The 72089-nt window shown below is 37.3% G+C and overlaps 2 protein-coding genes and 2 non-coding genes across 4 annotated transcripts; 3 read left to right on the forward strand and 1 right to left on the reverse strand.

Annotated features, from left to right (window-relative positions):
• Positions 1 to 19442: 19442 nt before the first annotated feature.
• On the reverse strand, positions 19443 to 19550 carry LOC130971552 (small nucleolar RNA R71). Its single transcript, XR_009082766.1, has one exon. It is a non-coding gene; the product is annotated as a small nucleolar RNA R71 (small nucleolar RNA).
• Positions 19551 to 20473: 923 nt separating this feature from the next.
• Positions 20474 to 21073, forward strand: LOC130966727 (uncharacterized). Its single transcript, XM_057891551.1, has one exon. The coding sequence runs from the start codon at positions 20474 to 20476 to the stop codon at positions 21071 to 21073; it is 600 nt and encodes a 199-aa protein (XP_057747534.1).
• A 27-nt stretch (positions 21074 to 21100) lies between these two features.
• Positions 21101 to 22906, forward strand: LOC130966729 (uncharacterized). Its single transcript, XM_057891552.1, has 3 exons — positions 21101 to 21756; positions 21961 to 22285; positions 22778 to 22906. Exons 1-3 carry the CDS (start codon positions 21101 to 21103, stop codon positions 22904 to 22906), a joined length of 1110 nt encoding a protein of 369 aa, XP_057747535.1.
• Positions 22907 to 61429: 38523 nt separating this feature from the next.
• Positions 61430 to 61537, forward strand: LOC130972686 (small nucleolar RNA R71). Its single transcript, XR_009083850.1, has one exon. It is a non-coding gene; the product is annotated as a small nucleolar RNA R71 (small nucleolar RNA).
• The last annotated feature ends 10552 nt before the right edge of the window (positions 61538 to 72089 follow it).

Below are 72089 nucleotides of genomic sequence, written 5' to 3' on the forward strand. Positions count from 1 at the left end.
TTAAGTTATGTTTTAATGTTTTAGCATGCTTTAAGATAAATCTTGTGGTGGATATGAAGCCTAGGATTGTCTTTGGCATCCTGGGGTCTTATATACTACATCACTGGGCACTGTTACCATACTGAGAACCTTCAGTTCTCATACTATATTTCTGTTGGTTTTTCAGATGCAGGTCGCAACCCACCTCCGGATATCCTTTTTAAGCCTTTTTGGTTTATTTTGTATATGTCTCTCATTTTTGTATTTTGCTTTTCCTAGAGGCTTGTATTTGAGAGAACAAAATTTGTATAAGTTGTTTTTACTGTCTAGTTCTTTTTTGGTCTGTATATAGCTAGTCGGCTTAAACTCCGCGAGCCGTGGCTCGTTTATTATGATATTATATACTTATCTTTTGTTATCTTATATTTGTTTCTTGTGCCTTAAGATAGTATCTTTGTTAGAAAATTTTCCGCTTTTGAAATCCTGTTTTCGAGCTATATCCTTCATCGGGGTTCTAGATTGTACTATTCTTTCTATATATATTATATGTATGGGCTTAGAATTATCGTAATATCTGATTAACCTTTGATTTACGACACGAGGTAAAGCTTAGGATAATTAGGGTGTTACACGCAATCCTAAACTGACCCGATCGCAGCTCCGGTAGCGGCTAGAAGCTCCGGTGGATCAACTATAATAACCACGCAGCATCAAAATCTTCTCAGAATCCAAAAGGATAGAAACCACAATTAAAACCCTTACCGGCAATCTTCCTCGATGATGGCAGCGGTACTCTCCATTGCAGAGGCTCGGCCACCCACCTCCAGCAGTGGCGATGGCGGTTGGGCACGGCGACAACTCCACATGCGGCGGTGACAGCGTCGGCTTCGCCTCCCCTCATGCGCATCAATCTCCCGTCAGCCTCTCTCTCACCCTTGGCAGGCTCTCTCTCCGGCGGCGGCTCAATGGCAGATCGGCGGCTCTGTGGTGACAGTGTGGTAGGATTCGATGGCGGCTGAGTACGGCGGTGCATCCACACGCGACTGTGACATCGACAACCTCACCTTCTCCGCACGCACTCTCTTCTCTGTCCGTGTCTATGGTTTGTGCTCCTTTTTCCCTTCACGGCAACACGAGGTGCGGGCTCAATGGATAAGACGTCAATGGCGGCAATGACACGGCTTCTCCCGTGTAGCAGTTTGGTGGTTGGGCAGTGGCATGACGTGAACAACAAGCTCAGCCGGCGACCAGGGATGTTGTTGGACGTGGCGCAACTGCGCGTCTCCTTCCTCTCTTTTTGGCTCAGTCTCCCTCTTTCTCTATTTCCCATTTTTTCTTTTACTTTGGTTCAAGGAACCGTGTGTGTGTGTATGTTTAGGGTAGGGGGTTATGTTGAGGGAGGTGAGGTTGCGGCTGCTAGGATGAAAGGGATTAGGGTTTTTTTTTTGAAAATTAGGGTTAGGGTTAGGCTAGGGATAGTTTAGGTCATTTTTAATAAAATTAGGGAGTAATAGAGTATTTGAAAACAAATTTTAATTCAACAAAATTACCTTTAAAGAAAATATTATTTGATCATAAATTAGAAATTAATTTCAAGGAAATGCTCTAATTCAGTAATTAGAGATAATATAGTTAATTTTCTTTATTCATAAAAATTAAAGTATTAAATTCTAAAATCTCAATTATTTAAAGTATATCAAAAAAATATTTATTATTTTACCATTACAAAACTTTATAATTTAAATATGGAAATTATCCAATAATGATGAAATTAGATAAAAATCCAAATTTAATTATTAACACTTGATTTAATTAGCCTTAAAAAAATAATTTCTGAAATTAAAATCCTTAATGAATAAATAATTTGAAATTGACTCATAATGAGATTTTCCAAAAGGTCTGGAAACCTTAGCACACGTTTATTTATAAAAGTTCAAATACCGGATAACCAAAAGATTTAAATATAGCAATAAAGTATGGCGTAAGGCAGAAGATACCAGATAGGCTCGATGCAAAAGGTCATATAGTCTCAAGACTTTACAAAAACTTGGAGTAACAAGATAGGGTGTAAATCAAAATAGGCGTTCACAAAGCAAAGCGGTAGTTAATGTGGTAAAAGGCTACAAGGCATGTTGGTATTTATACAGCGGACATAATGTTCGCTCATAGATCTCGTACCCATTTCAGAACTTCAACTTCTCAACTCCATCAGTCACATTACAACTCCACAACTGGCCACAAGTCTAACACCTGCAAACTCTTTCACAAGGAACACAACTCCCACAACTTCTCATAACGTTGTACACTTACCGCTTCACCCTTTCACGTTCACGAACAACATCCTAACGAGACTAGCGTTTCGCTTGCTACGCTTAACGGTCATACGTGACTCTAAAGCAACCCTCGACTTTATTTAGAAGGATACAAGACTTTTAAAAAAGAAAAGAGGACAGTCAACAATATAGTCTCCGCAAGAGTTTTGAAAGAACCGATGGACTACAAGTAACCAAGGATGTACAAGTGATGAAGGGTACTGGGAAGAAAACCACTTTTGGCAACCTCAAGAATAACACCCAAATCAAAAAAGTCCGATAGGAATGATAAAAGAAAAGTAGTGCAGTAGTTTGAACGAAATCAAGCTGAGTCAAAGAAGTATAAGGTTTACAAAAGGAGAATGCCTAAAACCAAAAACAGAGCTTACAAGACTCAAGAGTATGATTAAAATACTTTCGAATGCATTGCTCCTGAAGAGTGAAAAACTTTTCAAAAACTAACTCACATTTCCAAAGAAAAGGTGCACAACAAACACCTTGTAAAAGAATAATAAAAGCATAAATGTGGTATTACTTTAATACAATTTCATGTTGAAGTAGGTTATGTAGAGTTTTAAAACAAAATGAACATGGGTTTGGCTAAGAGCTAAAATATTTCCTTAAATATTTTAGAAAATTAGTTAGGTGCACAACTAAACCAAAAGTAATTCATAAAACTCGGAAGAAAATCAAATGCTTGTTCAAAAATTCTCAAAGTTCATATTTCAATAAGCGTATATAGAAATTATAGCAAGAACGAAAGAGGAAGTTAAACTCTATTTAGAAAAAATAATTCGAGGTAAAATTTTTGCTTATAAGTTGGTAAAGGAAATAAGTGTGGGTAATTGTGTTACCCTATGCTTTTAAAGTATTAATTGTGTGGGTAACATTAACTATAGTACTTTGTTTCAAAATATATTTTATCATGATTGAATTTTCATATAAATTTTAATAAACAATGTTCCAAGAACAGAAAAGGTTTAAATGAAAAATAATTATGTCTCGAATTTTTTTTTTCAAAAAATGTTTATAGATCTCTAATCATTGTAAAAATGAGAAAAATAAATCCTTTGGTACTTTGTATGTGTCACTACAAAAATGATTAAGAATATAGAAGAATATTCGTTGTGGGTTAAAGAGAATCTTCTTTAAACCAATCTCAGATACTGTAATTTTTTGTGGGTTTTAACACATTTTTAGCAAAGTATTTTTACAAATATTAAAAATCATCATATATTACCATTTAACATATCTATCTAAGAGGAAAAATCATGAAGGAAATAAAGAGAAATGTTGTATATATAGACGAAAAAATTGGAAGAATGCATGTATATAAATTGTTAAAAAGAATGGAAAAAAATAGAAAAGAAACATATATAGTGTGACAATTATTTCAGATTTTGTTTGATATTTCCTTCCTTTTCTTCCGCTTGTTTACTTATTTGCTTTCAATTTATCAATTTATTACCCATTTTAGAATTTTAAGGGGACGGAGAGCATATAAATTGAGTATTTATTAGTTAATAATTGATTGTTATTAGATAGTAAAACTCAGTCAATAATTTTTCATTTACATCTTAAAATTTTAATAATTTTCACATTCAAAACATAAAACATTATATTTTATAATTCTGTCTTTACTTTTTTTTAATTGTTCTTATTTATCTGTAATTTTATACTTTCGTTGTAACTACTTCCATTTATGTGTGTTAGAAAGAGGAGGGACAATCAAAACTAAATTTTAACTTTCATTATTTGATTTCGAAAACCAGAATCTTTTGTAGAAGCAAATTTATCTCAACACATCGAAATTGTTTTCAAGGAGGATTTTGTTTTCGTTATCAAATTTTCTCAACATTTTCGATTTACGTTCTCTTCGTGTTTTCTGTGTTTCTCTTCGTTCGTTCTCTATGTTTTTGAAATCAACTTCTAAAATCAATTTTAAACAGTTATCTCGTTGTTGAAGATAATAAATAATTCAAGTTTAGATTGTCAATTGAACAAGAACGAAGTTGATTATTGTTTTGAATCTAATCAAGTGCTAGAGGTGTGGTTCGTTTCTAGTTAATGTTTTCGTTAGTTTTTTATGATTCTATAGGTGAATAATGTTTTTTGTTTGTGAAAATTATTGTTCATTGTTGATGGTTTGAATTGAGAGTAATATAAGAGTTCTGCATTAAAGAAAATATTTTTTTTGCATTTGCAGCAAATTTCAGTGTAACACGAAGATATTTAAGTGTATTGTTTAAGTATTTTCAGTGTATGCGTGCTGATAATTTCTGTATAATTCAAAACTATTCTTCTCCCTCCTCTTCATCTTGTATTGCTTCTTCGTCTTCTTTTTCATCAACATCATCATCTTTGTTTTTTCTTATTCATCTCTTTTTTTCTTGTTTTATCTTCTCAAGTTTCTTCTTATTTTACTCTCTTAACAAGAATAAAAATAAAAAAAATCAAAGAAAGAAGAAGAAGAAAAACAATAATACAAATTTACTTTAAAGAGGATGAACTTACATTCATTCAACTAAAAAAAAGAAAGAAATAAGAAAAAAATGCAGCATTAGAGGAAATATTTTTCTGTGTTTGCAGCAAATTTTGATGTAACACGAAGATATTTAAGTGTATTGTTTAAGATTTTCGGTGTTTTTGTACTGATAAGTTCTGCATAATTTAAAACTCTTCCTCTTCCTCCTCCTCATCTTCTACTGCTTCTTCTTCTCTTTTTTCATCATCATAACCATCTTTTTCTTTTTTTCTTACTCATCTTTGTCTTTTTGTTTTACCTTCTCAAGTTTCTTTTTTTACTCTTTTAACAAGAATAAATATAAAAAAATCAAACAAAGAAGGAGAAGAAATACATAATGCGACAAAATTACTTGGAAGAGAATGAAGTTACATTCATTCAATTAAAAGAAAGAAAAAAATAACGAAAAGAAGAAGAAAGAAAATGCAGCATTAAAGAAAATATTTTTTTGTATTTGCATCAAATTTCGGTGTAACATGAAGATATTTAAGTGTATTGTTTAAGAATTTCGGTGTATATGTGCTGATAAGTTCTGCATAATTCAAAACTATTCCTCTTTCTTCTCCTCATCTTCTGCTTCTTCTTCTTCTTCTTTATCTTCTTATTTCATTTTCTCATAGTTCTTTACGAATTCAGCTTCGCAACTTCCTTCACTTTTCGCAACAATTTTGAGAAATTTTGATCTTTGTTTAAATTTTGAGCATTGCAATTTTGATTGAAAAAGAAGAACTGTTTGCGCTATTCAAGAGTCAGGAAGTGCATGTTTACATGCAATCTAAATTAAGAATTATTTTTGTTGGATTTGAGCCAACTTGTATGAACTTGTATATCAAAAAGACTTGTATGTGTAGCAACCCTCCAAAGTTTAATCATGTTCATTTAATAGTTTTGGTTATGGACAAACTCCTTTATTTTGGAGTTTTTATTGTTGACCCATAAATACGATGTATGAGACAAAATATTGTGTCTCTAATTATGGAGAATAATTAAGGATTAAAAAAGAAATATGTCATGGAAAAAAAAGCAAAGGAATTGAAAGGGACAGAAAGAAGAATATGACTAAAACATAGATACTTGTTTACCATGAAAAATAAAAAATAAGGAAAAAAATCAATAATAAAAATTTGAAACCAATAGTATTTTAAAGTTTTAATATTGTTGAGGAAAAAAAGGAATTCCAAGATTAAGTTTTAGAATTTTTGTTTTACAATACTAAGAAAAAAGATGCAACATTAATTTGGTCTGTTGATAAGGGAAAAGGAAGATACATTGTCAGGGTTAGATGTTTGTAGAAAAACTAGTCTTAACCAGGTAATTATGTTACCCTATGCATTTAAAGTATTAATTGTGTGGGTAACATAAACTACAGTAATTTGTTTCAAAATCTATTTTATCATGATTGAATTTTCATATAAATTTTAACAAACAATGTTCCAAGAATAGTAAAGGTTTAAAGAAAAAATAATTAGGTCTCTAATTTTTTTTGCAAACAATGTTTATAGATCTTTAACCTTTGTGAAAATGAGAAAAATAAATCCTTTGGTACTTTGTATGTGTTACTATAAAAATGATTAAGAACATAGAAGAATATTCTTTGTGGGTTAAAAAGAATCTTCTTTAAACCAACCTCATATATTGTAATTTTTTGTGTATTTTTACACATTTTCAGTAAAGCATTTTTACAAATATTAAAAAGCATCATATATTACCATTTAACATATCTATCTAAAAGGGAAAATCATGAAGGAAATAAAGAGAAATTTCATATATAGACAAAAAAATTGGAAGAGTGCATGTATATAAATTGTTAAAAAGAATGGGAATAAATAGAAAAGAAACATATATAGTGTGACAATTATTTCATATTTTGTTTGATATTTCTTTTCTTTTCTTCCACTTGTTTACTTATTTGCTTTCAATTTATCAATTTATTACTCATCTTAGAATTTTAAGGGGACGGAGAGCATAGAAATTGAGTATTTATCAATTAATAATTGATTGTTATTAGATAGTTGATAAACTACTATTTTATGGTTTATATTGTATTTAATTGAGTGGTTTTATCAAGTTTTTCACCCACTTATTCATAGAATTTGCAAGATTTTACAATTCCTTCCTAGTTTAGTTCTATGATTGTAAACATGCTTCTTTTGTCTTAATTTAGCTAATCTTAATCCTCTCCTATTACCATTCAATGCCTTGATCTGTGTGTTAAGTGTTTCAGGCTTCATAGGGCAGGAATGGCTTAGAGAATAAAGAGGAAGCGTGCAAAAATGGAAGGAACACAAGGAATTAAGGAGATGACCAGCGAGAAGTCACGCGGTCGTATGCCTCACGCGACCGCGCAAAATGGAAGAAATCAGAGTGACGCGTTCGCGTGCCTGACGCGTTCGCGTGCCTGACGCGACCACGCAGATTGGAAGCTGCACGAACGACGCGAATGCGTGGACGACGCGCACGCGTGATACGAAAAACGCTGAGTGACGCGATCGCGTGGACGACGCAGACGCGTGACGTGTGCGATCTGCAGAATTACAAAAGTCGCTGGCAGAGATTCTGGGCCACATTTCAACCCAGTTTTCGGCCCAGAAACACAGATTAAAGTCAGGAAACATGCAGAGACTCAACATGCTTTTCATAATTCATAATTTTTAGTTTCAGAGTAGTTTTTAGAGAGAGAGGTTCTCTCCTCTCTCTTAGGATTTAGGATTAGGATTTCTATTAGGATTAGGATTGTTTCTTCATACCAGGTTCAATAATTTATATTTCTCTTCTATTTTTGTTTACTCTAAAGCTTTTATTTGTGTTTGATTTATGTTGCCCAATTGGCTTATGAATATTGTCCATGTTAGAATTGACATCTTCATTTAATATAATTTGAGGTATTCCGGATATTTATGATTTAAATTTAGCTTTTTATATTCTTGGTTCTGGTTGATTAATTGGTAACTCTTGAGTTGTCAAACTCATTGTCGACTGAAAATTGGAATTCTTCAAGAATTAACTCGAGTTCCACTAACTCTAGCCTTTTCCAAGGAAAGACTAGGACCTGAGGAACAAAACTTATTCCATCCACTTGACTTACCTTCATAGTTAGAGGTTAACTTAGTGAGAGAAAAATTCAATTTTCATCACAATTGATAAGGATAACTGGGATAGGACTTCTAGTTTTCATACCTTGCCAAGAGTTTTATTAGTTATTAGTTTATTAATTCTTGCAATCTATTTCTCTTGCTTAAAACCTTTTTCAAACCCAAACACTGTTTTTCCATAACCAATAATAAATCATACTTCCCTGCAATTCCTTGAGAAGACGACCCGAGGTTTAAATACTTCGGTTTATAAATTTATTGGGTTTTGTTACTTGTGACAACCAAAACGTTTGTACGAAGGGATTTTCTGTTGGTTTAGAATCTATACTCACAACGCGACTATATTTTTATAAAATTTTTTACTAGCAAAAATCCTAACGTCAATAGTAAAACTCAGTAAATAATTTTTCATTTACAAATTAAAATTTTAATAATTTCACATTCAAAACATAAAACATTATATTTTATAAATCTATCTTTACTTTTTTTAATTGTTCTTATTTATCTGTAATTTTATACTTTCATTATAACTACTTCCATTTATGTGTGTTAGCAAGAGGAGGGACAATCGAAACTAATTTTTAACTTTCATTATTTGATTTCGAAAACCTGAATCTTTTGTAGAAGCAAAATTAGCGCAACACATCGAAACTATTTTAGAGGTGGATTTCGTTTTCATTTTCAAATTTTCTCAATATTTTCGATCTACGTTATCTTCCATCTCTGCATTCTCTGTGTTTCTCTTCATTCGTTCTATATGTTTTTGAAATCAAGCTCTAAAATCAATTTTAAACATTTATCTCGTTGTCAATTGAACCAGAATGAAGTTGATTATTGTTCTGAATCTAATTAAGTGGTTGAGCTGTGGTTTTATTCTAGTTAATGTTTTCGTTATTTTTTATGATTCTGTAGGTGAATAATGTTATTTTTTTTGTGAGAATTATTTTTCATCGTTGATGGTTTGAATTGAGTGTAATATAAGAGTTCGGCATTAAAGAAAACATTTTTTTGCATTTGCAGCAAATTTCAGTGTAATACGAAGATATTTAACTGTATTGTTTAAGTATTTTCAGTGTATGTATGCTGATAAGTTCTGCATAATTCAAAACTCTTCCTCTTCCTTCTCATCATCTTCTGCTTCTTCTTCTTCTTTATCTTTTTATTTCATCTTCTCATAGTTCTTTTCGAATTTAGTTTTGCAACTTCCTTCACTTTTTGCGACAATTTTGAGAAATTTTTATCCTTGTTTAAATTTTGAGCGTTGCAGTTTTGAATGAGAGAGAAGAACTGTTTGCACTATTCAAGAGTCTGGCAAGTGCTTGTTTACACGCAATCTAAATTGAGAATTATTTTTTTGGATTTGAGCCAACTTGTATGAACTTGTATACCAAAAAGACTTGTATGTGTAGCAGCCCTCCAAAATTTAATAATGTTCATTTATTTGGTTATGGACAAACTCCTTTATTTTTAAGTTTTTATTGTTGACCCATAAATACGATGTATGAGACAAAATATTGTGTCTCTAATTATGGAGAATAATTAATGATTAAAAAAAATAAATATGTCATGGAAAAAAAAAGCAAAGGAATCGAGAGGGACAGAAAGAAGAAGATGATTAAAACATATATACTTGTTTACTGTGAAAAACAAAATATGAGGAAAAAAAATCAAAAATTAAAATTTGTAACCAATAGTATTTTAAAATTTTGATATTGTTGAGGAAAAAAGGAATTCTAAGATTAAGCTCCAGAATTTTTGTTTTACGATTCTAAGAAAAAAGATGCAACAACAATTTGGTCTGTTGATAAGGGAAAAGGAAGATGCATTTTTAGGATTAGATGTTTGTAGAAATGTTAGTCTTAACCAGGTAATTGTGTTACCCTATGCATTTAAAGTATTAATTATGTAGAGTGGATTGTAAGGTCCTACATCGGTTGGGGAAGGGAACGAAGCATGCCTTATAAGGGTGTGGATATCTCTCCCTAGCATGACGCGTTTTGACGACTGAGTATGGGGGCCTTCGGCTATCATCCCTATCGTAAAAAGAAAAACCGTTAGGCCTTGTGTGCCAAAGCGAACAATATTGTGTTAGAAGGTGGTTTGGGCTGTTATAGATGGTATCAGAGCCGGAGCCTGGATCGATGTGCAAGCGAGGGCACTGGGCTCCCTTAGGGGGGTGGATTACAAGGTCCAACATCGGTTGGGGATGGGAACGTAGCATGCTTTAGAAGGGTGTGGATACCTCTCCCTAGTATGACGCATTTTGACGAGTGAGTGTGGGGGGCTTCAGCTATCATCCCTATCGTCAAAGGCAAAACCGTGACGCCTTTTGTGCCAAAGCGGACAATATCATGCTAGCGGGTGATCTAGGCTGTTACAAATGGTATTAGACCTGGACCCTGGATCGATGTGCCAGCAAGGGTGCTAGGCTCCCTTAGGGGGCTGGATTGTAAGCTCCCACATCAGTTGGGGAGGGGAACGAAGTATGCCTTATAAGGGTGTGGATACCTCTCCCTAGCATGACACATTTTGACGAGTGAGTGTGGGGTGATTCGGCTATCATCCCTATCGTCATAGGCAAAAATGTGAGGCCTTGTATGCCAAAGCTGATAATATCGTGCTAGCGGGTAGTCTGGGCTGTTACAGATGGTATCAAAGCTGGAGCCCTGATCGATGTGCCAGTGAGGGCGCTGGGCTCCCTTAAGGGGGTGGATTGTAAGGTCCCACATCGGTTGGGGAGGGGAACAAAGCATGCCTTATAAGGGTGTGGATACCTCTCCCTAGCATGACGCGTTTTGACGAGTGAGTGTGGGGGGCTTCGGCTATCATCCCTATTGTCAAAGGCAAAACCATGAGGCCTTGTGTGCCAAAGCAGAAAATATCATGCTAGCGGGTGGTCTGGGTTGTTATTGATGGTATCAGAGCCAGAGCCCGGATCGATGTGCCAGCGAGGGCGCTGGGCTCCCTTAGGGGGGTGGATTGTAAGGTCCCACATCGGTTGGGGAGGGGAATGAAGAATGCCTTATAAGGATGTGGATACCTCTCACTAGCATGACGCATTTTGACGAGTGAGTGTGAGGGGCTTCGGCTATCATCCCTATCGTCAAAAGTAAAACTGTGAGGCCTTATGTGCCAAAGCGGACAATATCGTGCTAGCGGGTGGTCTGGACTCTTACTGGTAACATAAACTACAGTACTTTGTTTCAAAATATATTTATCATGATTGAATTTTCATATAAATTTTAATAAACAATGTTCCAATAATAGTAAAGGTTTAAATAAAAAATAATTAGGTCTCTAATTTTTTTTTTTGCAAGCAATATTTATAGATCTTTAACCATCGTAAAAATGAGAAAAATAAATCCCTTGATACTTTATATGTGTTACTACAAAAATGATTAAAAACTTAGAAGAATCTTCTTTGTGGGTTAAAAAGAATCTTCTTTAAATCAACCTAAGATACTGCAATTTTTTGTGAGTTTTTCCACATTTCTAGCAAAGTATTTTTACAAATATTAAAAAGCATCATATATTGCCATTTAACGAAAGTCTTAGCAGCATTATAGTTTTTTTAAATAGGGGCATGGTACACTATCTTTTACTTTTTCATTTTTTTATACAATGATAATACATAATAAGCATAGTTATCATAACCAGATCGACCTGTCCTAAAAAAGGAATCTGACCACATAAAGAATAAAAATAGTAAAAGTCAGTTTGGTCTAGTCACTTTTAACAAAAATTAGTGAACCAACCAGGTTAAAAATTTGGACTGGTTGGCTACATTTTTTTCCCTCCTCTTCCCAACGAAACGACATCATTTTTGGATTTCTAGAGAAAAAAAAAAAGGAACTCTAAAAGCTACCATCTCCCTCTTTGAGCATCAAAAGCCCCCATCCCCCCTAACTCTCTCTCAATCTCACTTAAGGAGGAGAGTCTCTGACTCTCACACTCCCAAAAAAGCACTGCCCACCGCCACTGTCTGGCTACTCTACTTCGTCTTGTGACTCTTGTGTCGGCCCATGTGCATCTCTTTCCTGACTTGTCACCTCCTCTGCGTGACTGTGTCTCACGTCGTCGTCGTCGTCGCTGTTGCCTTCTTCTTGCCAGTCTTTGTTTTGCCATGCTTGGTGTAAAACCCTGTAAAATACTAAATAATTAATTAACAAATAATAAATAAATTAAATGAGAGTGAAAAAGAATAAGAGATTTAATATCTATAATTTGTAGAAAAAAATATTTAGGTGTGAATTAAAGATATTAAATTGGGCTTTACCGGATCCAAGCCCCCGTATATATACCCACACTTAATGAGATTTCAGCTACCATTCTCCCTATTTAGTGAGAGAGACCCGAAAATGAGAGAAGAGAGAAAAGAGGGATGAAATCCTAGCTTCCTTGAACTCCAATCATCCATAACTTTTGCTACGAAGCTCCGATTGAAGCCATTTGTAGCCACGTGAAGCTTGACTCCTCCTCTTCAATTTTGTCTAAATAGTTTGGTGAGTAGCTCGAAACGCCAACTCCAGTTTCTCATTCAAATTAGAAATTGCATTTTTAGTTTCGGTACTAAGGACTTTTTGGTGATTTTGATGTTATAGGGGTACTCTAGCTTATGTTCTTAGTGGTATCATCCATCAGTAATTTTAGTGGGTAAAGGTAAGGAACCCTTTTTCTCTCTTGGTTCATCAATTTATGAAAACCCTAATTTTTAGTATTGTGTCGAATTGTATAATATGGTGTTGGATTGAGTAATTGGAAGCTTGGCTTAGTAGAATTTTGGAAAGAAAATCTTGGAAGCTTGGAATTGCTTCATTAAGGTACGGGTGGTAGTTTTGAGTAGGCATTATGTAAGGTTATATTAAAACCTAGGTTACTTGTCCCTAAGATAAGTTGAATAGAATTGATTGTTGATATGCTTGAATAATGATTAGTATGAGTATTGAGTTGGTTGCACTACAAGAAAAATACCCATTCAGCCACACTTTTTTTAAGCTACATTTGAAAAGCGTAGCCTATTCATAAAATAGGCTACGCTTTTCTCCGTGTTGCCTTTTTAAAAGAGAAAAGGATACACAAATATGGCATCATTTAAAAAGCGTAGCCTTAGGTATTATAGAAATCACTTATAAAGCGTAGCCGTAGGTTAATATCTATAGGTTCACTTTCCGTATCAAAGGAGACGCTTTTAAAGGGTAGCCTATTTGTTAAGTTTTGGGTGCGTTTTAAAAGTGATGCCTAATGTATCTAGAGCCAAAAACTTAACACTTAGTAAATTTTTCCCTCTTTTTCCTGAAAGAAAACTTACACTGGTAAAATTTTTGTAAATTTTTCTTTTTTTTCCCTCTTTTTTCTTCATTCTTGCACTGATCATGAAGAAACCCTCTCACCGCTCACCATCGCCACTCACCATCACGTAGAAACCCTCTCACCATCGCGAAGAAACCCACTCATCACCACTCACCACTGACCGTCACTCCTGTTCACCCTCATCTCTGCGCTTCTCACCTTCGCCAACCCTGTCGCACACAACCCTCACCTTCGCCATTCTCACCGTCGCTGATGACCGTCGCTGTTGCTGTACTGACCATCGCTCTTCTTCTCTATTCTACCCTAATCGTCTTTTCCATGCCCTAATCGCTGATGACCGCCGCTGTTCTGACCATCGCTGTTGCTGCACCACCATCACCGTCGTCATCTCCATGATTCTCATCATCGTCTTCTCTGTGCTCACATTGTTGAATATGTATGTATTGATTTCTATTTGGTTTTGAAATTTTAGAGATTTAGGATTCCGATTTTAGGGGTTTTAATTTGGGATTTTTAATCTGTGAAATACATATATATATAGCTTGTTTTGATTTGCTTAACTTTTAGGTAAAAATTATACTTTATATATGAAATCTATTCAATTTGCTTTGATTAAGGGATATCTTATTTTTGCAACTTTATCTGATTGTTGTGTTTAATCAAGCATGTTATATCTGTGAAGGCATTATCATTAATCTTGTTGTGGTGTGGTGGACGAAATTGTGATCACATGTTATTTGTTTATAAAGGATGTTTACTCTTAGGGCACTGTTTATTTTCTTCACAACTCCGTTCAACTAACCAGCAAGTGTACTGGGTCGTCCAAGTAATAACCTTACGTGAGTAAGGGTCGAATCCACAGAGATTGTTGGTATGAAGCAAGCTATGGTCACCTTGCAAATCTCAGTTAGGCAGATAAAAAAGGTAATTGTGATTATTGGATTGTAAATAAAAAGGAATAATAAAAGGGATAGAAATACTTATGCAGATTCATTGGTGGGAATTTCAGATAAGCGGAATGGAGATGCTGTAGAGCTCTCGGACGCCTGCTCTCCCACTGCTTCTACTCAATCTTTCTTACTCCTTTCCATGGCAAGCTTTGTATAGGGGTTCACCATCAACTGTGGCTACTTTCATCCTCACGGGAAAATATCCTATGCGGCTGTCACTCGCACAGCTAACCAGTCTGGAGGCATCACCCATGGTTGATAGTTACATCCCATCCTCGTAGTGAAAGCTAATGCTCACGCACTCTGTCACAGTACGGCCAATCACCGGTTGGTTCCCTCCCCTACTGGAATAGAATCCCTCTTTTGCGTCTGTCACTGACGCCCAGCAGGTTACAGGTTTGAAGCACGTCACAGTCATTCATTACCGGAATCCTACTCGGAATACCACAGACAAGGTGAGACTTTCCGGATTCCCAGGATCCTACTCGGAACACCACAGACAAGGTTGGACTTTCCGGATCCTCATAAATGCCGCCATCTATCTAGCTTATACCACGAAGATTCTGTTGGGGAATCTAAGAGATACACATTCAAGCTCTGTTGCATGTAGAACGGAAGTGGTTGTCAATCACGCGCGTTCATAAGTGAGAATGATAATGAGGGTTATCTAACTCATCACATTCATCATGTTCTTGGGTACGAATGAATATCTTGGAATAAGAATAAGATAGAGATTTGAATAAAAGAAAATAGAACTTCATTAATCTTTGAGGTACAGCAGAGCTCCACACCCTTAATCTATGGTGTGCAGAAACTCCACTGTTGAAAATACATAAGTGAAAGAGGTCCAGGCATGGCCAAATGGCCAGCCCCCTAAAATGTGATCACAGGATTCAAAATACAATCCAGGATGTCTAATACAATAGATAGATGTCCTATATATACTAGACTAGCTACTAGGGTTTACATGAGTAAGTAATTGATGTATAAATCCACTTCCGGGGCCTACTTGGTGTGTGCTTGGGCTGAGCTTGATCAATACACGAGCAGAGGCTTCTCTTGGAGTTGAACTCTGAGTTATGACGTGTTTTGGGCGTTCAACTCCGGATAATGACGTTTTTCTGGCGTTTAACTCCAGACAGCAGCGTGTACTCGGCGTTCAACGCCAAGTTACGTCGTCATTCTTCGAATAAAGTATGGACTATTATATATTGCTGGAAAGCCCTGGATGTCTACTTTCCAACGCCGTTGAGAGCGCGCCAATTGGAGTTCTGTAGCTCCAGAAAATTTATTTCGAGTGCAGGGAGGTCAGATTCCAACAGCATCAGCAGTCCTTTTGTCAGCCTTTTTCAGAGTTTTGCTCAAATCCCTCAATTTCAGTCAGAATTTACCTGAAATCACAGAAAAACACACAAACTCATAGTAAAGTCCAGAAATGTGAATTTAACATAAAAACTAAGGAAAACATCCCTAAAAGTAGCTCAAACTTACTAAAAACTATATAAAAACAATGCCAAAAAGCGTATAAATTATCCGCTCATCATGGTGCAAACAAATAAGAAGTGATGCTCCACTAAACTTTGCTTTTATATTTATATGGCAATTCTTCTGGAGGAGTACCAGATCTCTCTATTCCTGCTCAGAGGTGCTTGGCATTTACATGAATTCTGTTATTAAAGCATTGCTCCTTTTTCATGATTGAAGTGCATGATGATGTCCTTTGGTTGCTATGCATTTTAATGCAGACACAAGCTGAAATTCATCTTGCAGCATATGAAGCACTTATTTTTGGGCTCAAAGTTCTAGTATTCCCATGCTTTCCTGGATCTATGTATCTAACTAAGGAAAATGAGAACATTCTTTCAGACACCGAAGGAAGGCCCTGGTTAGATTTTATGTGTGGAGCATTCTTTCAAAATATCAATGATCTACTTAGAACAGGAGTTTTGGCTAGAACTTGAAGAGCAGTTTTGTTGGATATAAAGGTTCTAGTGGCGCTTTCACATTAGGCATTTATCTTCATTGCAATAATTGAATCTGAACTTTACAAGCTTATTTTCCATTTTTTCTTTTTACCCTTGTCCTATCATATCACAATTATTAAGTTCGCACTAATTGTAGGATTGGATCTGAAGTGATAAACTAGTAAATGTTAACTGATCTGTTACTTATTCAGTGGGTGTGCCTAGAATTATTGTTGTCAATCCCTTCTTGATGCCAGGGCATCTAGGCCAGTTTCACTGACCTTTTCTTTACTGTTTTAGGGTAGTTTCATGCATTTTCTTAGTGAATAAGGCAAGTTTTGGATGAAATTACACTTACACCTTGATTCAAGCAACTTTTGTGAATTTTGCATAATTTCATGAGTATTTTGCTAGAATTGCATGATAAATTGATGATGCATAATCTCATGACTTTGGCTAGAGCTTTGATGCACTTTAATTGCTTGTTTTCAGGGAAAAGGAAGCAAGGAAGAACCACGTTAGTATTCACGTTAACCTAGTTAGTGTGAACACTAACGTGGAATGGTAAAGCTTGCAACGTTAATGAGAAAAGTGATCACCAATAACGCCTGTGAAGCCACCCAAAGCTCACGTTACTTGCCACGTTAACTAAGTTAACGTGGTAGTTAACATAGAAGAAAAAGGAACTCCAACGTTAATGGTAAAAGTGAACACCACTAACGTTGGAGAACTTGGCAATGATCCACGTTAAGAGTCACATTAACTTAGTTAACGTGAACTCTAATGTGAAAGAGAAAACAAAAGCCAACGTTAGTGACACTCACTTTTGTCACTAACGTTGGACCATCTAGCATTGCCTACGTTAACTTTCACGTTAAGACTATTAACGTGAAAGTTAACGTGGAGTTGAGATCAAGGAACCAACGTTAGTGACACTCACTTTTGTCACTAACTTTGGGAGATGGCTTTACTACTACATTAAGAGCCACATTAACTTGGTTAACGTGAGTTCTAACGTAGAGAATATGACATTTGGAGTGTTAGTGACAAAGGTGAGTGTCACTAATGCCCTCGAAGGTGGATCACACCTACGTTAAGAGTCACGTTAGCTATACTAACGTGGACTCTAACATAGGAACATAGGGGCACTAAGCAATGTTAATGGGAAAAGTGATTCCCATTAACGTTTTCGAAAGGGTATAAGCCAACGTTATTGGGAAAAGTGAGTCCCAATAATGTTAGCCAAGTTTTGAGAAAGCAACGTTAGTGGTCATGTTAAGACCACTAACGTTGGATTTAACGTGGATATATGAGGTTGGAACGTTAGTGGAAAAAGTGAATGCCACTAACGTTCTCGAACCCACAATAGGAATCAACGTTAAATCTTACTAAATACCCAAAGCCTAATTCATCTTTCTCTACAAGTTGGGCCCACTAAAGATGAGAACTGCTTTAACTCACGATCCAAAGCCCACATCTAAGACTTGAAGAACTCACTAGAAGATCAAGATGAGTAGTATATATAGGAGTAGTTTTGAACTATAGAGAAGCTTGGCACTTTTGGGAACTACTCTCTATAGATTTACTTTTCTCTGCCATTTTCCATTTCTAGAGCTATGAACAACTAAACCCCTTTCATTGGGTTAGGGAGCTCTGTTGTAATTTGATGGATCAATTATAGTTTTCATTCTTCTTCTTCTTTCTTTTCTCTTGATCTTACTAGAAAGCTTTCGATCTTAATTCAATTGGTTAGTTGTCTTGGAAAAGAAACACTCAATAATTGGATCTCCTTTGAGCCTTGGAAAAGGGATGAGGAGATCATGCTAGAAATGCTTTCTCATGTTGGACCAAATTGGGGTTTGGGTGGATATAGTGACATGTAATCCTCCCAACACTTTGATTTGGAAATACATGTGGTATAATCAGTGACCACACTTCATCTCTTCCCATGAGCAATTAAATCAAGGAATTGGGCAATTGTTCAAGCTTAGAGAGATTGGATTGCCAAGGAATGGGGATCCAATCACTTAAGATTGCCAAGGAGATCAATGAATGCATTGATTGAGGAAGAGATGAGAATGAACTTGATCCGGAGAATGCAACATCTCCTGAACCCAATGATTTCCCCATTTCTGATCTTACCCATTCTCTTTACTTTCTGCCATTTAAATTCATGCTCATTATCCCAAATCCCCATTTAAGATTCTGTACTTTAATTTCTGTTATTTACTTTTCAGTCATTTAAATTTCTGCATCTCAATTCAAATTCTGTTTAGCTCAACTAGCACATTCTTCTAACTAAAGTTACTTGACCAATCAATCCTTGTGGGATTCGACCTCACTCTATTGTGAGTTTTACTTGACGACAATTCGGTATACTTGCCGAAGGGAAATTTGTTGAGAGACAAGTTTTCATGCATCAAGTTTATGGCGCCGTTACCGGGGATTGATTTTGAATCAACAATGATTAAGTTGGAAGATCACTAGATTGAGCATTTTTCTTTTTGTTTAGCTTATTCAGTTAATTTCTTTTAGTTTATTTTAATTTCTTCTTCACCACCTGCACCCTCTTTTAATTTTTTTTCGTTCTTTCTTCCTTTGATTACAATTCTGCTTACTAACCCACTAACTATTTGATAAATTGCATCACTCACACTAACAATTACTCTAACAAGAATAGTTTCTTCATTTTATTTCCTGTTGTGCAATCTGTTTGTTGTATGACAAGGAGAAGAGAAGGAGCTTCAACATCCTTTGATTCAGAACCTGAAAAAACCCTTTGGAGACTAAGAAGGGAAGCAAGAGGGAAAAGGATTATTGGTGCTGAGGAAGAAGAGGAAGAGTATTTTGAACCCAACATGGAAGAAAATCTGGAGAAAAATCATGAAGAAGAAGCTCATAATCATGTCAGAGAAGGCCATACAAACCGGGCTGGGCAAGAAAGGAGAGTCTTAGGATCCTATATCAATACTAATCTTGGAAACTGTGGCAGCAGCATTCAGAAGCCCACCATACATGCCAACAATTTCGAGCTAAAACCCCAGCTCATCACTCTTGTGCAGAATAATTGCTCATTTGGAGGAGGCGCTCAAGAAGATCCTAATCAACATTTGACCACCTTCCTGAGGATTTGTGATACAGTGAAGTCCAATAGAGTCCACCCAGATATCTATAGGTTGCTCTTGTTCCCTTTTTTACTCAGGGACAAGGCATCCAAATGGCTTGAATCCTTCCCAAAGGAGAGCTTAACCAATTGGAAAGAAGTGGTAAACAAGTTTTTAGCAAGATTTTACCCTCCTCAAAGGATCAATAGGCTAAGAACTGAGGTGCAAACTTTTAGACAACAAGATGGTGAGACACTTTATGAAGCATGGAAGAGATTCAAAGACTTGACAAGGAGATGCCCACCAGAGATGTTTAATGAGTGGGTTCAACTTTACATCTTCTATGAAGGTCTTTCCTATGAGTCAAAGAAGGCTGTGGATCATTCATCAGGAGGCTCTCTAAACAAGAAGAAAACCATTGAAGAAGCCATAGATGTCATTGAAACAGTTGCTGAAAATGACTACTTCTATGCCTCCGAAAGAAGTAACACCAGAGGAGTAATGGAGCTGAACCATATGAATGCATTGTTAGCTCAAAACAAGATGATCACTAAGCAGCTAGCAGAACTCACCAAGAAGGTGGAGGAGAACCCAGTTGCAGCAGCTATCACCTCATCATCAGCTCAAGAAGGAGTAAACATAGGAGAAGAAGGTGATTGGGAGCAAGTCAACTATGTTGGAAACTCACCTAGACAAGTCCATGATCCATACTCCAAAACTTACAACTCTGGATGGAGAAATAACCCCAACTTTGGATGGGGAAACCAACAAGACCAAGGGCAAGATCAGAGACGCCACAACCTCAACTCCAACAATAATGCCACTCATCAAAATACCTCACAGAGATATTACTAACATCCATCTAACCCACCATCAATAACTGAGGATAGGCTCTCAAGGATTGAGGGTCTACTTGAAATTCTATGCAAGGACATTCAAGATAGTAAAGCTTTCCGGGAAGAAGTACAATCCAACATGCAGAATCAAGATGCTACCATCAAGAAACTGGAAACACAAATTGAATTCTTATTCAAGCAAATCCCTGGACACAACAATTGCAGCAATATTAACTCAATACCAAAGGAGGAATGTCAAGCTATCACCCTCAGAAGTGGGAAGGAATTGAAGGAAGCCCACAAGAAACCACCAGAGAAGAAATTAGATGAAGAAAACAAAGGACATGAGGAAGCTCAACCTTCAAATCCTATGCCACATCAAGAAGAAGAAGTACTCAAACCATGTTTCTCAAAGGCTCCATACCCCCAGCAACTGCAGTTAAAGAAGAGGGGAGAGGACAACCAATTCTCAAGATTCTTAGAAATCTTCAAGAAACTACAAATAAAATACCCTTCGCGGAAGCAATAGAGCAAATGCCACTCAATGTCAAGTTCTTAAAGGAATTGATGACCAAAAAGAGAAGCTGGAAGAATAATGAGACTGTGGTGCTTACGGAAGAATGCAGCGCCATCATCCAACACAAATTACCCCAGAAATTGAAGGATTCTGGGAGTTTCCAAATCCCTTGTATTATTGGGGAAATCACTGTGGAAACGGCTTTATGTGATCTAGGAGCCAGCATAAACCTAATGTCTCTAGCAATGATGAAAAAAATGAAGATTGAGGAAGCCAAACCAACAAGAATGGCGCTACAACTGGCAGACAGATCATTCAAATTTCCCCATGGGATAGTAGAAGATCTGCTGGTGAAGGTGGGAGACTTCATCTTTCCAGCAGATTTCGTGGTATTAGACATGGAAGAAGGAGCTAAGACTTCCATCATCCTAGGAAGACCATTCTTAGCCACTGTTGGGGCCATTATTGATGTCCAAAAGGGTTAACTCCTCCTTAGATTACATGAGGAGAAAATGACATTCAATGTGTTTAAAGCCATGAGTTACCCACACAACTCATTAGGAGAATGTATGAGGTTGGACTCCGTAGAGGCTTTGGTACAAGAAACTCTTAAAGAAGAACTTGAAGCATCAACAGAAGAAGAATTAGCAGCAAGCGAGGAAGCTGCAACTGCTGAAATACATGTTCAAGGCATGCTAGAAGAAAAGAAGGAAGGAAAAGAAGTGCCCAAACTGGAGCTTAAAACACTGCCAACCACCCTCAAATATGCATACTTGGGAGAAAATAAAAGTTATCCAATGATCATAAATTCAGCCCTCAGCCAAGAACAAGAGGAAGAGTTGCTTCAAGTCTTGCGAAAGCATAAGGATGCCATTGGATGGACACTTGCTGACTTGAAGGGAATCAGTTCAGCCATATGCATGCATAAGATACTCCTGAAAGAAGGTGCCAAACCGTCCATTCAGCCCCAAAGAAGGTTGAATCCAGCAATGAAGGAAGTAGTGCAGAAAGAAGTTATGAAATTGTGGCAGGGTGGAGTAATCTATCCAATTTCAGATAGCCAATGGGTCAGTCCAGTTCAAGTGGTTCCCAAGAAAGGAGGAATCACTGTGGTGCCCAACGAAAGGAATGAGCTAATCCCTACAAGAACCATCACAGGCTGGAGAATGTGTATTGACTATAGGAAGCTCAATGAAGCCACAAGAAAAGATCATTTTCCACTTCCCTTCATGGATCAAATATTGGAAAGACTTGCGGGACATGCATATTATTGTTTTCTATATGGTTATTCAGGATATAACCAAATAGTGGTTGATCCAAGAGACCAAGAGAAAACATCATTCACATGCCCATATGGAGTGTTTGCCTACAGGCGCATGCCATTTGGGCTATTTAATGCACCAGCAACTTTTCAACGCTACATGCTCTCCATCTTTTCAGATATGATAGAGAAGTTCATTGAAGTCTTCATGGATGACTTCTCAGTATTTGGAGATTCCTTCCCTAATTGCCTAAACCATCTTGCCTTGGTATTGAAAAGATGTCAAGAAACCAATCTAGTCTTGAACTGGAAAAAAGGTCATTTCATGGTGACAGAGGGAATAGTTCTTGGCCATAAAGTTTCTAATCAAGGTATTGAGGTAGACAGAGCTAAGGTGGAGCTAATTGAAAAGTTACCTCCACCAAGTGATGTCAAGGCAATTAGAAGCTTTTTGGGACATGTTGGCTTCTACAGAAGGTTTATCAAAGATTTTTCAAAGATAGCCAAGCCCTTAAGCAATCTCCTAATGTCTGATACACCATTTATTTTTGATGAAAAATGCATGCTAGAATTTGAAAACTTGAAAAAGAGGTTATCCTCAGCTCCTATCATCACCCTTCCTGATTGGAATTTACCATTCGAACTGATGTGTGATGCATCTGATTTCGCAGTTGGGGCAGTGTTAGGACAGAGAAAAGATAGTTTGGTGCATGTGATATACTATGCCAGCAAGGTCCTTAATGATACTCAAAAGAATTATACCACTACAGAAAAGAAATTGTTGGCTATAGTTTTTGTATTTGACAAATTTAGATCATATCTTATTAGCTCTAAAGTTATTGTTTTCACTGATCACACAGCACTCAAATATCTATTTACCAAACAAGAGTCAAAACCAAGACTAATCAGATGAATCTTATTGTTGCAGGAGTTCAACATCGAAATTAGAGACAAAAAGGGTGTGGAGAACAAAGTGGCAGACCATCTATCCAGAATACCTTGTGAGAAGAATGATGCCCATGATATAGTTGTAAATGAATTCTTCCCAGATGAGTAGCTAATGATGATTCATAAAGCACCATGGTTTGCGGATATTGCCAATTTTAAAGCAGCCGGTGACTTACCCCCTGGAATCAACAAATATCAAAGAAGGAAACTCATCAATAATGCCAAGTATTTTATTTGGGATGAACCCTATCTCTTTAAGAAATGCTCAGATGGAATCCTTAAAAGGTGCATCTCAGATGAAGAAGGACGAAAGGTCCTATGGAGTTGCCATAGTGCTAGTTATGGAGGTCACTTTGAAGGAGAAAGAACTGCCGCAAAGGTGCTGCAATGTGGGTTCTTCTGGCCCACTATCTTCAAAGATGCTAAGGAATTGGTGAGAAGCTACAACGAATGCCAAAAGGCTGGCAACCTACCCAAGAGAAATGAGATACCACAGCAATACATTCTAGAACTTGAACTGTTTGATGTATGGAGAATCGATTTCATGGGACCATTCCCACCCTCATATTCAAACAAGTTTATCTTGGTGGTAGTAGACTATGTATCTAAGTGGGTGGAGGCAGTGGCGACCTCAAGTAATGACAACAAGGTGGTCATAAACTTTCTTCGAAGGAATATCTTCACTAGGTTTGGAGTCCCACGAGCCCTCATCAGTGATTGAGGGAGCCATTTTTGCAATAGACCATTGGAAGCCCTACTCCTGCAATATGGGGTGAAGCATAAGGTTGCCACACCTTATCATCCCCAAACAAGTGGGCAAATAGAGATATCTAACCGAGAGTTGAAAAGGATTTTGGAAAAGACTGTGGGGATATCAAGAAAGGACTGGGCGAAGAAGTTAGATTGATGCTCTTTAGGCATACAGGACAGCTTTCAAAACACCAATTGGGATGTCCCTATATCAACTGGTGTATGGTAAGGCTTGTCACTTGCCGTTAGAGCTGGAGCACAAGGCCTCCTGGGCCCTTAAAACACTGAACCTAGATAGCACTGCTACTGGTAAAAAAAGGGTTCTGCAACTTCAAGAATTGGAAGAATTCAGATCTCAAGCCTATGAAAATACCAAAATCTATAAGGAAAACGCAAAAAGGAGACATGATCTCAATTTGGTACCCAGAAGTTTCGAAGAAGGGCAACATGTGCTTTTCTATAACTCTAGACTGAAACTCTTTCCTGGGAAACTCAAATCAAGATGGTCGGGACCCTTCCTAGTCACAAAAGTCTCACCTTATGGACACATAAAAATAATGGAAGAAGGCTCAAAGAGAAGATTCACTGTGAATGGACAAAGACTCAAACACTACTTGGGCAGCAGAGGGGAGAACCCCAAACAGAAGTACAACCTCAACTAAGGAAAGAATCGTCGAGCTAGCGACGCTAAAAAAAAAGCGCTTTGTTGGGAGGCAACCCAACCTGAGGTAATTCTCTTTTCATAAGTCTTTCAATAAAAATTTCAAGTTGGATTCTCTATAGTGTGAGGAACTAAGTTTGGTGTTACACACAAAAAATAATTCAAGGGTGAATATAGGGCTCTAAGTTTGGTGTTCCACCAAAAATTTCAGCTGAAGAGTGCATTGCAACCCTTAGTGATGAAGCATCCCTCTAGCAATTAGAGAACCTACTTGATAGAGGTTTATCCTCTAAGATATAGATTATATATATATATTTTTTTGCTTATAGTTGTTTCTTAATAAAAACCACACAAGGTTCTTACATGCATCCAATTTGTCAAGTAAGCAAAGAACTAAGTTTGGTGTTCACAGACCAAGTTAAGTTCTGAAGACCACAAACATATATGCATGCTAACCTTCTTCCAAGTGCTTGGAGAACAAGCGACTTTTAATAGTGTTGCAGGAATTCAATCAATCTCAGGGAATGAGCATACCCCATCATCCAAGGAAACAGACAGGGATGCAATTATTAGGACGAGAATACCAAGGAAGATATCATGAGGTTGTTTCAACCCATCTCGAACTGAAAAACTCTAAGTGAAAAATGATTGAATAGAACCTGCATCTTTTACTTGTTCCCCTTTATTCACAATTTTAATGTGCTAGCCTAATGTCTTAAGTGTTCACTTTCACCTTTCTTACTTGTATGCTTGTCTCTTTAAGTTAATCAAAAAAGAAAATGTTATGAAAAGAACAAGAGTGGAGTTATTTTATGAAGTGCATTCTGAATGTTTGTGGTAGGTTGATTAGTAAGCTAAGTTGGTTCACCAAAGAAGGAAAGAAAGCAACTATCTATCCTAAGTCCTTTGTTTGAGACACACCCTTTGAGACTAGCTAAACAATAAGATCCCAAAAAGAAAAGAGAAAGAGCAATAAAAGTAAAAAGGAAAGAAACACAATAAGAAACAATGCTAGGCATCAAGGGTTTCAAAACTGAGGCATATGTCTGTGGTGTTTATGTACAAAGGATATACTTGGATGAATAATCTCTTAGGGGTGCATTATCACTTGGTAACTTGGATTAACTAATCCGGGATTATCAGCTGAAAGTCCACTATCAAGAGTAACCTTTGATACAAAACACTTAGTAACCCAAAGAGGTGCTGGACACCAAGGTCTCAAGAAATGAAAAATAACAAACCATATGCCTGTGGTGTGTATGTATGAGGGAAAGAGACTTGAGGGAGTAAGTCCTTAGGGGTGTCTTAACACCTAGCACCTTAAAACTAACTGGTTTGGGAGTGTTGGCTGAAAGCTTATCATAAAGAGTCGCCCTCTTACAAAGCACTTAGCAAAAAGAAAAATAACTTTGAAAAAGAAGGAAGGATCAATAAGAAAAAAGCCTTAAAGGATGCAATCAAGAAGGTGACTAAGGATTTGATAAAGGCTTGAAACCTAGAGGAAAAGAACCTAAGTTGCTATGCATGAAACCCCATAAACCAAGAATGCTACTTCTATCTTATCTTCTTGTTATTTCATTTCATTCTTCTTATGCTTCAGTACTTGCTTAGGGACAAGCAAGCTTTAAGTTTGGTGTTGTGATGCCAGGGCATCTAGGCTAGTTTCACTGACCTTTTCTTTACTGTTTTAGGGTAGTTTCATGCATTTTCTTAGTGAATAAGGCAAGTTTTGGATGAAATTACACTTACACCTTGATTCAAGCAACTTTTGTGAATTTTGCATAATTTCATGAGTATTTTGCTAGAATTGCATGATAAATTGATGATGCATAATCTCATGACTTTGGCTAGAGCTTTGATGCACTTTAATTGCTTGTTTTCAGGGCAAAGGAAGCAAGGAAGAACCACGTTAGTATTCACGTTAACTTAGTTAACGTGAACACTAACGTGGAATGGTAAAGCTTGCAACGTTAATGAGAAAAGTGATCTCCAATAACGCCTGCGAAGCCACCCAAAGCTCACGTTACTTGCCACGTTAACTAAGTTAACGTGGTAGTTAACGTACAAGAAAAAGGAACTCCAACGTTAATAGTAAAAGTGAACACCACTAACGTTGGAAAACTTGGCAATGATCCACGTTAAGAATCACGTTAACTTAGTTAACGTGAACTCTAATGTGAAAGAGGAAACAAAAGCCAACGTTAGTGACACTCACTTTTGTCACTAACGTTGGACCATCTAGCATTGCCTACGTTAACTTTCACGTTAAGACTATTAACGTGAAAGTTAACGTAGAGTTGAGATCAAGGAACCAACGTTAGTGACACTCACTTTTGTCACTAACGTTGGGAGATGGCTTCACTACTACGTTAAGAGCCGCGTTAACATAGTTAACGTGAGTTCTAACGTAGAGAATATGACATTTGGAGCATTAGTGACAAAGGTGAGTGTCACTAACGCTCTCGAAGGTGGATCACACCTACGTTAAGAGTCACGTTAGCTATACTAACGTGGACTCTAACGTAGGAACGTAGGGGCACTAAGCAACGTTAATGGGAAAAGTGATTCCCATTAACGTTTGCGAAAGGGTATAAGCCAACGTTATTGGGAAAAGTGAGTCCCAATAACGTTAGCCAAGTTTTGAGAAAGCAATGTTAGTGGTCGCATTAAGACCACTAACGTTGGATTTAACGTGGATATATGAGGTTGGAACGTTAGTGGAAAAAGTGAATGCCACTAACGTTCTCGAACCCACAATAGAAATCAACGTTAAATCTTACTAAATACCCAAAGCCTAATTCATCTTTCTCTGCAAGTTGGGCCACTAAAGATGAGAACTGCTTCAACTCAAGATCCAAAGCCCACATCCAAGACTTGAAGAACTCACTAGAAGATCAAGAGGAGTAGTATATATAGGAGTAGTTTTGAACTATAGAGAAGCTTGGAACTTTTGGGAACTACTCTCTATAGATTTACTTTTCTGTACTTTTAGCATGTATTCTTCTTTTCTGCCATTTTCCATTTCTAGAGCTATGAACAACTAAACCCCTTTCATTGGGTTAGGGAGCTCTGTTGTAATTTGATGGATCAATTATAGTTTTCATTCTTCTTCTTCTTTCTTTTCTCTTGATCTTACTAGAAAGCTTTCGGTCTTAATTCAATTGGTTAGTTGTCTTGGAAAAGAAACTCTCCATAATTGGATCTCCTTTGAGCCTTGGAAAAGGGATGAGGAGATCATGCTAGAAATGCTTTCTCATGTTGGACCGAATTGGGGTTTGGGCGGATATAGTGACATGTAATCCTCCCAACACTTTGATTTGGAAATACATGTGGTATAATCAGTGACCACACTTCATCTCTTCCCATGAGCAATTAAATCAAGGAATTGGACAATTGTTCAAGCTTAGAGAGATTGGATTGCCAAGGAATTGGGATGTGGTGCACGAAATTGTGATCATCAATGGCGCCATCAACATGGTATGCTCAATTGCAATCTCAACTCTTTATCACAACTTCGCACAACTAACCAGCAAGTGTACTGGGTCGTCCAAGTAATAAACCTTACGCGAGTAAGGGTCGATCCCACGGAGATTGTTGGCATGAAGCAAGCTATGGTCATCTTGTAAATCTCAGTCAGGCGGATTCAAATGGTTATAGAGGATTGATAAGATGAATAAAACATAAAATAAAGATAGAGATACTTATGTAATTCATTGGTGAGAATTTCAGATAAGCGTATGGAGATGCTTTGTCCCTTCCGTCTCTCTGCTTTCCTACTGTCTTCATCCAATCCTTCTTACTCCTTCCCATGGCAAGCTGTATGTTGGGCATCACCGTTGTCAATGGCTACAGTCCCGTCCTCTCAGTGAAAATGTTCAACGCACTCTGTCACAGCACGGCTATTCATCTGTCGGTTCTCGATCATGTCAGAATTGAATCCAGTGATTCTTTTGCGTCTGTCACTAACGCCCCACAATCGCGAGTTTGAAGCTCGTCACAGTCATTCAATCCTTGAATCCTACTCGGAATACCACAGACAAGGTTTAGACTTTCCGGATTCTCAAGAATGCCGCCATCAATTCTAGCTTATACCACGAAGATTCTGATTAAGGAATCCAAGAGATAAACATTCAAGCCTTGTTTGCTTGTAGAACGGAAGTGGTTGTCAGGCACACGTTCATAAGTGAGAATAATGATGAGCGTCACATAATCATCACATTCATCATGTTCTTGGGTGTGAATGAATATCTTAGAACAAGAATAAGCTGAATTGAATAGAAGAACAATAGTAATTGCATTAATACTCGAGGTACAGCAGAGCTCCACACCTTAATCTATGGTGTGTAGAAACTCCACCGTTGAAAATACATAAGAACAAGGTCTAGGCATGGCCGAATGGCCAGCCTCCCAAAGAGGGTTCAATCATAAAAACATGATCCAAAGCTTTCTAATACAATAGCAAAAGGTCCTATTTGTAGAGAACTAGTAGCTTAGGGTTTACAAAGATGAGTAAATGACATAAAAATCCACTTCCGGGCCCACATGGTGTGTTCTTGGGCTGAGCATTGAAGCTTTCATGTGTAGAGACTTTTCTTGGAGTTAAACGCCAGCTTTTGTGCCAGTTTGGGCGTTTAACTCCCATTCTTGTGCCAGTTCCGGCGTTAAACGCTGGAAATTCTTGAGCTGATTTGGAACGCCGGTTTTGGCCATCAAATCTCAAGCAAAGTATGGACTATTATACATTTCTGGAAAGCCCAGGATGTCTACTTTCCAACGCAATTAAGAGCGCGCCAATGGGGCTTCTGTAGCTCCAGAAAATCCACTTTGAGTGCAGGGAGGTCAGAATCCAACAGCATCTGCAGTCCTTTTCAGCCTCTGAATCAGATTTTTGCTCAGGTCCCTCAATTTCAGCCAGAAAATACCTGAAATCACAGAAAAATACACAAACTCATAGTAAAGTCCAGAAAAGTAAATTTTAACTAAAAACTAACAAAAATATAATAAAAACTAACTAAAACATACTAAAAACATACTAAAAACAATGCCAAAAAGCGTATAAATTATCCGCTCATCACAACACCAAACTTAAATTGTTGCTTGTCCCCAAACAACTGAAAATCAAATAAGATAAAAAGAAGAGAATATGAAATGAATTCCAAAAACATCTATGAAGATCAGTATTAATTAGATGAGTGGGGCTTTTAGCTTTTCGCCTCTGAACAGTTTTGGCATCTCACTCTATCCTTTGAAATTCAGAATGATTGGCTTCTATAGGAACTCAGAATCCAGATAGTGTTATTGATTCTCCTAGAAGTATGATGTTTCTTGAACACAGCTACTTTATGAGTCTTGGCCGTGGCCCAAAGCACTCTGTCTTCCAGTATTACCACCGGAACATGCCACAGACACATAACTGGGTGAACCTTTTCAGATTGTGACTCAGCTTTGCTAGAGTCCCCAATTAGAGGTGTCCAGGGTTCTTAAGCACACTCTTTTTTTTCGCACATAATCTCTCTCTCTCTCTTTTTTTTTTGTATTCACTGCTTTTTTCTTGCTTCAAGAATCATTTTTATGATTTTTCAGATCCTCAGTAACATGTCTCCTTTTTTCATCATTCTTTCAAGAGCCAACATTCATGAAATACAAATTCAAAAGACATATGCACCGTTCAAGCATACATTCAGAAGTCAAAGTATTGCCACCACATCAAAATAATCAATTTGTTATAAAATTCAAAATTCATGCAATTCTTTTCTTTTTTAATTAAGAACATTTTTCATTTAAGAAAGGTGATGGATTCATAGGACATTCATAACTTTAAGGCATAGACACTAAGACACTAATGATCATAAGACACAAACATAAATAAAACATAAAGCATAATTTTCGAAAAATAGAAAAATAAAGAACAAGGGGATTAAAGAACGAGTCCACCTTAGTGATGGTGGCTTGTTCTTCCTCTTGAAGATCTTATGGAGTGCTTGAGCTCCTCAATGTCTCTTCCTTGCCTTTGTTGCTCCTCTCTCATGATTCTTTGATCTTCTCTAATTTCATGGAGGCGGATGGAATGTTCTTGGTGCTCCACCCTTAGTTGTCCCTTGTTGGAACTCAATTATCCTAGGGAGGTGTTGATTTGCTCCCAATAATTTTGTGGAGGAAAGTGCATCCCTTGAGGTATCTCAGGGATTTCATGGTGAGGAATTTCCTCATGTCCATGAGTGGGATCTCTTGTTTGCTCCATCCTTTTCTTAGTGATGGGCTTGTCCTCATCAATGAGGATGTCTCCCTCTATGTTAATTCCAACTGAATTACAGAGGTGACTTGTCCGCCACCTTATAAAGTTCTTGGGATATAACCTCATGAACTTCTACTTCCTCTCCAACCATGATGCTATGAATCATGATAGCCCGGTCTATAGTAACTTCGGACCGGTTGCTAGTGGGAATGATTGAGCGTTGGATAAACTCCAACCATCCCCTAGCCACGGGCTTGAGGTCATGCCTTCTCAGTTGAACCGGTTTCCCTCTTGAATCTCTCTTCCATTGAGCGCCCTCTTCACAAATGTCTATGAGGACTTGGTCCAACCTTTGATCAAAGTTGACCCTTCTAGTGTAAGGGTGTTCATCTCCTTGCATCATGGGCAAGTTGAATGCCAACCTTACATTTTCCGGACTAAAATCTAAGCATTTTCCCCGAACCATTGTAAGCCAATTCATTGGGTCCGGGTTCACACTTTGATCATGGTTCTTGGTGATCCATGCATTGGCATAGAATTCTTGAACCATTAAGATTCCGACTTGTTGAATGGGGTTGGTAAGAACTTCCTAACCTCTTCTTCGGATCTCATGTCGGATCTCCGGATATTCACTCTTTTTGAGTTTGAAAGGGACCTCAGGGATCACCTTCTTCATGGCCACAACTTCATAGAAGTGGTCTTGATGCACCCTTGAGATGAATCTCTCCATCTCTCATGACTCAGAGGTGGAAGCTTTTGCCTTCCCTTTCCTCTTTCTAGAGGTTTCTCCAGCCTTAGATGCCATAAATGGTTATGGAAAAACAAAAAGCAATGTTTTTACCACACCAAACTTAGATGGTTTGCTCGTCCTCGAGCAAAAGAAGAAAAAAGAGAGTAGAAGAAGAAGAAATAGAGAAGATGGATGTGGCTTTATTTTTCGGCCAAGGGGGAGAAGTAGTGTGTAGGTTGTGTGAAAATGAAGGAGTGAAGATGGGTTTATATAGGGGTGGAGAGAGGGGTAAGGTTCGGCCATTATGGGTGGGTTTGGGAGGGAAAGTGGTTTGAATTTCAATGGTGAGGTAGGTGGGGTTTTATGAAGGATGGATGTGAGTGGTGAAGAGAATGATGGGATTTGATAGGTGAGGGATTTTTGGGGAAGAGGTGTTGAGGTGATTGGTGAATGGGTGAAGAAGAGAGAGAGTGGTGGGGTAGGTAGAGATCCTGTGGGATCCACAGATCCTGAGGTGTCAAGGATAATTCATCCCTGCACCAAGTGGCGAGCAAAAATGCTCCTTCAGCCAATCTTGGCGTTAAACGCCGGGCTGGTGCCTATTTCTGGTGTTTAACGCCAGCTTCTTGCCCATTCCTGGCGTTAAACGCCAGTCTGGTGCCCCTTTTTGGCGTTAAACATCCAGAATGGTGCCAGACTGGGCGTTAAACGCCCATTCTGCTATCTTCACTGGCATTTAAATGCCAGCAGATTTTCCTCCAGGGTGTGCTGTTTTTTCTTTCTGTTTTTCATTCTGTTTTGCTTTTTCAATTGATTTTGTGACTTCCCATGATCATCAACCTATAGAAAACATAAAATAACAAAGGAAAATAGATAAATATAACATTGGGTTACCTCCCAACAAGCGCTTCTTTAATGTCAGTAGCTTGACAGTGGGCTCTCATGGAGCCTCACAGATGTTCAGAGTAATGTTGGAACCTCCTAACACCAAACTTAGAGTTTGAATGTGGGGGTTCAACACCAAACTTAGAAGTTAGTTGTGGCCTCCCAACATCAAACTTAGAGTTTGACTGTGGGGGGCTCTGTTTGACTCTGTTTTGAGAGACGCTCTTCATGCTTTCTCTCCATGGTTACAGAGGGATATCCTTGAGCCTTAAACACAAAGGATTCTTCATTCACTTGAATGATCAATTCTCCTCTGTCAACATCAATCACAGCCTTTGCTGTGGCTAGGAAGGGTCTGCCAAGGATGATGGATTCATCCATGCACTTCCCAATCTCTAGGACTATGAAATCAGCAGGGATGTAATGGTCTTCAATCTTTACCAGAACATCCTCTACAAGTCCATAAGCTTGTTTTCTTGAATTGTCTGCCATCTCTAGTGAGATTCTTGCAGCTTGCACCTCAAAGATCCCTAGCTTCTCCATTACAGAGAGAGGCATGAGGTTTATGCTTGACCCTAGGTCACACAGAGCCTTCTCAAAGGTCATGGTGCCTATGGTACAAGGTATTGAGAACTTCCCAGGGTCCTGTCTCTTTTGAGGTAATCTCTGCCTAGTCAAGTCATCCAGTTCTTTGTTGAGCAAAGGGGGTTCATCCTCCCAAGTCTCATTACCAAATAACTTGTCATTTAGCTTCATGATTGCTCCAAGGTACTTAGCAACTTGCTCTTCAGTGACATCTTCGTCCTCTTCAGAGGAAGAATACTCATCAGAGCTCATGAATGGCAGAAGTAATTCCAATAGAATCTCTATGGTCTCAGTGTGAGCCTTAGATTCCCATGGTTCCTCATTAGGGAACTCATTGGAGGCCAGTGCACGACCATTGAGGTTTTCCTCAGTGGCGATCACTGCTTCTTCCTCCTCTCCAATTTCGGCCATGTTGATGGCCTTGCACTCTCCTTTTGGATTCTCTTTTGTATTGCTTGGAAGAGTACTAAGAGGGAGTTCAGTAAATTTCTTACTCAGCTGACCCACTTGTGCCTCCAAGTTTCTAATGGAGGACCTTCTTTCAGTCATGAAACTTTGAGTGGTTTTGATTAGATCAGAGACCATGGTTGCTAAGTCAGAGTGGCTCTGCTTAGAATTCTCTGTCTGTTGCTGAGAAGATGATGGAAAAGGCTTACCATTGCCAAACCTGTTTCTTCCACCATTATTGTTGTTGAAACCTTGTTGAGGTCTCTGTTGATCTTCCATGAGAGATTTGGATGATTTCTCCATGAAGGATTATAGGTGTTTCCATAGGGTTCTCCCATATAATACACCTCTTCCATTGATGGGTTCTCAGGATCATAAGCTTCTTCTTCAGATGAAGCGTCCTTAGTACTGCCTGGTGCAGATTGCATTCCAGACAGACTTTGAGAAATCATATTGACTTGCTGAGTCAATATTTTATTCTGAGCCAATATGGTATTCAGAGTATCAATCTCAAGAACTCCTTTCTTCTGATTCGTCCCATTGTTCATAGGATTCCTTTCAGAAGTGTACATGAATTGGTTATTTGCAACCTTTTCAATGAGTTCTTGAGCTTCTGCAGGCGTCTTCTTCAGATGAAGAGATCCTCCAGCAGAGCTATCCAATGACATCTTGGACAGTTCAGACAGACCATCATAGAAGATACCTATGATGCTCCATTCAGAAAGCATGTCAGAAGGACACTTTCTGATCAATTGTTTGTATCTTTCCCAAGCTTCATAGAGGGATTTACCTTCCTTCTGTCTGAAGGTTTGGACTTCCACTCTAAGCTTACTCAATTTTTGAGGTGGAAAGAACTTTGCCAAGAAGGCATTGACTAGCTTTTCCCAAGAGTTCAGGCTTTCTTTAGGTTGTGAGTCCAACCATATCCTAGCTCTATCTCTTGCAGCAAAAGGGAATAGCATAAGTCGGTAGACCTCAGGGTCAACCCCATTGGTCTTGACAGTGTCACAGATTTGCAAGAATTCAGCTAAAAACTGATGAGGATCTTCCAATGGAAGTCCATGGAACTTGCAATTCTGTTGCATTAGAGAAACTAATTGAGGCTTAAGCTCAAAGTTGTTTGCTCCAATGGCAGGGATAGAGATGCTTCTCCCATAGAAGTCGGGAGTAGGTGCAGTAAAGTCACCCAGCACCTTCCTTGCATTGTTGGCATTGTTGTTGTTTTTGGCTGCCATGTCTTCTTCTTGTTTGAAGATTTCGGTTAGGTCCTCTACAGAGAGTAGTGCTTTAGCTTCTCTTAGCTTTCACTTCAAGGTCCTTTCAGGTTCAGGGTCAGCCTCAACAAGAATGCTTTTGTCTTTGCTCCTGCTCATATGAAAGAGAAGAGAACAAGGAAATATGGAATCCTCTATGTCACAGTATAGAGATTCCTTGAGATGTCAGAGGAAAAGAAGAATAGAAGGAGGAGGTAGAAGAATTCGAACTTATCAAGAGAGATAGGGTTCGAATTGTGCATTGAGGAGGAGTGTTAGTCCATAAATAGAAGGATGTGAGAAGAGGGGAAGAATTTTTGAAATTAAAGTAAAATATTTTAAAATAATTAAAAGAAATTTTGAAAATTTGATTGATGATTTTCGAAAACTAAAGTTGGAAAAGAAATAAAGTGATTTTTGAAAAAGATTTTTTGAAAGTAGAAATCAAAAAGAAATTATTGAAAATTAATTTTGAAAAAGATGTGATTGAAAAGATATGATTGAAAAGATATGATTTGAAAAACAATTTAAAAAGATTTGATTTTAAAAATTAATGACTTGGCTAACAAGAAATTTAAAAGATATGATTCAGACATTAAACCTTTCTCAACAGAAAAGGCAACATACTTGAAATGTTTGAATCAAATCATTAATTGTTAGCAAGTATTTTTGAAAATGGAAAGAAATTGATTTTGAAAATATATGATTGAAAAGATATGATTTGAAAAAGATTTGATTTTGAAAAATTATGGAGATTTGAAAAAAATCTGAATTAAAAACAAAATCTTCCCTCTTGTGCCATCCTGGCGTTAAACGCCCAGAATGGTATACATTCTGGCGTTTAACGCCCAAAATGCTATCCTTTTGGGCGTTAAACGCCCAGCCAGGTACCCTGGCTGGCGTTTAAACGCCAGTTTTCCTTCTTCACTTGGCGTTTTGAACGCCCAGCTTTTTCTGTGTAATTCCTCTGCTGTATGTTCTGAATCTTCAATTCTCTGTATTATTGACTTGAAAAGACACAAATTGAGGAATAATCAAAATGCCACTAAGATCAAATAAACAATGCATGCAAGACACCAAACTTAGAAGTTTGTATACTACTGACACTAATAAATTGATAATGCATATGATAAACAACAAAACACTCAAGACAAGAGAATTTAAAGATCAGAGCAAGAAAATCATCAAGAACAACTTGAAGATTAATGAAGACACATGAATGGATTCGAAAAATGCAAGAAGAATAGAAACATGCAATTGACACCAAACTTAAAATTAGACACTAGACTTAAAGAAGAAACATAAAATTATTTTTGGTTTTTATGATTTTGTAGTTTTTTGGGTTTTTTTTTTTTCGAAAATTGTGTGGAAAAAGAAAATGAAGGGGATCAAAACTTGTAATAAGAATTCCTGGAATCATGCAATGTTAGTCTAAAGCTGTAGTCTAAAAATACTAGACATGGCTAGCCAAGCTTCAACAGGACATTACATTCAAGAGCTAAATTGATGAGAATCAATCAGCTTTAGTGATGATAAGAACATCACCTTGAAACTCTAGAATTCATTCTTAAAAATTCTGAAAAAATACCTAATCTAAGCAACAAGATGAACCGTCAGTTGTCCAAACTCAAACAATCCCCGGAAACGGTGCCAAAAGCTTGGTGCACGAAATTGTGATCATCAATGGTGCCATCAACATGGTACGCTCAATTGCAATCTCAACTCTTTATCACAACTTCGCACAACTAACCAGCAAGTGTACTGGGTCGTCCAAGTAATAAACCTTACGCGAGTAAGGGTCGATCCCACGGAGATTGTTGGTATGAAGCAAGCTATGGTCATCTTGTAAATCTCAGTTAGGCGGATTCAAATGGTTATAGAGGATTGATAAGATGAATAAAACATAAAATAAAGATAGAGATACTTATGTAATTCATTGGTGAGAATTTCAGATAAGCGTATGGAGATGCTTTGTCCCTTCCGTCTCTCTGCTTTCCTACTGTCTTCATCCAATCCTTCTTACTCCTTCCCATGGCAAGATGTATGTTGGGCATCACCATTGTCAATGGCTACAGTCCCGTCCTCTCAGTGAAAATGTTCAACGCGCTCTGTCACAACACGGCCATTCATCTGTCGGTTCTCGATCATGTCGGAATAGAATCCAGTGATTCTTTTGCGTCTGTCACTAACGCCCCACAATCGCGAGTTTGAAGCTCTTCATAGTCATTCAATCCTTGAATCCTACTCGGAATACCACAGACAAGGTTTAGACTTTCCGGATTCTCAAGAATGCCGCCATCAATTCTAGCTTATACCACGAAGATTCTGATTAAGGAATCCAAGAGATAAACATTCAAGCCTTGTTTGCTTGTAGAACGGAAGTGGTTGTCAGGCACACGTTCATAAGTGAGAATAATGATGAGCGTCACATATTCATCACATTCATCATGTTCTTGGGTGCGAATGAATATCTTAGAACAAGAATAAGCTGAATTGAATAGAAGAACAATAGTAATTGCATTAATACTCGAGGTACAGCAGAGCTCCACACCTTAATCTATGGTGTATAGAAACTCCACCGTTGAAAATACATAAGAACAAGGTCTAGGCATGGCCGAATGGCCAGCCTTCCGAAGAGGTTTCAATCATAAAAACATGATCAAAAGCTTTCTAATACAATAGCAAAAGGTCCTATTTGTAGAGAACTAGTAGCTTAGGGTTTACAAAGATGAGTAAATGACATAAAAATCCACTTCCGGGCCCACTTGGTGTGTGCTTGGGCTGAGCATTGAAGCTTTCATGTGTAGAGACTTTTCTTGGAGTTAAACACCAGCTTTTGTGCCAGTTTGGGCGTTTAACTCCCATTCTTGTGCCAGTTCCGGCGTTAAACGCCGGGAATTCTTGAGCTGATTTGGAACGCCTGTTTGGGCCATCAAATATTGGGCAAAGTATGAACTATTAGACATTGCTGGAAAGCCCAGGATGTCTACTTTCCAACGCAATTGAGAGCGCGCCAATTAGGCTTCTGTAGCTCCAGAAAATCCACTTCGGGTGCAGGGAGGTCAGAATCCAACAGCATCTGCAGTCCTTTTCAACCTCTGAATCAGATTTTTGCTCACGTCCCTCAATTTCAGCCAGAAAATACCTGAAATCACAGAAAAATGCACAAACTCATAGTAAAGTCTAGAAAAGTGAATTTTAACTAAAAACTAATAAAAATATAATAAAAACTAACTAAAACATACTAAAAACATACTAAAAACAATGCCAAAAAGCGTATAAATTATCCGCTCATCAGGATGCAATCACTTAATATTGCCAAGGAGATTAATGAATGCATTGATTGAGGAAGAGATGAGAATGAACTTGATCCTGAGAATGCAAGATCTCCTGAACCCAATGATTTCCCCATTTCTGATCTTACCCATTCTCTTTACTTTCTGCCATTTAAATTCATGCTCATTATCCCAAATCCCCATTTAAGATTCTGCACTTTAATTTATGTTATTTACTTTCCAGTCATTTAAATTTCTGCATCTCAATTCAAATTCTGTTTAGCTCGACTAGCACATTCTTCTAACTAAAGTTGCTTGACCAATCAATCCTTGTGGGATTCGACGTCACTCTATTGTGAGTTTTACTTGACGACAATTCGGTATACTTGCCGAAGGGAAATTTGTTGAGAGACAAGTTTTCATGCATCATTTCTCAAGCTTTCCGGAGTGGATTTCATTTGGAGGAAAACTGTGCTTCCTTTTCAAAAGGGACTCTTGAATGCATTTTTAGTGATCTTGTTGAAAGGTAAGCATCATAATTATTTCTATGCACCTGTGTGTGTGTGTGCAAGATTTTTGTAGGATTTGTATGGTTGCAGTTAGGGTTATCTTATTGACAATTAAACTTGGTGAAGACCCACAATTCTTTTCAATAGTATTTTTTATATTTCCAATTTTTGAGTTACAAATTACTGTTACACATTACAAAAGTGAACATCTTTTAGCTTTCTCTTCGGTTATCTTATTGTGCCTTGTATCTTTTTTACAATTCTTAAACTCTTACTTAATGGTGTGTTTTGCAGTCTTGAAAATGGTTGAAAAAGTTCTGTTTTACCCATGCTGAGATCACTCAGAATGTTAATAGAGCTAGTCAGCAATGTGAGGTCAAATGCTGTTGTTTCTATTTCTAATATCATTACTATCCGTTTCTATTTTAGTTTTCTATATATTCAAATAATTACTATCCTTTTATTTTCCTTTACTATCATTTTCATGTATTAATTATCATTTTTTTGTTAGATTAATTTAATTGAGTTCTTAGGTGTATACATATTTTAAATTATTTAATTTTCCTTTTAGTCATTTTTTTAGTATTTTGTGTTTGCTTTCTCAGATTTTACCTATGATTTAGTTTCGTCTTTTAAATTTCAATTCATGAAAATTAATCTCTGTGAGTAAATTTGGTTTCTTTTGCTTTAGAATGTGAAACCAGTTTCTGCAAATCGATTTATAAATAGATACATTGAAAAATAGTGGTTTTGCAGAATCATATGTCTTTCAAGTGGGATTGATTGAAAATTTTTGGTACCCTTTCAAGCAGAATCTTACATCTCTAATTTATGTTGTTATTACTTGATTTTTCTTTTTTAATTATTGTAGTTAACTTGTTATTACTGTGATTCTATTCTATTGGTTGATTCTATTAGTTGATTCATGTTCTTGTTATTTTTCTTTTTCCATTTTTTTTGTTTTTACTATGATTTTCTATTTAGGTTGTTACTATGATTTCTATATTGTGATTTTTCTATTGCCATCATCTTCTAACTGCTTCTCACTGCTCACCGAGCATCATCAGTGTCTGCTGTCTTTGCCGCCACTCCTCTGTTTCGCAGCCTCTGAGCTGCAAACTCCATCGCCGGTTCCATCTTCACCTAGCCGTTGAACACCCTTAACTTACACCACGAGGACCATGACTCGCCTTTTCCTTTCTTTGATTCCGTCTGCTGCTCTTCTGCCCTGTGCTATCCGGTTCCGCCCTTATCTGTTCCTTATCTGTTCTTTGTTCCATAGTTTTTTGTGCTTGTTTGGAAGCAGATGGATTTGGAGTTTATCTTTGAAGTTCTATATATTTAGGATGTACACTGTAGTAAGAACTTAGCATCTAAGATTCACATGAATGGAATTTATGGAAAGAAAAAAGCTAAGGACAAAAGCAAATTAAATTATCCCTTAAATAATGTGTGAATCACCTGGCACTACAAGAAAAATTCCCAACAAGTTAATGCATGAGCCAGATATGCCATTTTTAAAAATATGATTTTTTTTCCTTGATCGACTTATGGAGAGAAATACTTGGGTGACTTTGTTATTTTATACTGTTCCAAGTTTTGGCATTTTTAGTAATTTCTGAATTCATGATAATTAACTTTACTTGATTGATCTGCTATACTCTTTGTTGATGCCACCATATCTTAACCCATCGTTTCGTCTCTTTCTGAATTCACGATAATCACTTTTTGGGCAGTAGTCTTCTCAGGAATTTAGAAAAGATGATGACTTTGATGGGATTCACTGGTCACACTTTAGAATTCTGGAAGAGTTTCCAATGCCTAGTTACTCATCAAGCTTGACTGGTTTAGGATATGGTACTGGTATCAGTGGTAATGAAGTTGATAGTTCAGTTGATGATGGGATCATGCTTCAGAAAGGTAATTTTCTTTTTCTTCTTGACTGGTTTGGGGCCTGCCCCAAACTTCTACAATTTTGATAGATTCTGATGATTATCTTTCACTTGTATAGTAACTTGGTTATGCTTTTCTTATCTTATTGATCTTCCAGCCCTTACTTCTGAGGGAAGTACATTTAGTTAGTTGTGTGCTATAATTTCTATCACATTAAGCCTTTTACTACATATAGTGAGGATAGTTTCTTATATACTCAGTCAATTGTAGACTTGAGCCGTGTGTTTCTATGGTTACTAATATGGAGTATACGTATAAAATTTAACTGTTAAGTAGCATGTGTTTAAAAAAGGGAATTTCTGAGTCATTATTGTTGGTGAAAATGGTATTGCAGTCTTGCACAATTTTTAAGCAATGCTAAGAGTTGAGATTTCAATTTAGTTCACCTACAAATGTTAGGAATTACATGCACTGAAAAGCAACTCACTAGTTATGCTATTGCCTTCATAATTAAAATTTCAACATCACTCATATTTCACTTGTATGCAAAGAATAACCATAAATTTTGTGGGGTTGAACAAAGTAATGAAGGTTTCTCCCAAGCCTTTGTAAATAATGCATATTAGAATCTATAGTACTTGAAAGATAAGAAACTTGTGCATCTCTGCTTTTTAAAAATTTTGGTGCTTAAAAGACAAGCAATTTATTTATTTCAGTGTATTTTTATGTTCTTTAGACTGCTTAAAGATAAGCTACGTTCTGAGTGTGTTTGTGTCTATAAAGTGGTAGATTAGTATTTCTCTACTACTATATAGTGAAGAAACATTTGATTTTTCATATCAAGTAGCAACATTTAATTTTTTTAGTATATGCTTTCTTGGTTTACTATGTCTACGTGTTCCATTTAATTTTTATAATTACGAATGTCATTATGAATATTTTTTTAACTACTTTTCTATATAATTATGCAGGGTAACAATGAAGATTAAGCAATGAAGATTAAGCTGACTATTATTGTGGTTTATTGGCTAAGATAGAGTTCTATTTAGAATTTTTACATGTATGGTTGACTAATGATTTTTATTAGAAGATACTTTTATTGGCTAAGTGATATTATGGTTTTGATATGGCTATGCTTACTTTATTTTGAGTTGTATGAATTTTTACAGTTAACTTCATTCTAGTACTTTTGGATCAATGTTATAAATATATTTTGGTTAGAGAATTTTTCATTCAACTTATGTACAGTAGCTATAGTATACAAAAAAAGAGAGACCTAAGGCTACGCTTATAAAAAGTAGCTATATTATACAAAAAAAAGGACCTAAGGCTACGCTTATAAAAAGTAGCTATAGTATACAATGTGGCTATGCTTTACAAGTGATGCAGTAGCGTTGAAAAGCGTAGCCTATTCTGGAAGAATGAAAGCTGAAAAGCGTAGCCTTTGGTCCTGAATAGCATCACTTGAAAAGCGTAGCCTATTCCCAAATGCCAAAAGCATAGCCCTTGGTGCAGAAAAGCATAGCCTTTGAGAATAGGCAACGGCCGAATAGGAATCACACCAAAAAGCGTAGCCGTAGCCCAAAAAGCATAGCCGTAGCCTAAGGCATCATTTTTTCACTTTTGGCTACACTTTTCAAGTGTACTTGAATGGGTATTTTTCTTGTAGTGTTGATGTATTTTGGCATAAAATTAAGAGTGAAAATAATGAGTTTTGTGATGAATTGAGAAGTGATATGTGATATTATTGCAATTGAATATTGTGATACATGTTAGTGCTATGTTGCATAAAAATGAGTATGTTGTTGATGTTTTAATCGATAATTGGGTGTATGAATATTGTAATTTGTGTAAATTGGGCCGGAGGCTGTGATAGGGTGAGGAATCTCCTATGTGGTAAGTTGAGATAAGTGATGTGAATTGTTGTATGAGAATGAAATGAATTGATTTTTATTGATAGAGAGTTGGATATATATATATATATATATATATATATATATATATATATATATATATGTTGTATTGTAGTTAATGGATATGGATATGTTAATGGAATGGGTTAGACAAGTTAGAAGTAGGTTGATTTAGGTTTGGAATGGTTGAGGATTTATGAATGAGTGGTTGGGATGTGTATAAGTGGTTTTTTCAATGGTTTATGATTAAATTGAACTGAGATCTTATAAGATTGATGGATTATGAGAATTTGGTAAAAATAGATTTTTAACTAACTTCAACGGGTCATAATTTGGCACTTGGAGTTCAAAATTAATTGAAAGTTGTCTTAATTAATGCTTGTTAAAAGATCTTTAAAATCATATAAAGATGAGGAAAAACATAATTTTTATAGAGAAAGTTAACGAAGTTTGAAAATGGATATGAAAAACTAATATTTCTGCAACACATCAACTTTTCTAAAAAATTATATCCATGCATACGCGGAGATGGTTCGCGTACGTAACACCACCAAGTCTTGACGCATGCGTTTGCGGAAGTTGCTTGCATACATGAGCAAAGGCTTCTGTTCAGCATTCTCGTGTAGGTGAAGATGGTCTGCGTATGCGACTTTTCCAAATTTTCAACTCATGCGTACATGGAAGGCATGCGTACGCATGACCACCCTGTTTTGCTGAAAATATTTATTTTAACTGTTCTACCCATTTCTGTAACGACCCAATTTTCAGTACGTCATAATCATACTGAAAATCAAGCGTCACTAACTTGCTTTCCTAAAAATTAACTAAATATTTATTATTAAGCCTGTAATCATATTAGCGCATGATCAAATTTTCGAAAAAACTTTTTTTAAGGAATAATTAAATAAGTACGATAAAATAGCACAAACATCAGAGACAAAGATAGTATACATCATACATACTATTTGCATATATATATATATACTATCATACATGTCATTCGTTAGCGTACAACCCTTCACATCTTGTTACTATATACATAATCAACACTCTGGATCCTGTCCATATAGGAAGCCCTTAAGCTGGTGCCCAAAAATTAGCCGAGTCAACTATATACATCCTACTCTCTCAGTGAGTCTAATAAAAAATGAGAGACTAAGCACAAAAGCTAGCTAACACAAAAAACTCCAAGAAGTCACATCCTCAGCTCTCAAGCATCAACTGTCGTAGTCAGATGAAATGTCAATCACATCCGAACACTCTTCAGGATCTTCGTCCTCATCATCAGAAATCTCAATAATCTCAGGAGGGGTCTTAGCACTCGTACTACTACTCTATCCCACACTCGTCGGTTCACTAATGGAGGTGGTGTGCAGCTCCTTAGATGAAGGCTCAAATGAAGACACTGAAAGCTGCTCTATAGGAATATCCCACTCAGGTATAGGCTTTGGTACATACTTAGCTGAAGTATGTGACCTCTTCTCCTGGAAGCCATTCTATATTTATGGACGTCCCCCCACAATCATTCACATACAAAGCCTACATCTTGTTAACATTTATCCTTCGCCACCATAACCATACTATCGTCACTCTCTCGTGACCTTCCCATAATCACATGTGTTGATTTATCTTTTCTTTTTCTTCAGTCTTTTACTTATTTATCCTTAATCCTTAATAGTTCAAACTATCTTCACACTGTTCTCTCACCATCCACTAAATATTTTGAAAGAGAATCATAAGATTCATAAGTTAACTCTGTGACTCTAAATCTTTTAAAAAGAATATTCTTTTTTTATTATGCTCTATCTTACTATTAATAAGATCCATAATAATAATATCTTTAATAAATAATATTCTTAATAAATTAAGAACAATAATAATGATTTTTTAATACAAATAAAATAATTTAGGTAATAAATAGTGTTTATAACTTCCTTGAAAACTTAACTCTTTTAAGCTTTACTTCTAAACTTTTATTAATTATGTTTTAAACCTAATATTTTTAACTATTTTATTTTTAACCAATATTTTTAGAAAACTGCTAATGAGCTCTTTGTTTATTAATATTTACAAAAATAACTTTGAGTTTTTATAAAAATATCCGGTCATTCCTAAACACTTACTTTTTACTCAAATACCTCTAAATTTTTTTATTTATAAAATCAACCTCAATTTTTATCAAAATACAATTTTATTCTCAAATTAATAATATTATAATAGTAACAAATACAGTTCTTTAAATTCAAAAATATTTTTTTATAATCAGTTCAAAAATATATATAACTTTAAATTCATTTTCGAATTTTACGGTTATCGATTCTTCACAACTTTTAATTTAATCTCTTGGCCCTTTAATTATACAAAATTTTACTTGATTTTCAAAATAATTCTAGCCCCAAATTCATCAAAATAATTCGGTTCTTGACTGCACTTAAACTGACCGAACCTCAAACTTATCACAAATATCAACATATCACAAAAATTCAACATAAATTCAATCAAATCCAATCAACAATCTATCACAACATCAATTCACTTATCCAATACAAATTTAACCAGTGAGAAATTATCAAAACCTTATCTCTTTATGAAATCAAGATAATGGAAACTCCAGAAAAACTTTTTGACCGAACAACTGAAGAAAAAAGGTCAGAAATCGGCTATGCTTCCTAATACACCCACCGGCCGAACCATGCAAACTTGGGGGAAACTTCACCGTCAACTTCTTCCAAATAAAAGTGACATCAACGTATAGAGGAAGAAGATACAAACACTTTAATCAGATTAGATTTTTTATAGAAGTTACGGATCACAAAAAATCGAAGTCGAAAGTTTGGTTTCCTTGAAGAACACATTCTTCTCACTCTCTGCCTTCTTTCCTTCTTTTCTTTCCAAGTTCGGTGAGAATGATGATGATTAAAGGCTGATGGTGATGAATGATGATTTGTGGTGTTAAAGCATGGCTAGGTGTCACGGTTATACACACACATATATAAGCCACGTTTTCATTTCTTTTCTTTTGTTTCCTTAATGTATTCGGCCAAAGTGAATGGAACTAAGGAAATAATAACATTAGATGATGATTAAGGATGATTATTGGTTGTGTGTCAAGTTCTAAACCTGCTAAGTCAGCGGTTCAAGTTATAAATATTTTAAGCGAATAATTATAAAAATTAGATATATTAAAACACAATATATATATATATATATATATATATATATATATATATATATAGAGGGTTAAATATATATGAGTTACTAATATAAATGACGTTAGTAACTTAAATATGAAAGATATTTGATGAAATATTAGCAATTTTAAGCTCATAAAAAATATCGATAATTACTTATATCGGCAAATATCGAACTTGATAATAATAATATTATTATCTAGGCTCTATTATAATTATAGCATGTAAAATAAATTAATAACATAATAATAAAATTATATTATCATTTATTTTACTTGGAAACTCGGAATTGACTCATCAAAATAAAACCAATTGCTAAAAATAACATTTTTCGAAAAACATCGTGTTGGCATAAAAATTCAAGTTGTTACAATTTCACTCGGTTGTTTCACTTCTGTAATCTCTATTTGAGATCCAATAACTATTTTCTATGATTTGGAACGAATCTTATGCCCGTAAACCGTTTTCTTAACTCTCCAAATTTTCGTAAATCCTATAACGAGTATAGAGAAAAATGAGAATGAGATTATATGATAGAATAATGAGATTGAGTTGATTCGAGAGGATAATGAGAACGAGATGATGTGATTGAATGATGAGATTATAATTGACGTGTGACGGGCACTATATGTAACACCGTTACTATCAGAATGTTACGCTTTCGTCTGTGTCACTTTGTTAGCAAGAATATTACGACGAATTTCATATATTTAATAATAAGATATGAACCTTTAACTCAAAATTGTATCGCTGTTTTCGTTGAAAGACCAGAAATACTTTTTATTTCAATCAAACATGCATATATAACCCAATTCAAATCACAATTCTCATATATATATAGGAAACTTCTTATACAAGTAACTTACATATATACATACATACAAATCATTACAATTCCTATCCCTCTTACAAATATAATAATAAAAGTGAGGAAAAACTATAACTGTATATACAATAATATATAATACAATCAGATACTCTAAAGAAACTTCTTAAACTCTTCGTCCGTCCTAAAAAGGAAAATCTATAAGGAGTGAGAACATCGTCCTTGCTGGTTCTCAATAAGGAATTTTTAAGAATTGTCATAAGAGGATATTTAAAAGAAAACTGTTTTTCAATTTCAGCGATCATCGCTTGTCTTATGAATATTTCTAAAAACCAACTGTTAATCATCCAAAAACCCCAACCTTTTTGAAAATCATTAGTTAATTACCCAAAATTCGAATTCATATTTTGAATTTATAAAGACTCCAATTAAACACAATATCTCGTAATCTTTCACTATATGTAACACAGAAGTGATTTCATCAAACGTACCATTGATTCATCAAATCATGGCCTTCGGACCAAACATGCCCAACCATGGCCTCCGGCCCAACACAATATCACATCACAGCCTCCGACCCAAAATAATATCACATCACGGTCTTTGACCCAACACAAAATTAAATTTCACTCCAACCACCATAATTCGAACCAACAACCACAATCACAAGTAATGCAGTTTAAACATAATCAAGAGCAATTACATCAAGTATAGCAATTAGCAGTTAAATAGAATTATTCACATAGGCAAATCAAGTACAATATACACACCCAAACAATGTCACATAGATGCATATGATGCATGCCTGTCCTACTGGCCATGAGATCACGTGTCGGTTAAACTGTCAGAACTCGACGCATTCGGTAGCTAACCTGGATATGGTCTTTCAATACGAAGGGAATTCTTAACCTTCTAGGAGGGAATCCTCAACCTCCCTTTCAGAGAGAGACTGTTATGTAACGATAGAGAATCATGAACCTAACTCGTTCATACGACAGCCAAAAATTGAATCGAAGGGAATCCTTAACCTTCTCTATTCAATTCTGCAATGTAACAAGAAAGGGAATCCTTAACCACGCTTGCCTACCACAACAAGAGAGGAAATCATCAACCCCATCTTGTCTATCATGGCAATAGAGAGAATCCTCAGTCTCAATTTATCCATACGTGAGCGGGACAAAACCACTGTCCTCACCATATCAATCCAAAATTCATTTCAATCCAACATAGTTAAACATAACAAAAATTAGAATTAACAATAAGGAATCGAACCGAAGGGAATCTTCAAATTTCTATCCAACTTTTTAGTGTGACAAGAGAGGAAATTCTCAACCTTAATCTTGTCTACCATAACAAGAGAGTAAATTCTCAACCTCAACTTGTCTATCACAGCAAGAAGGAGAATCCTCAATCTCAACTTGCTCGATTACTTCAATAGCAATATATATTTAGTTCACTGTATGCCAAGAATCACTTTTCCTCAAATCATCTTCCTTTAAAACCAAAACCAAATTTTTATAACTTTTTCAAAACCTTCAAAACACTGCCATTCTAAACCTATTCTCTTTCATAAAACTCATATTTACTCCTTCGAAATTCTCAAACCAACTTCAAAACCATTTTTTCAATTTAAATCTCTTTCAAAAGACTCAAGAAAATTATTTATTTTAAATTCAGTAAATACTTTTCAAAACACAACCCTTTCATTAAAAGTAATCAAATAAAACTCTTTCTCAAGTTTACTAACTTTCCAAAGACTCCAAAAATCATCTCTTTTTACCAATCAAATTCAAATATTATGAATTCACCAAACTCCTCAAAAGGTAATCCTTTATTTCAAACCCAAAACATAATTCTTTTCATATTGAATCGAACTCAAAACATAATGCCTTTTTTAAATAATTCAAACTCGAAACATAAATTTTTTCTTGGTAAATCGAATACAAAATAGTAAAATTATTTTCTTAACTAAATAAAACTCAAAACATAATTCATTCTATTCTTAATAGATCAATTCAAAACAAAATCCTTTTCGTAATAAATCCAGCTCAAACATAATACTTCTCTCAACAAATAAAACTTAAGACATAATTCAATTTTTTTCTTAATAAATCGAAATCAAATAATATAATTCTTAAATCCAAACTTTTCTAGATAACACTTCAAACCAAATCTCCAATTTTTATAAAAATTTCAGAAGCATCTCGTCTAAAATACGGACTTTGCCACCCTTCAAGGGTCCCAACAGCCAAACCAAACATCTCTCGGTCATCCAAATCATTTCTAATCAAATTATTATCTCAACGATTCCAACTCAACTCAAGAAAATCAATTTTTGTAAAATTTTCTGAAGCATCTCTTCTAAAATACAGACTTTGCCACCCTTCAATGGTCCCAAAAATCAAATCAAACATCTCTCAGTCATCTAAATCATTTCCAATCAAATCATTATCTCAACAATTCCAACTCAACTCAAGAAAATCAATGAAAACTCAAAATTTGAACAACCAATCTAATAATTCACAATAATTCAACCTCAATTATCAAAACGTGTTCAAACGCTCAGTAATCATTATACCAAAATTCATAAACCAAGTATCAATCAATAAATCAATTATTTATCCAAAAAAATCATTTCAATCCATAAGATTCACATAATCACCAAAAATATATTTTTTCATTATTATCGACTTATACCAATTCTTCACAATAAAATGAGTTTAAAGAAAGTACCCCTACCTCGATCGCGATTAAACTACGCGATAAAACCCTGATTTCGCAGCAACGCGTTAAATCCGACCATCCACGCACCATGCAAGAACTGAAACTCAACCCAATGATATCAACATTGTGAAATCCTTAATAACTTATAATAGAACGATAACGATAAGGGTTTTTGGAACAGAAACACTTACTGTACCAAAAAGGAACCAAGAATAGAGGCATCACAGCCGCAGCTTTAGCGGTGACATCCGGTGAGCGAAAACGGTGGCAGAGTGCTCCGGAAGTGGCTTAACAGCGACGGCAAGCTCAACGGTGACCAGGGACACGGTGTAACACTGCGATAGCCACGGTAGCAGCGGCGTCACAGCAGTGGGCTCCTCTTCATGGTGACCAACTATGGCGATTACGAAGGAAAGGCGATGGCAGTGGGTGACTCAATGGTGGTGAAGCAAAACGGCGGCAGTCTTCTCCCGCGTCCTTCCCTTCCACCTCCCAGTGATGGCGACACGAGCTCAACAATGTAGTAGTGATAGAGACTTCAACAATGGCAATCTGTGGCTCTCTCTTCTTCGCATTTCTCATTGTCGCACACTCTCTCCCTCTGCAGTGGCTTCGATGACGGTGCGCGAAGGCAGCTCCCTCTCTCACACGGTTTTGCTCAATGGTGTCCCTCACTTTCCTCTTCATCAGCGTCGGTGGCTTAGCAGCGGTGTCGACGAGGCATAGCAAGCTCAGCCGGCGAGTTCCTCCCCTATCTTTCTCTCTTTCCCTCCGTCGGTTCTCTCTCTTTCTCCCTTTCCCTTTCTTTTCTTTCTGCTGGGCATTAGGGTAGCGGCTACCGAAGAGAAGAGTGGGTGAGAGTTTGTGTGAGTTAGGGTTAGGGTTAGTGTGGGTTGATTTTGGAAATTAGGGTTTTACTTTAAGAAAAAGGGGTAAGGGTAATTTTTGGTAATTTCAAATAAAAATAAGGATAATATTGTAATTAGAAATCAATTTTAATCCAACAATAATTATATATAAAAATACTATATGTTCATAAATTTACAAATTATTTTCTAACAAATATTCTAATTCAAGAATTAGAGATAATATAATTAATTTTTTTAATTCATAAAATTAAAGTATTAAATTTTAAAATCTCAATTATTTAAATCAATTCATATAAAATTCTTATTTATTTTACAATTACTAAACTTTATAATTTAAATCCGAAAATTATCCAATAATTGTAAAATTAGATAAAAATTCTAATTTAATTATCAAAACTTGGTTTAATTAGCTTTAATAAAATAATTTCTGTAATTAAAGTCTTTAATGAATAAATAAATTAAAATTGACTTATAATAAGATTTTTCAAAAGTTCTAGGTCTTACACTATATCCCGGAATAAATAGGCGAGTTGAGGTTGAGGATTCCCTCTCTCGTGTTTGATTGCATTGATATTTGGATTGATATGGTGAGGACGGTGGCTTTGTCCCGCTCACGTATAGGTAAGTTGAGAGTAAGGATTTTCTTTCTTGGTGTGATAGACAAGTTGAGGTTGAGATTTTCCTATCTTGTTACGGTGGGCAAGCGGGGTTGAGGATTCACTCTCTTACTACACCGGGGAATTCAATAAAGAAGGTTAAGGATTTCCTTCAATTCAATTTCTAGTTGTGGTGTAAACGAGTTAGGTTGAGGATTTCCTATCATTACATTACAGTCTCTCTCTGATTGGGAGGTTGAGGATTCCCTTCGTGTTGAAAGACGATATCCGGGTTAGCTACCAGATGTGTCGAATTTTGGCTATATAACTGACAGATAAGCTCATTGGCCATAGGGCAGGCATACATCATTTGCATTTGTTACTATTTGTTTGGGTGTGTATCTTGTATTTGGTTTGCCTATCTAAATAATTGTATCTATCTGCTATTTGATCTAATTGCTCTATCTATACTCTACTTGTGTATTCTTTGTATTGTCTTGTATGTGTTTGCACAACTGAGAGATCCTTTATGCTGACAATGGTGATGCTGAGGATTGTTCTTAACGAGAGGTGATGATTAATGATTGTGGAAAAGACTGAGAATGAATTAATAATATTGAAACTAAATCTTAATAATGAATTATTAAATGAGTTGGGAATCTATGATATTGAGAGAGATTATGATTTGTACAAGGAAAATTTGAGATTTAAAGATTCACTAATATAGTTGAGATTTAGTTTATCTACTTTGAATCGGATTAGTAAGAACCCTAAGCTTGAACTTTGTGTGATTGGAGATTAGCATTACCTAGCGGGTTCATGTGATTGTATAGAGTCCCTATTTAGAATTATTATCCTGTTGAGAATCCCGTAAGGGATGATGTTCTCACCCATTTTAAAAATTATTACTTTTCAAATACAGGTCCCAGTGCTTCTTAGTGAGCGGGAGGTTTATCTGGAAGGACAACGAAGAAGACCTTTTAATTTATTCTGATTTAATTCTAGACTCTCTCCTTCTTTTGGGAAATACTTATATTATGCACTTGTTTTGAAGACTTGCCTTTAGAGGCTTATGATGTATTTTGGAGAGATAGGTTATGTATATCCAACTGTTTTACTGTTGTAACTCTAACCGGCCTAATTTTCGTGGGCCGAGACTAGTTGATACTTATATATACTTATATATGTCTCTTTACTCTTATTCTTCCTTCGAGCTTTTAATTATTTACTGATAGCGAAAATTGTTGTCGGTCTAGATTTTTCTTCTTATAGAAAAGAATTACTTCGTCGTAAGCATAGCTCCAAACCAACAAACAACTCTCACATCAAATTGAATTTTGAGTTTTGTCACTTGTACAAACCCCAATGAAAATTAACCGAAGTATTTAGACTATGGGTCGTCTCACGAGGATTGCAATGAAGTGAATGATTATTGGCTATGAAGGAACAAAGGGGGTATGATTGATAAAGGGGCAAAGAAGTAAATGGACAAGAATTTAAATGACAAGAAGAGTAAATCAAGCAAGTAGCTAAAGAAAGTAAGTAATAAAGAGAGACATTCATGGCAAGAATTGAGATCATAGGCTTTCTATCCTAGTCATACAATGATTAATTCATCTTATTTAGTCAACTCCAACAAACGGAAGAAGGTATCATGTCATCTTCACATAGGGAGAATGTCAAACAAGACTAGTTAATCATGTCACAAATATAAACAAGAATTTATCTTATTTCGTCATCCCCAACATTGGAAGAAGGTGTAAGTTATCTTCCATGAGAGAAAGTCAAACAAGACTAGCTAATCTCAATCTAAATGTCCTAATCACCCACTAATTGAATTAGCAAGAGATTAGAGTCAACGGAAATCATACTAGCTAACAACTCTAGATCACCAACATAAGTTGGGTTTTCGTGACTCAAGATTGCTTAATTACTCTTTCCAAGCCAAGAATGCTCAAAATCTACTTTAACATCCAACCAAGCATTTTGTCAAACACTTGGAAGGCATAAAAAGAAAGCATGGTAAATTGCAAGGAAAGATAAAATCTAACAACTACCAATTGAAAGATAAGTGCATGTATACATAAAATAATAGACATATAGAATTAAACAAATCAAAGATTACAATCATAGAAAGAGAATAATGCACACAAGAATGAAATAAGTGGTTATATGATGTAACCACACAGTTAGGCTCAAATCTCACATGCTTGTGTTTTTAGCTCAAAAACATGATCCACAATTGTATAATTCAAGCAAGTTCTAAAAAAAATTTTTCAATCAATTGGGGTGCCCTATAGATAAAATTCTTGAAAAATTTCATTATTTTGACTAAGCTTAATATATACATATGCAATGCAAAAATAGAAAAAATGCAAATAAAAATCCTAAAAACCTAAAATGAAATGCAAAAGTGTTAGGATTAGAAATTTGTCACCCAAAATCGCCGATTGGTCGGACGACCTCCCCACACTTAAAAGTTTGCACCGTCCTCGGTGCATCCAAAGATGAGCAAGGGGGTACGGCGACCTTCCTAGTTGCCACCTCCAGCTGGTGGGTCAACCGGTTGCTGCATGTCCTTTTCCTGCTTCCATTGTTTTTATGATGACTTATCCTGAAAATAGAAAACAGGAGATAATAAGACAAGTAAATGCACAAGCAAGAAAGCATGGATTGTTGGAATAAGGTAATTCACTAGAATTGAGTGAGTGAATTAATGTGACATTGATGAAAAATAGGCGTGTGGGTTCTAACTTGCATGCGGTTTAGAACTCACACCCTAGTATTTAAAAATCATGTCACAATTATACAAAAGAAAACATGCACTTCACTCATTCTAGTGTGCTTGAGATACTTTAAAAGACTTGTAGGCTAAAACAACCCAACAAGTAGTGAAGAAGCATAAAAGCATTCAAGCAAAAATCAAGCAATTCTGAAATTGGATAGTGCATGGACAGTGATTGATGTGTAGGTAGACTTAGTGAACAAAATGGTATATAAAACTCACACAACAATCAATGACACATATTGAAGTTGCTGCAACACCTAAGTGACATAGAGGTGAAACACATGGATGCTATGGAATTTAAGAAAAAGAGGATAGAAGTGAAAATCAATCACATAGCAAGCATGGTCCACAAAGCTTTACAAAGCTCAAAAATATGTCACTAGGTAAGCTTTCGATCTAATTTCACAACTCTACAAATGCTTTTGAACTCTTGAGGTTGACTCTCGGGTGCCTTCAGAGTCTTTATTATAGTAGCTTTGTTTCCTTTAGATGTGTTTGTTTGCAATCTTTTGGAGTCTTCTTGGAATCGCAAGAGTGTTGGAACTTTTGCTGTCCGACCTCTTTTTTTATCGCCTTTTGTGTTTGTTTATTTTCCTACTTTGGTCAAAGTGACCTTTTGAGGTTAGCCTTGTTCAACTATTCTCTTTAGTATTCTCATAGAATACTTGTGAGGTCGTGGCTTTCTTTGGGTCGGGTTGTGTCCCTTTTAGCGCACGCCTTCTACTGTGTTGACTTCTTTCGTTGAATCTTTGAGTTATTTCTAGTAATCCATTTTCAGTTGGACCTCGCTGGGTCTCTTTTATGGATTTACTTTTTATAACTCTGTTGCTTTGTTTGGGCCGACTTCTTCACGTCGGTTCCTTCTAAAATATTTCTAGTAATCCATTTTTTTTCGTCAGGGCTGGCCAGGCCTCAACTTATGGATTATTTTTTATAACTTTTTGTCGCTTTGATTAGTCTGGTCCGACTTCTTCATTTCAGTCCAGTATTCTTCCCAAGTTATTTCTAGCAATCTATTTTTTCTCAGACCTCGTCAGGCCTCTTTCTATGGATTACTTTTTATAACTTTTGGTCACTTTGGTTGATTGGTCCGATTTGTTCATGTCGGTCCATCCTTAGTTATTTTTAGCAATCCATTTTTTGTTAGACCTTATCAGGCCTCTTTCTATAGATTACTTTTTATAACTTTTGTCGCTTTGGTGGTTTAGTCTGATTTTTTTCACGTCGATCCATCCCAAGTTATTTCTAGTAATTCATTTTTTAGTCAAGGCTGGCCAGGCCTCATCTTATGGATTAATTTTTATAACTTTGTCGACTTTGTCATGATCAGACGGTGAATTTCGTTTTCAGCTTGCCGACCTGTAGCTTTGCCTTGATCGAGCAGTGAATTTAGTTTTCACTTTGTTTGATCTTTGTCGAAATCAGATGATGAATTCGGTTTTCATCGTGGCTGGGCGGTGAACTTGTTTTTTACCTTGCCGACCTGTAGAGAGGCTTTGTAGGAAAAATCTGAAAAGCTTTATTCAAAGTAGACAAATAGGAAAAATATATGCATGTGGGTGCTTACCCTTGAGGCAATTTTACAGATCCTGGCTTGATGCTTCGTTAAAAAACCTTTTCAGGAAAAAGAGAGCATCTTGGCCTAAGACCTTTCATTACCTCCTAACTATAATACCTTCTTAAGTTGCAAGCGTGCCATGATCTTGGTAGCTCTCGCCCCTCGAGTTCGGACACCCTGTAGTAGCCTTTTCCAGTACCTCTGTGACTCGGTAGGGTCCTTTCCAGTTAGCTGCCAGCTTCCCCTCTCCAGGTCAACTTGTTCCTATATCATTTCGGATTAGGATAAGGTCGTTGTTGGCAAAACTTCGCTGTACTACCTTCCGATTGTATCTTGAGGCCAATCGATGTTTTAACGCCTCTTCCCTGATTCGAGCTTTTTCTCGGATTTCTGGAAGTAAGTCGATCTCTTCCCTTTGAAGTTGGGAGTTGGCGTCTTCATTGTAGAGGATCATTATGGGGGATCCTTCTTCGACTTCTATTGGGATCATTGCCTCCATTCCATAAGCCAGTCGGAAAGGTGATTCCTTTGTCGTAGAGTGGGAAGTTGTCCGATATACCCATAGGACTTGGGGGAGCTCTTCAGCCCAGGCTCCTTTTGCATCTTGTAATCTCCATTTTAACCCGGCTAATATGACTTTGTTGGCAGCTTCTGCTTGTCCATTAGCCTGCCGGTGCTCTATGGACGTAAATTGGTGCTTTATTTTTAACTTGGCTACCAACTTTCTAAAGCCTGTGTCTGTGAATTGAGTGCCATTGTCTGTGGTAATAGAGTAAGGAACCCCAAACCTTGTGACAATGTTTCTATATAGAAATTTCTGACTTCTTTGAGCAATGGCAATAGCGAGGGGCTTTGCTTCAATCCACTTTGTGAAATAGTCTACACTTACGATGAGGAACTTGACCTGTCTCGATCCTTGGGGGATCGATTCTTGGGGGAAGGGTGGTGGGCGAAATTGTGATCACTACAACTTCGCACAACTAACCAGCAAGTGCACTGGGTCGTCCAAGTAATAAACCTTACGCGAGTAAGGGTCGATCCCACGGAGATTGTTGGTATGAAGCAAGCTATGGTCACCTTGTAGATCTCAGTCAGGCAGACTCAAATGGGTATAGATGATGAATAAAGCATAAAGATAAAGATAGAGATACTTATGTATATCATTGGTGAGAGCTTCAGATAAGCGTATGAAGATGCCTTCCTTTCCGTCTCTCTGCTTTCCTACTGTCTTCATCCAATCCTTCTTACTCCTTTCCATGGCAAGCTTATGCAAGGGTTTCACCGTTGTTAGTGGCTACCTCCCATCCTCTCAGTGAAAATGTTCCTATGCTCTGTCACAGCATATGGCTAATCAGCTGTCGGTTCTCGGTCAGGCCGGAATAGAATCCAGTGATTCTTTTGCGTCTGTCACTAACGCCCCGCCTGCTAGGAGTTTGAAGCACGTCACAGTCATTCAATCATTGAATCCTACTCAGAATACCACAGACAAGGTTAGACCTTCCGGATTCTCTTGAATGCCGCCATCAGTTCCCGCCTATACCACGAAGACTCTGATCTCACGGAATGGCTGGCTCGTTTGTCAGGCGAGCACTCGGTTGTCAGGCGATCAACCATGCATCGTGTATCAGGAATCCAAGAGATAAACACTAGAGCCTTGTTGCTTGTAGAACAGAGTGGTTGTCAGTCACTTTGTTCATAAGTGAGAATGATGATGAGTGTCACGGATCATCACATTCATCAAGTTGAAGAACAAGTGATATCTTGGACAAAGAACAAGCGGAATTGAATAGAAGAACAAGTAATTGCATTAATACTCGAGGTTACAGCAGAGCTCCACACCTTAATCTATGGTGTGTAGAAACTCCACCGTTGAAAATACATAAGAACAAGGTCTAAGCATGGCCGAATGGCCAGCCTCCCAAATGATCTAAGATAGCATGAAACTCAAAGATAGCTACCAAGATGTCTAATACAATAGTAAAAGGTCCTATATATAGAAAACTAGTAGCCTAGGGTGTACAGAGATGAGTAAATGACATAAAAATCCACTTCTGGGCCCACTTGGTGTGTGCTTGGGCTGAGCAATGAAGCATTTTCGTGTAGAGACTCTTCTTGGAGTTAAACGCCAGCTTTTATGCCAGTTTGGGCGTTTAACTCCCATTTTGGTGCCAGTTACGGCGTTTAACGCTGGAATTCCTGAGGTGACTTTGAACGCCGGTTGGGCCATCAAATCTTGGGCAAAGTATGAACTATCATATATTGCTGGAAAGCCCATCTGTAGCTCCAGAAAATCCACTTCGAGTGCAGGGAGTCAGAATCCAACAGCATCTGCAGTCCTTTTCAGTCTCTGAATCAGATTTTTGCTCAGGTCCCTCAATTTCAGCCAGAAAATACCTGAAATCACAGAAAAACACAAACTCATAGTAAAGTCCAGAAAGTGAATTTTAACTAAAAACTAATAAAAATATACTAAAAACTAACTAGATCATACTAAAAACATACTAAAAACAAAGCCAAAAAGGGTACAATTATCCGCTCATCACAACACCAAACTTAAATTGTTGCTTGTCCCCAGCAACTGAAGATCAATAGGATAAAAAGAAGAGAATATGCAATGAACTCCAAAAATCTATGAAGATCAGTATTAATTAGATGAGCGGGGCTTTTAGCTTTTTGCCTCTGAACAGTTTTGGCATCTCACTCTATCCTTTGGAACTCAGAATGATTGGCTTCTTTAGGAACTCAGAATCCAGATAGTGTTATTGATTCTCCTAGTTAAGTATGATGATTCTTGAACACAGCTACTTATTGAGTCTTGGCTGTGGCCCAAAGCACTCTGTCTTCCAGTATTACCACCGGATACATACATGCCACAGACACATAGTTGGGTGAACCTTTTCAGATTGTGACTCAGCTTTGCTAAAGTCCTCAATTAGAGGTGTCCAGGGTTCTTAAGCACACTCTTATTGCCTTGGATCACAACTTTATTTCTTTCTTTTTCTTTCTTTTTCTCTTTCTTTTTCATTTTTTTTTTTCGCTTGCCCCTTTTTTTTTCTATTCACTGCTTTTTCTTGCTTCAAGAATCATTTTTATGATTTTTCAGATCCTCAGTAACATGTCTCCTTTTTCATCATTCTTTCAAGAGCCAACATTCATGAACCACAAATTCAAAAGACATATGCACTGTTTAAGCATACATTCAGAAAACAAAAGTGTTGCCACCACATCAAAATAATTAAACTGCTATAAAATTCAAATTCATGCAATTCTTTTCCTTTTCAATTAAGAACATTTGTTTAAGAAAGGTGATGGATTCATAGGACACTCATAACTTTAAGGCATAGACACTAATGATCATAAGACACAAATATAGATAAACATAAGCACTAAAATTCGAAAAACAAGAAAATAAAGAACAAGGAGATTAAAGACGGGTCCACCTTAGTGATGGCGGCTTGTTCTCCTCTTGAAGGTCTTATGGATGCTTGAGCTCCTCAATGTCTCTTCCTTGTCTTTGTTGCTCCTCTCTCATGAGTCTTTGATCTTCTCTAATTTCATGGAGGAGGATGGAATGTTCTTGGTGCTCCACCCTTAGTTGTCCCATGTTGGAACTCAATTCTCCTAGGGAGGTGTTTAGTTGCTCCCAATAGTCTTGTGGAGGAAAGTGCATCCCTTGAGGTATCTCAGGGATCTCATGATGAGAGGGGTCTCTTGTTTGCTCCATCCTTTTCTTGGTAATGGGCTTGTCCTCATCAATAAGGACATCTCCCTCTATGTCAACTCCAACTGAATAACAGAGGTGACAAATGAGATGAGGAAAGGCTAACCTTGCTAAGGTAGAGGACTTGTCCGCCACCTTATAGAGTTCTTGGGCTATAACCTCATGAACTTCCACTTCTTCTCCAATCATGATGCTATGGATCATGATGGCCCGGTCTAGAGTAACTTCGGACCGGTTGCTAGTGGGAATGATTGAGCGTTGGATAAACTCCAACCATCCTCTAGCCACTGGTTTGAGGTCATGCCTTCTCAATTGAACCGGCTTCCCTCTTGAATCTCTCTTCCATTGTGCGCCCTCTTCACATATGACTGTGAGGACTTGGTCCAACCTTTGATCAAAGTTGACCCTTCTAGTGTAAGGATGTTCATCTCCTTGCATCATGGGCAAGTTGAATGCTAACCTTACATTTTCCGGACTGAAATCCAAGTATTTCCCCCGAACCATAGTAAGCCAATTCTTTGGATCCGGGTTCACACTTTGATCATGGTTCTTGTGATCATGCATTGGCATAGAACTCTTGAACCATCAAGATTCCGACTTGTTGAATGGGGTTGGTAAGAACTTCCCAACCTCTTCTTCGAATCTCATGTCGGATCTCCGGATATTCACTCTTTTTGAGTGAAAAAGGGACCTCGGGGATCACCTTCTTCAAGGCCACAACTTCATAGAAGTGGTCTTGATGCAACCCTGAGATGAATCTCTCCATCTCCCATGACTCGGAGGTGGAAGCTTTTGCCTTCCCTTTCCTCTTTCTAGAGGTTTTTCCGCCTTGGATGCCATAAATGGTTATGGAAAAACAAGAAGGGAGTGGCTTAGTGTTCGGCCAAAGAGGGAGAGAAGTGGTGTTTAGGTTGTGAAAGTGGTTTGAATTTGAAGGGTGAGGTAGGTGGGGTTTTATGAAGGATGGATGTGAGTGGTGAAGAGAAAGATGGGATTTGATAGGTGAAGGGTTTTTTGGGGAAGAAGAGTTGAGGTGATTGATGAATGGGTGAAGAAGAGAGATAGAGTGGTGGGTTGGTGGGATCCTGGGGTCCACAGATCCTGTGGTGTCAGGAAAAGTCATCCCTGCACCAAATGGCATTCAAAATCACGTTTTGAACCCATTTCTGGCGTTAAACGCCGGGTGGTGCCATTCCTGCGTTTAACGCCAGGTTCTTGCCCTTTTCTGGCGTTTAACGCCAGTCTGGTGCCCCCTTTCTGGCGTTAAACGCCCAGAATGGTGCCAGACTGGGCGTTAAACGCCCAACTGCTAGCCTCACTGGCGTTTAAACGCCAGTGGGTTCTTCCTCCAGGGTGTGCTATTTTTCTTCCTGTTTTTCATTCTGTTTTTGTTTTTTCAATTGATTTTGTGTCTTCTTATGATCATCAACCTACAAAATAACAAAAAATAACAAAAAAATAGATAAATATAACATTGGGTTGCCTCCCAACAAGCGCTTTTTAATGTCAGTAGCTTGACAGAGGGCTCTCAGGGAGCCTCACAGATACTCAGAGCAATGTTGGAACCTCCCAACACCAAACTTAGAGTTTGAATGTGGGGGTTCAACACCAAACTTAGAGTTTGGTTGTGGCCTCCCAACGCCAAACTTAGAGTTTGACTATGGGGGCTCTGTTTGACTCTGATTTGAGAGAAGCTCTTCATGCTTCTTCTCCATGGTGACAGAGGGATATCCTTGAGCCTTAAACACAAAGGATTCTTCATTCACTTGAATGATCAGTTCACCTCTATCAACATCAATCACAGCCTTTGCTGTGGCTAGGAAGGGTCTGCCAAGGATGATGGATTCATCCATGCACTTCCCAGTCTCTAGGACTATGAAATCAGTAGGGATGTAATGGTCCTCAATCTTCACCAAAACATCCTCTACAAGTCCATGAGCTTGTTTTCTTGAGTTGTCTACCATCTCTAGTGAGATTCTTGCAGCTTGTACCTCAAAGATCCCTAGCTTCTCCATTACAGAGAGAGGCATGAGGTTTACACTTGACCCTAAGTCACACAGAGCCTTCTTGAAAGTCATGGTGCCTATGGTACAAGGTATTGAAAACTTCCCAGGATCTTGTTTCTTTTGAGGTAATTTCTGCCTAGACAAGTCATCTAGTTCTTTGGTGAGCAAAGGGGGTTCATTCTCCCAAGTCTCATTTCCAAATAACTTGTCATTTAGCTTCATGATTGCTCCAAGGTATTTAGCAACTTGCTCTTTAGTGACATACTCATCCTCTTCAGAGGAAGAATACTCATCAGAGCTCATGAATGGCAGAAGTAAGTCCAATGGAATCTCTATGGTCTCATTTTGAGCCTCAGATTCCCATGGTTCCTCATTAGGGAACTCATTGGAGGTCAGTGCACGCCCATTGAGGTCTTCCTCAGTGGCGTTCACTTCCTCTCCCTCCTCTCCAGATTCGGCCATGGTTATGGCTTTGCACTCTCCTTTTGGATTTTCTTCTGTATTACTTGGGAGAGTACTAGGAGGGAGTTCAGTAACTTTCTTGCTCAGCTGTCCCACTTGTGCCTCCAAATTCCTAATGGAGGACCTTGTTTCAGTCATGAAACTTTGAGTGGTTTTGATTAGATCAGAGACCATGGTTGCTAAGTCAGAGGGGTTCTGCTTAGAATTCTCTGTCTGTTGCTGAGAAGATGATGGAAAAGGCTTGCCATTGCTAAACCTGTTTCTTCCACCATTGTTGTTGTTGAAACCTTGTTGAGGTTTCTCTTGATTCTTCCATGAGAAATTTGGGTGATTTCTCCATGAAGAATTATAGGTGTTTCCATAGGGTTCTCCTAGGTAATTCACCTCTTCCATTGAAGGTTCTCAAGATCATAGGCTTCTTCTTCAGATGAAGCATCCTTAGTACTGCTTGGTGCATTTTGCATTCCAGACAGACTTTGAGAATCAAATTGACTTGTTGAGTCAATATCTGTTCTGAGCCAAAATGGCATTCAGAGCATCAATCTCAAGAACTCCTTTCTTCTGACTTGTCCCATTGTTCACAGGATTCCTTTCAGAAGTGTACATGAATTGGTTATTTGCAACCATTTCAATGAGTTCTTGAGCCTCTGTAGGCGTCTTCTTCAGATGAAGAGATCCTCCAGCAGAGCTATCCAAAGACTCTTGGATAGTTCAGAGAGACCATCATAGAAAATACCTATGATGCTCCATTCAGAAAGCATGTCAGAAGGACATTTTCTGATCAATTGTTTGTATCTTTCCCAAGCTTCATAGAGGGATTCTCCATCCTTCTGTCTGAAGGTTTGGACTTCCACTCTAAGCTTACTCAATTTTGAGGTGGAAAGAACTTTGCCAAGAAGGCATTGACTAGCTTTTCCCATGAGTCCAGGCTTTCTTTAGGTTGAGAGTCCAACCATGTCCTAGCTCTATCTCTTACAGCAAAAGGGAATAGCATAAGTCTGTAGACCTCAGGGTCTACCCCATTAGTCTTGACTGTGTCACAAATTTGCAAGAACTCAGCTAAAAACTGATGAGGATCTTCCAATGGAAGTCCATGGAACTTGCAATTCTGTTGCATTAGAGAAACTAATTGAGGCTTAAGCTCAAAGTTGTTTGCTCCAATGGCAGGGATAGAGATGCTTCTCCCATAGAAGTCGGGAGTAGGTGCAGTAAAGTCACCCAGCACCTTCCTTGCATTGTTGGCATTGTTGTTGTTTTCGGCTGCCATGTGTTCTTCTTCTTTGAAGAATTCGGTCAGGTCCTCTACAGAGAATTGTGCTTTAGCTTCTCTTAGTTTTCGCTTCAAGGTCCTTTCAGGATCAGGGTCAGCTTCAACAAGAATGCTTTTGTCTTTGCTCCTGCTCATATGAAAGAGAAAAGAACAAGAAAATATGGAATCCTCTATGTCACAGTATAGAGATTCCTTGAGGTGTCAGAGGAAAAGAAAAATAGAAGGAAGAAGGAGAAGAATTCGAACTTAATTAGATAGAGTTCGAATTGTGCATTGAGAAGGAGTGATACTCCATAAATAGAAGGATGTGAGAAGAGAGGAAGAAATTTTCGAAAATCAAGTGAAATATTTTGAAAACATTTTTTAAAAAAAATTAATTAATTTTCGAAAATCAAGAGTGGAAAAGGAATCAAGTAATTTTTGAAAAAGATTTTTGAAATTAGAAATCAAAAAGATATGATTAAAAACTGTTTTGAAAAAGATGTGATTAAAAAGATACGATAAGAAATTATGCTTTTAAAAAGATATGATTGAAAAGATATGATTTGAAAACAATTTAAAAAGATTTGATTTTAAAAATTAATGACTTGCCTAACAAGAAAAGATATGATTCAAACATTAAACCTTTCTCAACAGAAAAGGCAACATACTTGAGATGTTCAATCAAATCATTAATTGTTAGTAAGTATCTTTGAAAAAGGAAAGAAATTGATTTTGAAAACATTTGATTGAAGAGATATGATTTGAAAAAGATTTGATTTTGAAAAACTTTGAAAACTTGAAAAAAATTGATTTTGAAAACAAAATCCTCCCCCTTGTGCCATCCTGGCGTTAAACGCCCAGAATGGTATCCATTCTGGCGTTTAACGCCCAAAATGCTACCTTTTTGGGCGTTAAACGCCCAACCAGGTACCCTGGCTGGCGTTTAAACGCCAGTCTGTCCTTCTTCACTGGGCGTTCTGAACGCCCAGCTTTTTCTGTGTAATTCCTCTGCTGCATGTTCTGAATCTTCAGTCCCCTGTACTATTGACTTGAAAATAGAACCAAGATCAAGGCATGCAAGACACCAAACTTAAGATTAGACACTAGACTCAAACAAGAAACATAAAATCTTTTTTTTGGTTTTTATGGTTTTGTAATTTTTTTTTTTTCGAAAATTATATGAAAATAGAAAATGAAGGTTTCAGAATTCTCAATTTGAATTCCAAGAATCATTGCAATGCTAGTCTAAGACTCCGGTCCAGGAATTAGACATGGCTTCACAGCCAGCCAAGCTTCCAAAGAAAGCTTCGGTCCAAAACACTAGACATGGCCAATGGCCAGCCAAGCCTTAGCAGATCATTGCTCCAATGGCAAGATTGATGGAAATCAACAAGCTATTGTGATGATCAGTTGAAACCTCGGTCCAACAAGATTAGACATGGCTTCTCAGCCAGCCAGACTTCAACAGATCATCATGAAACACTAGAATTTATTCTTAAGAACTCTGAAGAAAAATACCTAATCTAAGCAACAAGATGAATCGTCGGTTGTCCAAACTCAAACAATCCCCGGCAACGGCGCCAAAAACTTGGTGCTGTTGCCGGATTTTGGCACTGATGTCACCGGACCAAAAGCTTGCTCAAAACTTGAACAATCCCCGGCAACGGCACCAAAAACTTGGTGGGCGAAATTGTGATCACTACAACTTCGCACAACTAACCAGCAAGTGCACTGGGTCGTCCAAGTAATAAACCTTACGCGAGTAAGGGTCGATCCCACGGAGATTGTTGGTATGAAGCAAGGTATGGTCACCTTGTAGATCTCAGTCAGGCAGACTCAAATGGGTATAGATGATGAATAAAGCATAAAGATAAAGATAGAGATACTTATGTATATCATTGGTGAGAGCTTCAGATAAGCGTATGAAGATGCCTTCCCTTCCGTCTCTCTGCTTTCCTACTGTCTTCATCCAATCCTTCTTACTCCTTTCCATGGCAAGCTTATGCAAGGGTTTCACCGTTGTCAGTGGCTACCTCCCATCCTCTCAGTGAAAATGTTCCTATGCTCTGTCACAGCATATGGCTAATCAGCTGTCGGTTCTCGGTCAGGCCGGAATAGAATCCAGTGATTCTTTTGCGTCTGTCACTAACGCCCCGCCTGCTAGGAGTTTGAAGCACGTCACAGTCATTCAATCATTGAATCCTACTCAGAATACCACAGACAAGGTTAGACCTTCCGGATTCTCTTGAATGCCGCCATCAGTTCTCGCCTATACCACGAAGACTCTGATCTCACGGAATGGCTGGCTCGTTTGTCAGGCGAGCACTCGGTTGTCAGGCGATCAACCATGCATCGTGTATCAGGAATCCAAGAGATAAACACTAGAGCCTTGTTGCTTGTAGAACAGAGTGGTTGTCAGTCACTTTGTTCATAAGTGAGAATGATGATGAGTGTCACGGATCATCACATTCATCAAGTTGAAGAACAAGTGATATCTTGGACAAAGAACAAGCGGAATTGAATAGAAGAACAATAGTAATTGCATTAATACTCGAGGTACAGCAGAGCTCCACACCTTAATCTATGGTGTGTAGAAACTCAACCGTTGAAAATACATAAGAACAAGGTCTAGGCATGGCCGAATGGCCAGCCTCCCAAATGATCTAAGATAGCATGAAACTCAAAGATAGCTACCAAGATGTCTAATACAATAGTAAAAGGTCCTATATATAGAAAACTAGTAGCCTAGGGTGTACAGAGATGAGTAAATGACATAAAAATCCACTTCCGGACCCACTTGGTGTGTGCTTGGGCTGAGCAATGAAGCATTTTCGTGTAGAAACTCTTCTTGGAGTTAAACGCCAGCTTTTATGCCAGTTTGGGCGTTTAACTCCCATTTTGGTGCCAGTTCCGGCGTTTAACGCTGGAATTCCTGAGGGTGACTTTGAACGCCGGTTTGGGCCATCAAATATTGGGCAAAGTATGGACTATCATATATTGCTGGAAAGCCCAGGATGTCTACTTTCCAACGCCGTTGAGAGCGCGCCAATTGGGCTTCTGTAGCTCCAGAAAATTCACTTCGAGTGCAGGGAGGTCAGAATCCAACAGCATCTGCAGTCCTTTTCAGTCTTTGAATCAGATTTTTGCTCAGGTCCCTCAATTTCAGCCAGAAAATACCTGAAATCACAGAAAAACACACAAACTCATAGTAAAGCCCAGAAAAGTGAATTTTAACTAAAAACTAATAAAAATATACTAAAAACTAACTAGATCATACTAAAAACATACTAAAAACAATGCCAAAAAGGGTACAAATTATCCGCTCATCAAAGGGGCCGAAGAGGTCGAGTCCCCATTTCGCAAATGGCCAGGGTGAGGTTACACTGATGAGCTCCTCTGGTGGGGCGATGTGGAAATTAGCATGTTTCTGACATGGCGGGCATGTCTTTATGAACTCTGTTGCTTCTTTTCGCAAAGTCGGCCAAAAGAATCCGGCTCGGAGTACTTTTTGGTGAAGGCTCGTGCCCCGAGATAATTGCCACAGATGCCACTGTGTACTTCTTCTAAAACTTCTTTTGTGTTGGAGGTCGGCACACATTTTAACAGTGGTGTTGAAATCCCTCTCTTGTATAGAGTATTGTTTATGATGGTGTAGTATTGTGCTTCCCGTTTTAATCTCTTTGCCTCCTTCTTATCTGTAGGGAGTGTCTCTGTTTTGAGGTAGTTAATTATGGGAGTCATCCATCCTTGATCCATACCTGTTATGGCTAGGACCTTTTCTTCTTCCAAGATTGACGGGTTCTGCAGTATTTCCTGGATGAGGCTCTTATTATTGCCCCCTGACTTGGTGTTGGCTAGTTTGGAGAGTGCATCAGTCCGAACATTCTGTTTTCGAGATATGTGGCGGACCTCATATTCCCTGAGTTGTCCGAGCTGTTCCCTGGTTTTGTCCAAGTACTTTTTCATGGTAGGGTCCTTAGCTTGGTAGTTTCCTGCTATTTGTGAGGTGACTACTTGTGAGTCACTGAAGATGATAAGCTTTTGAGCTCCAACCTCCTTAGCCAGCTTCAAACTAGCTAGTAGTGCCTCGTATTTGGCCTGGTTGTTTGAAGCAGGGAACCCGAATTTGATGGAGAGTTTGAGTTGGGTTCCCTGATCGCTTGCTATTATCACACCTGCACCACTTCCAATTTTGTTTGAAGAGCCGTCTACATAGAGATTCCATTCTGTAAGAGTTCCCAGAGTGTTAGTGTACTCAACAATGAAGTCGGCCAAATATTGGGACTTGATGACCGTCCGAGATTCATATTGAAGATCAAACTTAGATAGCTCGACTGCCCACTGTAGAATTCTTCCAGCTAAGTCTGTCTTTTGTAGAATGCCTTTCATGGGCTGGTTAGTCCGAACTTTGATGGTGTGAGCTTGAAAGTAGGGGCGAAGTCATCGAGAAGTTAGTATGAGAGCGTAGGCAAACTTCTCTATCTTTTGATAGTTTAGTTCGGCCCCTTGTAGGGCTTTGCTGTTGAAGTAGATGGGTTGTTGCCCAGTTTCGTCTTTTCTGATCAGTGCTGATGCTATTGTCCGACTTCCCACTGCGAGGTATAGTACAAGTGGTTCTTCTTCCCTGGGTCGGGTAAGAATAGGCAGTTGTCCCAGAAACGTTTTGAAGTCCTGGAAAGCCTGCTCGCACTCGGCTGTTGATGAGCGGATAATTTATACGCTTTTTGGCATTGTTTTTATATAGTTTTTAGTAAGTTTGAGCTACTTTTAGGGATGTTTTCATTAGTTTTTATGTTAAATTCACATTTCTGGACTTTACTATGAGTTTGTGTGTTTTTCTGTGATTTCAGGTAAATTCTGACTGAAATTGAGGGATTTGAGCAAAACTCTGAAAAAGGCTGACAAAAGGACTGCTGATGCTGTTGGATTCTGACCTCCCTGCACTCGAAATGGATTTTCTGGAGCTACAGAACTCCAATTGGCGCGCTCTCAACGGCGTTGGAAAGTAGACATCCAGGGCTTTCCAGCAATATATAATAGTCCATACTTTATTCGAAGAATGACGACGCAAACTGGCGTTGAACGCCAAGTACACGCTCCTTTCTGGAGTTAAACGCCAGAAAAACGTCATAATCCGGAGTTGAACGCCCAAAGCACATCATAACTCGAAATTCAACTCCAAGAGGAGCCTCTGCTCGTGGATAAATCAAGCTCAGCCCAAGCACACACCAAGTGGGCCCCGGAAGTGGATTTATGCATCAATTACTTACTCATGTAAACCCTAGGAGCTAGTTTATTATAAATAGGATGATTTACTAATGTATCAATCATCTTTTGATCTCAGTTTTGTTTTATTCTTCATCTTAGGAGATCATTGATCACGTGGAGAGGGCTGGCCATTCGGCCATGCCTGAACCTCTTGCTTATGTATTTTCAACGGTGGAGTTCCTGCACACCATAGATTAAGGGTGTGGAGCTCTGCTGTACCTCAAAGATTAATGAAGTTCTATTTTCTTTTATTCAATTCTCTATCTTATTCTTATTCCAAGATATTCATTCGTACTCAAGAACATGATGAATGTGATGAGCTAATAACTCTCATCATCATTCTCACTTATGAACGCGCGTGATTGACAACCACTTCGTTCTGCGTGTAACAAGGCTTGAATGTATATCTCTTAGATTCCCCAACAGAATCTTCGTGGTATAAGCAAGATAGATGGCGGCATTCATCTAGATCCGGAAAGTCCAACCTTGTCTGTGGTGTTCCGAGTAGGATCCTGGGAATCCGGAAAGTCTCACCTTGTCTGTGGTATTCCGAGTAGGATTCCGTTCATGAATGACTGTGACGTGCTTCAAACTTTAACCTGCTGGGCGTTAGTGACAAACGCAAAAGAGGGATTCTATTCCAGTAGGAGCGGGAACCAACCGGTGATTGGCCGTACTGTGACAGAGTGCGTGCATAGCTTTCACTGCGAGGATGGGATGTAGCTATCAACCATGGGTGATGCCTCCAGACTGGTTAGCTGTGCGAGTGACAGCCGTGCAGGTTATTTCCCCGAGAGGAATGAAAGTAGCCACAGCTGATAGTGAACCCCTATACAAAGCTTGCCATGGAGAGGAGTAAGAAGGATTGGGTAGAAGGAATAGGAGAGCAGGCGTCCTAGAGCTCTACAGCACCTCCATTCCGCTTATCTGAAATTCCTACCAATGAATCTGCATAAGTATCTCTATCCCTTTTATTATTCCTTTTTATTAGAACAATCCAATTATCACTATTACAAATGTTCAATCCGCCTAACTGGGATTTGCAAGGTGACCATAGCTTGCTTCATACCAACAATCTCTGTGGATTCGACCCTTACTCACGTAAGGTATTACTTGGACGACCCAGTACACTTGCTGGTTAGTTGAACGGAGTTGTGAATTCCACCAGAGCCATAATTAGAACATTGATCACAAATGATACAAGAATTTGAATCACAATTTCGTCCACCAAGTTTTTGGCGCCGTTGCCGGGGATTGTTCGAGTATGGACAACTGACGGTTCATCTTGTTGCTCAGATTAGGTAATTTTCTTTTCAAAAATCTTTTTCAAAAATTTTTCTTTTATTTTTCGTTTTTACAAACTTTATTTTCGAAAATAATTAATAAAAATCCAAAAAAATTAGAAAATCATAAAAATTAAAAATATTTTGTGTTTCTTGTTTGAGTCTTGAGTCAATTTTTAAGTTTGGTGTCAATTGCATGCTTTAAAAATTTTTCTTGCATTTTTTCGAAAATCCCATGCATTCATAGTGTTCTTCATGATCTTCAAGTTGTTCTTGACAAGTCTTCTTGTTTGATCTTGATGATTTCTTGTTTTGTGTCTTTTCTTGTTTTTCATGTGCATTTTTGCATTCATATTTTCCATGCATTAAAGATTTCTAAGTTTAGTGTCTTGCATGTTTTCTTTGCATCAAAAATTTTTCAAAATTATGTTCTTGATGTTCATCATGATCTTCAAAGTGTTCTTGGTGTTCATCTTGACATTCATAGCATTCTTGCATGTATTCATTATTTTGATCTAAAAATTTCATGCATAAAAGTATTTTTGTTGTTTTTCTCTTTCATAATTTAAAAAAATTCAAAAAGTCAAAAATATCTTTTCCTTATTTCCCTCCAAGATTTCGAAATTTTGGGTTGACTTGGTCAAAAATTTTCAAAATTAGTTGTTTCTTACAAGTCAAGTCAAAATTTCAATTTTAAAAATCTTATCTTTTCAAAATCTTTTTCAAAAATCATCTTTTTCATTTTTTTATAAATTTCGAAAATTTCAAAATTATTTTTCAAAATATTTTCAAAATCTTTTTCTTATCTTTATATGTAATTTTCGAAAATTAGCTAACAATTAATGTGATTGGTTCAAAAATTTGAAGTTTGTTACTTTCTTGTTAAGAAAGGTTCAATCTTTAAGTTCTAGAATCTTATCTTGTAGTTTCTTGTTAGTTAAGTAATTTTAAAAATTAAATCTTTTTCAAAAATATCTTTTTCTTAAAACTTTTATCTTATCTCTTTATCTTATTCTTTTTAAAATTTTATCTTTTTCAAAATTTGATTTTAAAATATCTTATCTAACTTACTATCTTCTTATCTTTTTCAATTTTGATTTCAAATCTTTTTCAATCAACTAACTAACTTGTTGTTTGTTTCTTATCTTTTTCAAAACTACCTAACTACTTTTCCCTCCTCTATTTTCGAAAATATTTCTTCCCTTTTTCAAAAATTCTTTTTAATTAATTAATTGTTTTAAATTTTAATTTTATTTTATCTCTAATTTTCGAAAATCACTAACTCCTTTTCAAAAATTGTTTTCGAATTCTCTCTTCTCTTTTCTTCCTCTATTTAATTAATTAATTACTAACACTTCTTTGCACCTCTCTTCTTCTAAAAACCGAACCTCCTTCCTCATTCTTCTACCTCTTTCTTTTTCTACTAACATAAAGGAATCTCTATACTGTGACATAGAGGATTCCTTTTTCTTTTCTTGTTCTCTTCTCTTTCATATGAGCAGGAACAAGGATAAAGGCACTCTTGTTGAAATTGATCCAGAACCTGAAAGGACTCTGAAGAGAAAATTAAGAGAAGCTAAATTACAACAATCCAGAAACAACCTTTCAGAAACATTAGCACAAGAGGTGATGGCCGAAAATTATAATAATAATGCAAGGAGAATGCTTGGTGACTTCACAAAGCCAACATCCAAGTTTGATGGAAGAAGCATCTCCATTCCTGCCATTGGAGCCAATGATTTTGAGCTTAAGCCTCAACTAGTTGCTTTAATGCAACAAAACTGCAAGTTTTATGGGCTTCCATCTGAAGATCCCTATCAGTTTTTAACTGAGTTCTTGCAGATCTGTGACACTGTAAAGACAAATGGAGTTAATCCAGAAGTCTACAGACTCTTGCTTTTCCCTTTTGCTGTAAGAGACAGAGCTAGAGTATGGTTGGATTCTCAACCCAAGGATAGCCTGGACTCATGGGATAAGCTTGTCACTGCATTCTTAGATAAGTTCTTTCCTCCTCAAAAGCTGAGCAAGCTGAGAGTGGATGTTCAAACCTTCAAACAAAAAGATGGTGAATCCCTCTATGAAGCTTGGGAAAGATACAAGCAGCTGACCAAGAGATGTCCATCTGACATGTTTTCTGAATGGACCATATTAGATATATTCTATTATGGTCTCTCTGAATTTTCGAAAATGTCATTGGACCACTCTGCAGGTGGATCTATTCACCTGAAGAAAACGCCTGAAGAGGCTCAAGAACTCATTGACATGGTTGCAAACAACCAGTTCATGTATACTTCTGAGAGGAATTCCGTGAACAATGGGGTACCTCAGAAGAAAGGAGTTCTTGAAATTGATGCTCTGAATGCCATATTGGCTCAGAACAAAGTGTTGACTCAACAGGTCAACATGATCTCTCAGAATCTGAATGGATTGCAACATGCATCCAACAGTAATAGAGAGGCAGCTTCTGAAAAAGCTTATGATCCTGAAAACCCTGCCATGGCAGAGGTTAATTACTTAGGTGAACCTTATGGAAACACCTATAACCCAACATGGAGAAATCATCCGAATTTCTCATGGAAGGATCAACAAAAACCTCAACAAGGTTTTAACAATGGTGGACGTGCAAGGCTGAATAATAGTAAGCCATATCCATCATCTTCTCAGCAACAGACAGAGAACTCTGAACAAAATAATTCTAATTTAGCCAACATAGTCTCTGATCTGTCAAAGGCCACTTTCAGTTTCATGAATGAAACCAGATCTTCCATTAGAAATCTGGAAGCACAAGTGGGCCAGCTGAGTAGGAAAGTTATTGAAACTCCTCCCAGTATTCTCCCAAGCAATACAGAAGAGAATCCAAAAGGAGAGTGCAAGGCCATTGATTTAATCAAAGTGACCGAATGCACTAGGGAGGAGGAGGACGAAAATCCTAAGGAGAAAGACCTCCTGGGACGTCCTTCAAGCATGAAGGAGTTTCCTATTAAGGATCCAGAGGAATCTGAGGCTCATCTAGAGACCATAGAGATCCCATTAAATCTCCTTCTGCCATTCATGAGCTCTGAAGAATATTCATCCTCTGAAGAGGATGAAGATGTGATTGGAGAGCAAGCTGCTCTATATTTAGGAGCTATCATGAAGCTGAATGCCAAACTGTTTGGTAATGAGACTTGGGAAAGTAAACCTCCCTTACTCATTAGTGAACTAGACACTTGGATTCAGAAAACTCTACCTCAAAAGAAACAAGATCCTGGCAAGTTCCTAATACCTTGTACCATTGGCACCATGAGCTTTGAAAAAGCTCTATGTGATCTGGGGTCAGGGATAAATCTTATGCCACTCTCTGTAATGGAGAAGATGGGGATCATTGAGGTACAACCTGCCTTGTTCTCATTACAATTGGCAGATAAGTCCATAAGACAAGCTTATGGATTAGTAGAGGACGTGCTAGTAAAGGTTGAAGGCCTTTACATCCCTACTGATTTCATAATCCTAGATACTAGGAAGAAAGATGATGAATGCATCATCCTAGGAAGACCTTTCCTAGCCACAGCAGGAGCTGTGATAGATGTCAACAGAGGTGAGTTAGTCCTTCAATTGAATGGGGACTACCTT

Source organism: Arachis stenosperma, chromosome 3 (genome assembly GCF_014773155.1).
Source record: "Arachis stenosperma cultivar V10309 chromosome 3, arast.V10309.gnm1.PFL2, whole genome shotgun sequence".
NCBI classification, from domain to species: domain Eukaryota; kingdom Viridiplantae; phylum Streptophyta; class Magnoliopsida; order Fabales; family Fabaceae; genus Arachis; species Arachis stenosperma.

Bases quoted from the DNA above. Each gene is read 5' to 3' on its own strand.
- LOC130966727 (XM_057891551.1), top strand. From the start codon at position 20,474: ATGTTTCTCAAAGGCTCCATACCCCCAGCAACTGCAGTTAAAGAAGAG.
- LOC130966729 (XM_057891552.1), top strand. From the start codon at position 21,101: ATGACATTCAATGTGTTTAAAGCCATGAGTTACCCACACAACTCATTA. The intron at 21,757-21,960 runs GTGTATTGACTA...GTTTGCCTACAG, and splicing joins ACCATCACAGGCTGGAGAAT to GCGCATGCCATTTGGGCTAT. The intron at 22,286-22,777 runs GCAATTAGAAGC...TTATTGTTGCAG, and splicing joins CTCCACCAAGTGATGTCAAG to GAGTTCAACATCGAAATTAG.